At 43.0% G+C, this 56,387-nt stretch overlaps 1 protein-coding gene across 2 annotated transcripts; it reads left to right on the forward strand.

The window, feature by feature from the left end:
• Positions 1-7,397: 7,397 nt before the first annotated feature.
• Positions 7,398-45,664, forward strand: C8B (complement C8 beta chain). 2 transcript variants are annotated; one of them, XR_004274663.1, is made up of 12 exons: positions 7,398-7,600; positions 13,631-13,787; positions 16,871-17,012; positions 19,256-19,397; positions 22,100-22,232; positions 24,517-24,714; positions 28,337-28,577; positions 30,569-30,697; positions 33,312-33,475; positions 41,437-41,590; positions 42,266-42,473; positions 43,041-43,085. XR_004274663.1 is itself a non-coding variant. In XM_032296855.1 (12 exons), exons 1-12 carry the CDS (start codon positions 7,509-7,511, stop codon positions 45,449-45,451), a joined length of 1,773 nt encoding a protein of 590 aa, XP_032152746.1. In that variant the 5' UTR covers positions 7,401-7,508; the 3' UTR covers positions 45,452-45,664. The 2 variants fall into 2 exon arrangements, 1 of the variants encoding a protein (XP_032152746.1); XM_032296855.1 differs by lacking the exon at positions 42,266-42,473 and adding an exon at positions 45,300-45,664 and having other exon boundaries at positions 7,401-7,600; positions 43,041-43,109.
• Positions 45,665-56,387: the final 10,723 nt, after the last annotated feature.

Below are 56,387 nucleotides of genomic sequence, written 5' to 3' on the forward strand. Positions count from 1 at the left end.
CTGGGCAACAAGAGTGAAACTCCATCTCAAAAAAAAAAAAAAAAAAAGAAAGAAGAAAGAAAGTAGAAAGAAGGAAAGAAAGAAGAAAGAGAGAAAAAGAAAGAAGAAAGAAAAGAAAGAGAAAGAAACGTGGTTTTCTACTTATAGTTACCCAAGTCATAATTATATGTGTTCAATTACTTGAGTTTATTTCCTCTATGAAACTGGAAACTTTATGAGGGCAGGGAGCCAAGAATGATATTCACTGCTGAATCCTCCACTTAGCACAGGGTCCAGCACACAGTGGACACTGAAGATATATTTTTTGAATGAATAAATGAACTTACTCAGTGTTTGAATTGGTATGAAGTTTGGAGTAGCTGGAGCACGGAGATTGACAAATTGTTAATTGGCTAGGCTAAAGGCTTTGAACTTGATCCTGTAGTGAGCAAATGAACAGCGGCACAGGGTGGTCTAAATTCCACCATTTGCCACACTTAATCCACAAAATCAATGCGACTACATAATCCATCCAGTTGTTTCCAGTCCCCCAGGGAATTAGTTTCAAGGCACCTTGCCAAGTAGAATCCCATTTTTCCTCCCCACACATTTCTAGCATTCCTGGAACTATCTGGAGTAGAAAGTGAGTACTCTTACTACTTTTTATAAAAAATCAATTGTCTGTAGTTATATTTAAAAACATTTCTGAAAATGAGTTGCTCTGAGTTGAACTAGAGACTTCATTGCCTATCCCAATGGTGTCAATGCATGATGGCTCGTGAGGTTAGGAAAATATTCAAAGATTTTGGGGAACCAGAAAAAGGACTTAATGGAATATGTGATGTACGGTGCACCCAGTATTAAATATATTGTGCCCACACCTGGCCCTAAATCACTAGCATCAAGTCAAATTGCACCTAAAGAGCTGTCCTGTCAGTCTTCACGCTTGTATTTGGTGAGCACCTCCCACATGATGGAAACACCTGCGAGGCCGGCTCTTCTCTTGGCTCTCTGGGGAACCCCTCACTTTGGAGCACGCTGTTGGCCTTTTGCATCCACCTGGTTATACAGTGCTCATTGTCACCATCAGTGCTGACCAACAGTTCTTAGTACACATCCTATCTGTATGAGTCCGTTTTCATGCTGCTGATAAAGGCATACCCGTGATTGGGCAATTTACAGAATAAAGAGGTTTAATGAACTTAAAAGTTCCACATGGCTGGGGAGGCCTCACAATCATGGTGACAGGTGAAAGGCATGTCTCACATGGTGGCACACAAGAGAAGAGAGCTAAAACCATCAGATCTTGTGAGACCTATTCACTATCACGAGAATAGCATGGGAAAGACCTGTCCCCATGAGCCAATTACCCCTCACCAGGTCCCTCCCATAACACGTAGGAAATCAAGATGAGATTTGGATGGGGACACAGCCAAACCATATCACTATCTGCTCCTGAACTACATGGCTTACACACAGTGTTCTACATCTGAGCTTCTTTTACAGCCAGAGAGAAATATTTACCTATAATTTGTAAGACCATGCACAATAGAAGAAACAAGGTATCTGTGCATGTCTACAGATAAATAGGAATCCATTCTTTATATACAGAACTATACTTAAAAAAGGACACAGAATTTCCATATCTGTCAACACAGAGAACAAACAACACCCTAGAATAGTGAGCCTCCTCTGCTGAATAGACACTGCCTTCCTGCCACCACTACATCCATGTCATAGACACTGACCACTTTGAAGGTGGTTTTCAACCCGTGACTCCTTCCTAGTGAATGCTCGCCAGTTTTGTGAGGTGGAGAATGAGGATGTGGGGAAGGAAAGCATGTTTGTTTAGGTAATGCTAGACACTATAACAGAAAAAACACTGGCTTCTCCGTGGCCTAACACAATAGAAATTTATTTCTTACTCTTGCATGGTCTAATCAGCAGAGAGCGAGCAAGCTTCTGCTCCAGGCAGTCATGCAGGAACCCAGGCTGCCAGAGGTTCTGCCCTCTTCAACATTAGTTTTCAAGATCACCATGGATATCCACATATAGCTGGAATATGAGGGAAAAAAGAGAGATTACACACAAGAGGATTTTCATGGGTCAGACATAAAACAGTACACGCCACTTCTCCTTATAGTCCATTAACCAGACAGCAGTCACAGGGCTAGGTATAATTGCAAGGGAAGCTGGGACATGTAGTGTAGCTTAAGAGGAAGGGGATGTGGCTTTGTACATGGCTATTCTTTTTGCCACAGGAAGATAATTTTGCTATCCATTATCTTTCGTTTATTTTTTTTTCCTTATTTTTTCCAGTTGGGAATAGAGCCACTTCTTTTTCTTATTCAGGTTTTATTTTCCCCAGATAGTCCTCCAATGATCTTGTTGCCCACTCAGGCCACCCACACTTCTTTCTAGGAAAATTCCGAACCACAGTGATGATAATACCCATGCGATGGATAAGGCATTCCAATATGCATAACCACCTTCGGTGATGTAGCTATCACAGCAGTCTGCTAAGGACTTTTTAAAATCAGGTTCCCCAGGCCACAAGGGAAATCTACAGTGAAAACAGTAGACACCGGCATTTCCCAGACACTGATTAAGGCTCTAAAACAATAGGAGAGAGATAGAGTCTGTCCTCCAGGATCCAGAGAAGGTGAGCCCGGAAGACAAGGAGCTCACCTGAAGGTGGACAAGCCCATGCCGTAATCCAAGGGACTGTGGGTGATGAAGGGGGAAATTTGTGCTGTGTAGGGTGGTGTCACTCTGAACAGCTGCCAGACTCAGCCCTGGGGACTTCATATACTTTCCTTAGTAGAGAACCATAATCTCAGTCATAATAATTCCACCTTTGCACAGACCTGTGTCGTGTTTAAAGTCCATCACTCTTCACTGAAAGTATGTTATTTTCTTCCCTCAATGACATAAGACAGGTACTATGTTTATGCCTCCATCTCTGCTCTCTCTCCTGCTACCACTGCCCTAATTCAGGTCTGCATCATCTCTCAGTGGACTATTAGGACAACCTCTAACAGGTCTCTCTGTTCCAATTTGCCTCCCTCGAATCCATTCTCTACACTGTAGCAAGAGTAATCTCTCAAAGAAAGCAGTCCCCTTTCTTCCCCCCCAACACCATTCAGTAGCTTCTCTTGCAGTCTGGATAAAATCCATGTCATTAGCATGTTCATCAGGCCCTACCTGATATGGCCCCTTCCCGCCTCTCCTTTTTCATTTCTTTCCGCTGCTCGTGCTGAACTCTGTGCTACGGCAACACTGAATGGCTTATGTTTCCCGAAGACCCAGTGAGCTTCCTCACCTTTGGATCATGACTTTGCTGACCCCTCTCTCTTTAATGTCACGTGCCCTCCCTTTCATTTTTTAACTCCTTTTTAACCCTTAAGTGTCAGCTCATTCCTGAGAATGCTTTTCCAATGGCCACACACATACTTGGCTGATCTCAAGCTATGTGGTGCAAACCTCTTTCATTGCCACATTGTACTGCTGTGATGTATTGCTGTGCCTGCCCCTCTAAACTGTGAGCTCTCATAGGGAAGGTCCATTACATACTCATCTTGAAACCCAGTCACCTAGCACCGTACTTGGCATCTAGTAGGTGCTCAGTAAATGATTGTTGAAGCATTTTATCAACAAGCCTGCATTTTAAACTCAGTCAACTACTACTTAAGAGGACATAAGGGGTTTGTCCAAGATATAAACTATTTCATGGGAGAAATGAGATGTCAATTTCAGTCTTTCTGACTCCCCAAATACTTCACACTATGATACGTGATACAGCACATGATCTTCAAACAGAGATAGATCATTATGTTGGCTGAAAAAGTTATATCTTTGAGGAATTGTTTTGTTTCATTTTACTTCTTTTAAATCTTAAGTCCTTTTGAGAATCTTAGGAGAGTTATGGACTTTTCCCCCTGGAAAAAATGTGTACACACATCAAAATTTTTATGCAATGTAAAGTATATTTAAAGTATATTGGTCAGAATGGAGTAGGTGTTGCTGTGGCAACACATAAACCACCAAATCTCAATGACATAGCACAACAAAAGTTTACTAACTGACATGAAGTGCTTTATGGTTCAGCATGGGCTCTTCTCCATCCAGTGACTCAGGGGTTTAGGCTTCTTTCACCATAAGACACTGTTCTCTCAACACATGCTTCCAAACCCACAGGACAGAAGACAGAAATGGAGAAGGCGCACTAGCTCTTAAGTGCTTCAGCCCGAAAGTGACAGATATCTGCGATAAATTGCAGAATGTCCACAAATTCCTTCCAAAACTATAGGCATTCTCCTTTGCAATGTGACTCTGCTGTTCCTCCCATCAGTAGGTATAAGCTCTTTCTCCAGCTCTTGTACGTGGGCTTGGCCATTTGCTTCAGCCAACAAGACATTAAGAAACATTAGGCAAGCAGAGGTTTGGAAAGCATTGGTGCATTGGGGCTTGTGTTTTCTTGCTGCTTTTTGGAACCGTTAGATTACCCTGAGATCAAGCCTGAGTCAGTCTATTTGGAGTCATGTGGCCCAGTTACTTCATCACTTCAGCTAATGGCCAGTGCTAACTGACAGACAGAACGCATCATCAGGCCGAGGAGTAAGGCCATCCTGGACCAACCAGGCTCCTGCTGACCTACCAGTTGGCTGAACCAAGGCAAGGCCAGCACCCATCTTAGCCTAAGCCTATGTGATCACCCGAGGAACTGTGAGCGGATAAATGACTATTGTTTTAATCAAGAATTTTTGGATTATTTGTTATGCAGCAAAAGCTAACTAATACAAAAATAGGTACCAGGATTGAAGTGCTGCCACAGCAGAAACATGAAAAGCAGCGTTGGCTGTGGAGTTGGGTGGAGGCTGGAAAATCAGTTAACAAAAGTTGGAAAAACAACAAACTGTTGGTGGGTCTGTAGACCTAGAGTTACAAATTCCTACATATAGTTTAAAGGCCTAAGAGACATGTGATCAGTTTAAAAGCTCTCACATGGTCAGAGGTGAGACCTATAGCCCTGAGTAAGAGCAGCTAGACCAGATGAGTGGTGTGGTGTGATAACTGTGATAGACTTAAAGCAGGGTTGGCACATCCTAAGGGCAAGGCAGAACTTCAGAATTAGAAAACGCAGTGTTTAGGAGTCAGAAAAAAAAAGTGTATCTAGCCATAGATTTCCTTCTAACCAGCTGTGGAAACAGCTGTGGAACCCTGTCTCAGAGGCTTGGAAGATGATACGAAGTTTCTTGGCTTATTGTCAAAATCAAACAAGATGATGCATGGGGAAATTGTTAAATTGCTAAGACCTGTACCTGAAAAATATGTTTATTATTATCACTACAGCCTGAGGATGCCGCCCTCTGGGCAGGAGCTCAGGTGAGCGGCACTGAGAAACCACCAGGGGGCGCGATGAGGTTGGATCTCCAGGACACCTAGGGGAGCCTGGACCGGAAGAATCCCACGGGAATCTAACTGAGAACGCTTTCTTGAGCAAGTGACATTAGCATAAAATGTAAATAATGAGTCGTATTTAGCTAAGTGGCACATACTCTGGACAGAGGGAATGGCATGCAACAGTCCTGGAGTTGAAAGAGCACAGGATTCACTCGTGTAACTGTCCTCTCTGAGCTCTGCAGGCTCCTCCTTGAGTATATCACGTTGAGGAGGTAGAAGAGGAGCCTTACCTTGTAAGGGTTTGGGTTGTCTTAAAGGCAGGTAGATAGGAGAGAGGACATGGATCTTTCTTCAAACACAATTTTCTGCTTGTTTACAAATGATTAACCACCACAATCAATTGTGTCAAAGTTCAGGTCGATTGCATCCTTTGGGACAATGGTGACATGGTGCCTTGCACTTGGGCTTATGACAACTGGAATGCACCTTCTATGGTCTGACAGCAGAACTTGTGTTCTGTGTTTTGGACACAATCAGTGTGAGGGGACTACCATCTTCTGTGGTTTTCCTATCCATCCCCTCACTATCCTTCCTTGTTTGATTCTCCAACCCCACCAGGCTACTCTGCAGGCACGGCAGGAGGCGGGAGAATGCCGACTGAACAGGTCCAGGGCTTGCTGTTTTGTACGTTCAAACCCAACACAAACTTATCAAGTAGGTAGTGATGAATTATGATCCCCATTTCACAGATGAGAAAACAGAGTCTTAGAGAAAATCTATAACTGTGTTTAAGGAAAGCAAATCCAGACTGTGCTCTTTCTACTAGCCTACCCTCATGCCTTGCAAGCTGCCTCTTCCCGCTGAGGTTCCTCATCCACACATGCAATAGCAACAGCAACAGGACCACCATCCAACACGTGGACTCGCACTTTAGGCGTTGCAGGTTGGTTCTGTAAACGCCAGGTTGGTGCAGTTTGGACTTTCATATGTTGATTCTGGGGAGTCAGGGATGGTTTTCAGGAAGGTAGGTTTGAGAACCTCAGTCATTTGCATCTTTTGGGATGCAAACAGTAACAAGAACAGCACACATATTTAGATAACGATTCTCATGTACTTATTTCTATAATGACTATTTGTTCAACATTTTCACATTTAGTATTTGGTCTGACTCTCCTAACTGAGTGATAAGTCGACACAGTCTCTCCAATTTTACATATGAAGAAATAGAATCAAAGACAGTCAATAAAAATATCAGCTCACTTATAGAAAGAGCACATAGAATGTGACAGGCAATGCTCCACATGTTTTGAATATTTAAATTTATTTAATCTTCACAATAACCTGGTGAGGCTGGTAGTATTATTTTTCCTATTTTATAGATGAAGGAACTTATGTCCAGAGAGGGTTAGTAATTTTCTCCGGTCACACAGCTGGTGAATCATACAGAAGCAATTTGAACTCAGGTAGATGGGCTCTAGAGCCCTGCAGCTTCTGACTTGCTCAACATCATGTGACTGGAAAGTGGCAAACAATTCAAATATTCACCTTAGTAGAATTCCAAACCCTGAATTCTACTTAGTAATAATAGTTTACAAATCTGAGCACCCAACATAGGCCTGTTCTAAGCATTTCCTTCTTAACTTGTTTAATTCTCACCACATTGCAAGTAAGGAAAATGAGGCACAGAAGTAAAGCAACTTGCCCATAGTCCAAAGTTATTAGGCTGGTGAAAAAGTAATTGTGGTTTTTGCCATTAAAAGCAATGACAAAACGCAACTACCTTTGCGCCAACCTAGTAAGTGGCAGAGAATGTACTTGAACCCAGGCTGTCTGAACCTAGAGCCCACAGTCCTTGATGCCTCACTAATAGCCTGTCCACTTAGCAGCTTACCCTAAAGTTATAGATGAATAATACCATGCTGCTACAGACGTTTCGTTATTCTGGTTGGTTTCCAGAGTCACAGGTAAGTTTTTGGTCTATGCAAAGTCTGAGTTTCCAATCACTAGTGTTTTGTTTACTTTGCAGAGCTATTTGCTCTTGGGGACAGAAGCTGACAGTGGCACTCACTGCACAGGCTTGTCATGGATCTAGCAGCCTCTGCGGCATCTCTTGTCACATTGGGAAAATGAAGAATTCCAGGACATGGGGTTGGAGGGTGCTGGTGGAGATATTTCTTCTCTGTGCTGCCCTGGGCTGTCTCAGTTTGCCTGGCTCCAGGTAAGTCACAGCTACCAATAATTCCCTAATCAATAATGTGACAGGGAAGGTGCAGTCACATCATGCTGACCATCTCTTTGTTGCATGCCTATTGAATGAAGAATGTCTCTTGAGGCAATTTGCATGCATCTGCTAACATAATATCAACAACTCTCTTCAAATTATTGTGGAACCAAGAGGCTGATTTCAACAAAAGTTCCTGTAAGAAACTGACATGTTTAAATGTATTTTGTCATGCTGAGAAGAATAGGACATTTGTTCTGTATTCTGAACAAAGCCTCTGCGTGATTCTTTATGAAAAAGAAAGTTTGATATATACAGAGGAAAAAAGAGTCAATTCATGAGATGATTTTAATAAATGAGAGTGATCCACTCTACCTGCTCATCAACCCCAAATCTTCAGATTTTCAGGTTCTTTCTTATCCCCCCCACCTCTGTCTCTCTCTCTCTCTCCCTCTCTCTCTCTCTCTCCATATATATATATATATATATATATATATATATATATATGTATGTATGTATATATATCACCACCACCCAACCAAATGTTCCCAGCAGTTAAGTGCTAGCTGATTTATTTCATCATTGTTAGTCTCCATCAGTAGGGTGCAAAACAAGCGAAAGAAAACGTCTTAGTGGGAGCTCAAACTTGGGTTCCGGTGATAGAGGAGCCAGTGACTTGGCAATTTGGGGACCCTCCATGTGCACGAGAAGCCCCTACCATGAGAAGCATGCATGTGTCCCCAACAACCGTGTAAACACTCCTGTGGGAATAGGGACTGTAATGCCACTCCTTTTACTTAGTCCAAAAATGAGATCTGAGCAAACCTTTCACTTTATGTGAGGAGTACCTCCTACCCATGGGACACAGCCTCTGGTCTCAGTTCTATTGAGCTGCCATTAGGCACGACAGGACAATGAGCATTTCATTGGGCACTCAATAAGTAACAGCTGTTAGGATGATCAAGCATCTCCATCTCCATTTAGCCCAGAGAATAACTAAGCTGCCGGGACCTTCCTCGTGCGTACTGTGTGTATGCAGAGAAGCATTCAGTACTCAATAAAATGTGTCTGGAATGGAGGACTTAAGGAAACCATAACAACCCTATCTATAGCATTCAAATACCTGCTCTCTTTTGGGCTCTGAGGATACAGAGATGAGCCTATGTTCTCACAAAGAATGCCAACATGCGAGCACATGCTACGTCTACTGTTGCAAGAGATGCCACAGGGGCAGCCAGGAAACAAGGAGGGAGTGATCAGCTCTACGGAGCCTCGGGTCTGGAAAGGCTTCTAGAAGAGAAGAGTTCTAGGGCTGAATCTCTACAGTTGAGCAGGTGTTTGCCAAATGACTAAGGGGTGTTTGCCAGGCAGAGGGCGCAACACAGGTGACGGTCTGCGAGTGAGAGCCAGGGATTGCTCCCAAAGCTTCCAAGCACTTCAGTTGGCCTTGAACACAGGCCCCAGTGTAGAGTTGAGAAAGATGAGATAGAGTAGGAGTAAGCAGGCATCAGGTCATGGGCAGAGTTGGGGGATGCTGGAGTACCAGCCAAGGAGCTTGAACCGTATCCTCCTGCAATGCAATGGGAGCCACTGAAGTGTTGAAGCAAAGGAGCGACACGATGAATTTTATATATTGGGAAGTTCGCTCTGAAATAGGGAGTGGAAGGGAAATGGTTGATTAGAGTGCAGTCTGGGAATTGGTATTTAATTGTCACCATAACGTCATGAGGTGGCTGTAATCTCTCCTTCTCGCTATGTAGGAGAACAAACGATCCTCAGGGACAAGAAGAGATTCATGCATGTGTGGTGAGTCTCAAATCCTTACCTGAATCCAGGTATAGTGTCTGACATCCACCCATAATTCCCATGGGGCAGTCTTGAACGTGGCTGGTATTTGAATTCCATATGCGAAGTAGAAGAATAGCCTTTGGTTCTGGGACAGAAAATGCTCAGACCACTTTCATATTGGCCAAGAGAGTTTTTTGTTTTAACTTACTCTTGTAATCAAGTCAGATGATGAAATCATAATCACCGTGCCATAAGAACTATCATTTATAAAGCGCCACCCTGTACCAGACACTTGGAAACATTTGCTATAATCCTCACAGCTATTCTAGGTAGGGGCCACTGTTTACAGTTTCACCGAGAGGGAAACAGAAAACATAACTGTCCCAAAGATACCCACTTAGCAAATAGCCGACTATGGATCCAAATCCTGTTTCATTCAGGTCTCAGAGTCCCTGCACTCTATCTGCATCCTTCACTTCTCACTAATGCATTGTCCTCCCACCTCTGGACCCACTCCACCTCCCACCACCTACATTGTGTATCTGACTTGCTGGCCTCCCATGCCATTTCCCCATCCCTGGGCCACACATTTGTTGCCTTGAGATGTTACTTTAAATTTCATGTCTACTACAGCAAACTGCAGAGAGAGGAGAAATTGAAAACCTGCCACCCAGAAGCTGCCCCTTCTAGCAAAGAAAAAGGATGCTGTTTGCAAAGGGGATGCAGCTGCCTAACAAATTGTGTGTGACAAGAAAGTTGTTGTGTCAGGGTATTTCTACTGAAAGCCAAAATGTATTGATGCACCCCGTCTATATAAGTTGATGGCTTGCAATTTACTGCTGACCCACTCCTGGCATACTGGATGGATCTATCTTTATTTTGATCAGAGATGCCTGTTAGGAAGAGCGTGGGAGACCTGGGCCTGGTGAAATGTGTCCTAATGCTGGCTACAGCATTTTCCGCATCCCCAGGAAAGACACCTGCTTGCCAGTCCTTAAGTAGAGGGAGAACATGTGCAGGGACCTGTGCAAGGGTCTTTCCTGTAGCTCTATTTGCAATCACAAAACATTGGCCAAATATAAATGTCCCTCAAAAAGAAAAGGAACAAATTAAATGCAATGCATGTCCTATGATAGAACATCCAGGCAAAAGAAATGAACTAGATCTCTTTATGAATCAGTATGGATAGGCCTCAGAAATGCAATGTTGATTAATAAAAGTGAGTTGCAGAATCATATGTAATATGATATGTAGCAAAAGCAATACTATAGATCGTGTATAGATCTCAAACTATTTAAAAGAGACTGGAAGGAAACACACCAAATTCATGGCAATAGCTTCTCTGGGGACAAGGTGGGGGGCGTGAAATTGAGGCTGCTATAACAGGCAGATGTCAAAGCTAAAAATTAAAAAAAAAAAAAAAGACTTGAAGCAAGTGTACCAAAGTGTGAACAATTACCATTCTGTTGTGAGTACATGGCTGTTTACTATATTATTTCTTGTACTTCTATAGGCAGGTTTAATTTTTCAATGTTAAAAGCATACAGAGGATTTTTAATGACAGAAGTTTAACCAGTTGGTTAAAATGTCCATTGGGTTTGTTTCTATAGAAATTCGTAGAGGTGAAAGGCTTGTGCTATTCCCACACGCAGAGGCCCTAATGGAACCTAGAATTTATGTGGCTCCTTGTTAGTCCCAGGAATTAAAGATGCAATTTAATGCTAGTCTTTTTTGCATTTTGTAGTATTAATAAACCACACACATCTCATCCAATGTAATTTACAAACATACTATTTATTCAGCTGATTACTTCATTATATTGCTACCTTCCATAATGAAAATTGGGCGCAAAAATGAGAGATGTTGTGGGTATAACTACTTTTTACCTAGTTCTTTCTGTAAGTGATCATCTTGGCTTTCAAATCTCAGAGAGGAAAATAATTGTGACTTTTAATACCTAGTGTGTACATTACTTATCTGCTCAGTCTCAACTGTGGCCCTGGAGTTGTCTTGGTTGCTAAAAACACAATGTAACTGTTTTGTAGTTGAAATGGGAAGAGGGTACCCTGCAGAGCTGTCAAATACATACTTAGGAGAAGCCAAATCACAGACAATATTGTTTTGTCAAACCTGGGCACATTAGTAGATAAGAACACATTCTGAAGCCCACCACTGGTGTGCAGTATCCTGCCTCAAGTAACCATTTTAAAGTATCCACCTGTGGTTTCCAGTAGTCTTTGACCTTTCATTAAGATCCAACTTTACTAGGCAATTGATTTTTGCTGGTCTCTGGGGCGGTCATGGACACAGATTGCACCGTAGTTAATATTATCCTCTTTTCAGGACTTTTGCCAAGTGAGAACGTATTGTTAATGACCTTGCCGGGAGTGACATCCGGCGTATTTGAGATGGTGAAAACTCTGTGATGCACTTCTCCCTAATGACTCAATCCCAGATGTGGGAATGAAAGAAGCTTTACATAGAGGTTGGAAGGGACTGGTGGAGTCAGTGCCGGCCCAGTTTCCTTCCGGGCAGCATGGGGCAACAGACAAAGCACATACATACTCTAGAGCCTAACAGGCCCTGGCTCAGATCCTAACACCAACTGCCTGCCTACCAGCTGCGTGATGGTGGACACGTCACTGTCTCTCTGGGCCACTTCCCTCATCTGCCCAGGTGGCAGTGCTCTGAGCTGCCTTCCACACTGCTGTGAAAATAGGAGATAGCATGGGTGATGCTGGGCCGTTTAGCAGACTTGACATGTCTGTTATAGGTGCTCAGCAAACCTCCATTCCTTTTGTCTTCTCATCTCCTTCTGTGGCTTGGAAAGGAACACAAATTACAAAGAATCTTACAGTGTAATAATACACTCTTTCGTTTGTAAGAAAAAAATAAGAATCATCATACACCCTTCATATTACAAAAGAAGAAACTGAAGACCCAGGCAGATTAAATAGCATGCTCATTCATTCACTCATAAACCAATGTGCTCCAGGAAATGAACGAAAAGCATTGCCTTATCTCTGCTGGTGGTGCTGAGGTTTCCAAGAATAAGTATCCTTGGCTTGCTTCTCCTCTCAAGAACCATCACCTCTGCTTCCATAGATTTCATAATCAGATCTATGCCAAACACAAATCTCTCACCCTGAGATCCAAGCCCATATAGGAACTACTTACTAAATGAGTCTCTGTAGGTGTTTCATGGCACCTACAGACCCGAAACTCACATCTTCCACATCAAGACTTATTTTCTGCTGTGTTTCCCACTGCTCACACACTCACATGGGGAACTAGCATCCACTTAGAATGCCTTCCTTTAACACCCCACCTCCACCATCCAATTACCCATCACCATCCATCCATTCCACATGAGATACATCTCATATGCCGGTCCTCCACATCCTCTCTCCCTGGCCATTGCCATGGTTCAGGCTTACACCACTCAATGGCACTGCTGCTGCCAGCCTCCTCCTTGTTTCCCTGCCACCAGGCTCTCCTGACTCCCATGGGGTCTGCACGGCTCTAGCCATGGGGCCTGCATGCTGGAATTCCTTGCCTTCTGGGTAAAGTCCCACAGAGCTAGGACATGAGACATGTTTCTCTTTTTCTACTCTAAGATAAACTGTGACTTCTAGAAGTCAGAACCTTGGTCTTACATCTCTAGGTATCCCCTGTAGCACAATACTCTGACCATTGTTAGTTCTCAGTAAATGTTTCATAGACTCTTAACATTAACCTTAAAGAGAATCTAGTCCAAAACTCTCATTTTTTAGAGGATAAAACAGAGGCACAGAGATAGGGAGTAAATTCCTTAAGATCATATATCTAGCTGTGGCTATATTCCCTGCACAGCTGTTGCATTTTAGAGCTTACAGTGCTTTCCCATGTGCTATCATTTTTAATCCTAAAAATAGCCTTTGTGGCAGGTATGATTATCCCCATTATATAGATGAGAAAAGTGAAGCTCATACAGGTTAAAAAACCAGACCACAACACTCAGCTTAATGCACTGTCTTCTGATCCAAGTTCAATACTCTTGGCCAGAGCTAGCCATAATGTTAGGTGCTTACTACATGTTCAGTAAGTATTTGTTGGATGAATTATCCTACCCTAGAATGATAAACTAATAGCCTTGCACAAGTGAGCAAAAATGTATTTATTGAATGTACAAATAGATGGTTGGATGTATACTTAATTCCCTTCTGATACTTGACTCTCTTCTCTCCTGATGACTTTTAGAGGTGAAAGGCCACATTCCTTTGAGTCAAATGCAGTCAACAAGAGCTTTGCTAAGAGCAGACAGACGCGGAGTGTGGATGTTACCCTGATGCCCATTGATTGTGAGCTGTCTAGCTGGTCCTCTTGGACCACATGTGACCCCTGTCAGAAGAAAAGGGTAAGCAGCCAGGCCTGGGGAAGCTCTAATCCTCCAGGAGCCTTGGTCCCCAGCAAGATTGGCTGAGCCATTGGTAACAGTGCTTGGCACATAGTAGGCCCTCAATAAGTGTCAGTTAACTTAATTAATGCATCCTTTCCCTCTGTGCTTCCAAGCAGCAATCAGTTCTTTCCTTTGGTTCTCCAGTATTTTCTAAGCACAACCAGCCTTTCTCACTCTATCAGCTTCCTAATTAGACTCCCTGCCTTGAACCTGTTCTTTCAATCAATCTTTCATCATGAAACAGGAGAAGCAATCACAGTGTATGTCTGCGTTGTCTTTGCCCACTTGAAAACCATTCACAGTCTGCCGTGACCCTTAGGATCAAGCCCAGGCTCATGGTTTTCAGGGATCCCTGTGACCTAATCTAGCCTATGTCTCCAGCACACCTGACCCTTGTGTGACTCTGGCCTTCACTCTCTCTGGGGCTTTCTTCATGCTGCTTTCTCAGGCAGGGTGACCTTTCCCCCTTCCTTCACTGGCTAATACCTACTCACAATTTGAAACTACTCAGGAGCCGGCTCTTGTGAGAAAACATTTTGACTTCTCCTCAGCCCCACCTCCAGTTGGATAGGGCAATCTTTTATGAGCTTCAGTAGCTCCTTATTACCCTTGTACTGTCACATTTATCACATCACACTGCTTATTTTTCACCTTCACTAAACAGTGAACTTGTGAAGTCTGATTCAATTCTGCATCTTCAATGCGTAGGCCAACCTCTGGCACATAATAGGTTTTTCATAAACATGTGGTGTTTGCTCTCATTCTGTTTTTTGATGTCTCTCTAAGGAAGGGAAGGTTGTTATTACACTTCCTGTTACACAGTTAGGTAAACGGAATCAGAGCAGGTATGTGGCTTCTTGAATTCACCTAGTAATAAACGTAGGCCTTGAACTCAGGCCACCGCCCAGTGTTCCTTGTCTAGGGTTCTACCAGTGAACACACTCAGTTTCTGCAGTATTTGTCATTCAGCCTCCCTTGTCATAGGAGGGCTGACCCAGGATCTTAGTTCTGAGAGCAACAGATGTGCCAGAGAAAAGAGAAGGGTTGCTGTTTCCCCAGGTCCTTGGGAACCCAAACCAGCCATGGGCTTAGACTCTAAAGAAGCTGTGGAAGTAGGCCCAGGACAATCACGCAGTTAATTGGATCAATGGAGAGAGCCAGGCTGGATCATTCAGCTCCCAAAGTAGGTTTTATTGCTGAAGTTATCAGCATTGATCCAATTATCTGGATAATTGCTTCATCTGCACCATAAACTAGGAAGACTCAGCATGAGTCAGCCTGCCAGCCAGAGCTCCTCTCTCAGAGTCTGCTGCAGACGTTCCCTCAGCTGGACATAACTCCTGTCTTCAGGGCCACTGGCTGGGGGCTCAGCAAAAACCTCTCAAGTCAGATTGGGTGATGTATTTCCTCCATCATTTCCGCACCCCTCAAGCCCACTTTGCCCTTGGAGCCTGGAGATTTTCAGTCATTTTTTTTTCACAGTGTTCTCTGAAAGCCTTGTCCCTGTCCTGACAGGCTCTGCCTTTCAGAAAGAATGACCCTCTGCAAGTACAAAGGACATGGGTGAATGGTTATCTACATTTCTTTTTCGGATTTCCAAAGACCCAGGTACAGATGCCATACAAGTAATAATTATAACTCATTATTGTCATCCTGCAAAGGGGCTGCTATCCTGGCCCGCCTCCTCTGCTCTTTTGTTTACTAAAATCTTGACTGCAACTAACATTTGGAAATCACCAAAATCTGATCACTTTCTTCCTCTGAAGCAGTTTCTCATGGCGCCAGGATACAATCCTGTAACCACCTTCCCGAGGCCTGGAGGGCCCCGTGTCGTCCAGTCTTGTCTATGTCTCCCTCCCACTCTGGCCACTCCCCTACTTGTGCTCTTCTCTCCAGCCATGATGAATCTTTTTAATGTTTTCTGGAGCACCGGACATCTTCTCTAGTCCTCTCAGCTTTGGTCCAGGAATTTCTTCTACCCACATCACTCTTCTGTGCCATACTCTCGCCAGTTCTTCGCATCTGCCTGACATTCCTAGTCAGCCGTCGAGTTTCAGCTGAGGTGTCACTTAGTTCTTCCAAAGCCTTCCACTTGGGCTCCTCCTAAGCTTGCATGAGGGCCTTCTGATGAGCCTACAGAGCACTCTGCCTCCCCTGCTGTGGCACTCGTTGCACTGTGCTGTCACTGCCTGGAGCCCAGCATCTGTGACCTCCTTGAGAACAGGCTCAGGGATACGATTACCAGTGAAACTGACCAAAGAAGCAAGCAGCAATAACACTTACCTTTTTCAACACTGGGTGACTCAGTCAATAATGTTGGAATAAATGAATAACATGGTAGAGATATAGCAATATTGACTGCTAAAAAGCAATAATAAAGAAAACCAAGTCCAAGTAATTGAACGCCTAAACATAATGAGATTATATAATTTAAACTTCGTAACTGAACATTTAGATAATTCATGATCCCTATTTTACAGATGAGTAAATTGAGATTCACAAAGATTCAGTAATTTGCCCCATATCACATGATTATAAAGTGTCGGAGTCAGTTGTAGCTCCAAAGCCCATGTATTCGCATTTATAATATACTAATGCCTTCAGGAATAAAGGAGAATACTTGAATCAACCCAATGGAATAATTAAACTGAGAGATAATTTATTTTTTGTTATTGAACTGGCTACATGAGTTCATTTACTAACCTTTGACTCCAGAGCCCATGGAGTCAGCATAAGCTGACTTTCCCATATTTAGCAAATCTTGACTGATCACTGCAGAAGCAGAGATCAAAGGCAAGGTCCCTGCCCTCAGAGAGCTCACTGACTAATTGGAGAAACCAGTAGGCAAATAGCCAATCACAACATAGCTCCTTAAGTGTATATAATGGGGGTAGGACAAGGGGCTGGAGGAATGACAGTCAGACATTTCAGTGTTCTCATGGAGCCCAAATCCTGGCTCAAGACCCGTTTTCACAGAGTATCCCTCAGCTCCTGAGATCTGAGGCTCTGCCCTTGGCTCACCTGGCTCCTTTCTGCTACAGTACAGGCATGCCTACTTGCTGCGGCCCTCTCAGTTCCATGGGGAACCATGCAACTTCTCTGACAAGGAAGCTGAAGACTGTGTTGCCAACAGACCGTGCAGAAGTCAAGTGCGATGTGAAGGCTTTGTGTGTGCACAGACAGGTATAAATCAATGTAGGAGTGAGAGGGGAAAGCCTGACATGAGGTCATGGGTTCTTCTTTTTTTTTTTTGAGATGGAGTCTTACTCTGTAGCCCAGGCTGTAGTGCAATGGTGTGATCTTGGCTCGCTGAAACCTCTACCTCCTGGGTTCAAGTGATTCTCCTGCCTCAGCCTCCCAAGCAGCTGGAACTACAGGTGCACACCACCATGCACAGCTTATTTTTGTATTTTTGGTAAAGAAGGGATTTCACCATGTTGGCCAGGATGGTCTAAGTCTCTTGACCTTGTGATCTCCCCACCTCAGCCTCCCAAAGTGCAGGGATTACAGGCGCGAGCCACTGAGCACAGCTGAGGTAATGGTTCTTGATGACCAAGGGACAGCCCATGTCTAGTGCTCAAGATCAGGGTCATGGGGCAACTCAGGAGGCCTCCTTGTCCTGAAATCTCTGACTTCCTTTCACATGTATTATTTTATGAAAATCACCTTATAATGTAGGTGTTATTATTATCTTCATTATATACCTTAAAAAACTGAGACTTGAAGAGTTTACCTGCCAAGACCATATAGCAGGTAAGTGGAAAAGCTTGAACTAGAAATTTGAAAATTCAAGTTCCATTCATTGACATTAAAGACAAAAAAGTATGTGTACTGATGTCAGAAATCTTGGGTCAGGTCTTATTTTGACTTTGAGACTAGGAGAAGTCACTTAACCTTTCTGCATTTTGGTTCCCTCAAATGAAAATTAGGAGTGATGTGAATACCTTACAGGTCTGTTATAAGCATCAAATGACATCATAGCTATGAGGCCTCTTTGTAGACTGTTGGCTTCCCTAGCTCTTTCAGAGGTCTGGGGTTAAATACAATGTGACAAAACTAGAAGATTATATAGGGCAGTTAGCGTTGTTTATCTCTGATAAATCTGTGAAAAGATATTTCCTGTCATTGACATTTCTGCATTACTAAGTTCAACATGTTCCCCAATCCATGATATATTCAGTAAAAATTGTTGTTTATAAAAAGAAAGAAAATAAAAAAGGACAGATGGATAGATGGACAGAAGGAAGGAAGGTAGGAAGAAAAGAGTACACAAATGAATAATCACCTGCTGCAAAACTAAATGAACACAGCTTTTCAATTCATTCAGAGAATCCAGGCAAATAGATACTTCCCTATTTCCCTGTCTCCAGCAAAAATAAGAGTATTTTAACCCACATTTTCTAGACAGGAGTTGCAATTCTCTACATTTACTGCACCCATGTGGACTGTGCATGGGGATCTTTCAAAAGAGTTAGAGATTCTTAGAGTAATTTCTAGGGGTTATTGCAAATGCAAAATTCTATCCAATAAATCTGAGAGACTTTTTTACAGTGTATCCATGGACTCATTATGGCCAGTGTTCCATGATTCTGACCAAAGTCGTAATGGTTATTTGGGCAGGCTTTAACTTAAATGCCTTGTAGGAAACATTTGAAGACCAGATTGTTATTTTTCTGCTTTTAACCCTCCGAAAACATTGGTTTAAAATGACCAGACGTATCCAAGGAAATAGGACTACCTGTCTTATGGGCTTTATACCCCAGCAACATACTAATAAGAAAGAAAATCAATCAGGATGAAAAAGTTTAAAGGAAGCAAAAGGAATGCAAATAATTTTTCATAATCCAAATGACTACATTGTCGAAGACACTGTAGTTTACTGGGAAGAATTTGTGATTAGACAGTTAAAGGTTTCAATTCCACTGCAAATATTGACTAGTAATGTGCACTTGGCCCTCAAAAACACTAACAGCACTGATAACGCTTACACAGCACTTCCTGGGAGTCAGTACTATTTTATTTACTCATTTAAATTTCGCACAACCCTGTGGGATAGAGATGATGACTTTCCTGTTTTACAGGTGAGTAAATTGAGGCAGAGAGGTTAAGTAACAAGTGAAATGTGGCCCAGCTCACACAACCTACAGGGCCCACCCTTCCCACCCTCTCTTTCCAGCCCCAAGGAGACAGAGTCCAAACTGTCCTGCTGCTTTCTGGAATACAACACTGGCCTCTTTTGCTGGGGGAGGTGGCATGATAGGAATAAACTCAGTGTCAGCCAATCTATCTGGATACAGGATGACTAATTAAAACAGAGCAGCATGAAAAGCCTGACAAAAGGTCTGACACCTAGTAGGTGTTAATACGATGGCAGTTCCTCTCTTGCCAGCCATGTGGCTGTGGGTAATACACTTTCTCCATCCTAGGACGGTGTGTAAACCGCAGACTTCTTTGCAATGGGGACAATGACTGCGGAGACCAGTCAGATGAGGCAAACTGTAGAAGGATTTATAAAAAATGTCAGCATGAAATGGACCAATACTGGGCAATTGGCGGTCTGGCCAGTGGGTAAGTGACCATTTTTCTGTGGCGTAGATGAGAAGGCACAGCATTAAGTGGAATTCTGAAGGATAGAGGAGAGAGCTAATATAAGCAGAGCTCCCACTCACCTTTCGGAGAAAAGGCTGTAGTGTAAGTGACGCTTCTGGTTGCTCTCTGAGGAGAGTTCCAAGTTGCTCCGGGAGCACGTTCCATGGACAGACCTAGGCATCAGGAGGGCTGGTTTGGAACACTGAGATGGAGCTGTGTGTGCATGGCAACCACGCAGGCTGCTATACGAGGGCCAGGGGGAGCCTTTATTTTAACACCTGCAGTGTGACCGTGTTAGGTGCTTTCTAAGCTTTACGTCTTGAATCGTACTGACAACTTGCCAGGTAGATTTTATCCGGGTCTGTCCCAATCTCCCAGCATTGGTCCCTCCAAGAAGAGTGGTCTCTAGTTAGATAGTAAAGGGATGGATTTCCAGGGCTTCTGAGGATCTCTGAGTTGGTCCTGTTCTCTGGCAAGGACAGAGGAGCAAGGTCAGAAGGGAGGGGCCACACTAGCCTGACATGCACTTTACCTTCCTGCCGTATTTTGCAACTTCTCAGCCTGCAGGTGGAAGAGGGAGACCTTCCCCTCAAATGCTTTAAGAATCATCATATGTAATGCAGCCTGGGGAGGGGAACAGTGACCCTGAATGGGATTTATCTTATTTCTGAAAAAAAATCAAATTTCAATTTTTAAAGTTGTCACTAGAGAGAGACTCTTCAAGTGGGAGGCTTCTCTCAGGACTACCTTATAAGATAGTTATTATAATCCCCACCTCACAGATAAGGAAACTGAGGCCCAGGAAGGTTCAGTGAGTTCCAGGGTCACCCAGCTGGAGTGCGGGATAGCAGACATTCAAAGCCAGCAGTAGGGTCTGACAGGACCCTGTAGAGGGGAACGGAAGGAGTGGCTCACTGGCCAGGGCACCTTGTGCAAGGCACTTATCTACATGGAACTTTAGTTTTGTCATCTGTAGGAGGAAGTTAATAACATACTTCTTTCAAAGTGCTGTGATGATTGAACAGTGAATATAGCTAATAAACGAGGTGCTGGGCAGCTTGTGTGGTGGATTCTGTTTGTGCACCACTGTCAGATTTCACAGGCCAGTCCACCCATTGCTCCTGGCAGGGAGACCCTGGGTTAGTCAGTTACCTTAATGTTTCTCACTGCAAAATGGGGATAATAAATAATACTTACTTCCTAATTATTAATCCTCATAAGGATTAAATGAGCCACTTTGTGTAAATTGATTAGCATGATGCTTCCACAAAGTAAGCACCACATTATATTTGTTAAATAAAATAAATATGTACATGTTTTGATACATGGACATGTGTCATGGGAAAGAGAGCCCAGACAATTCTGGTGAGGAAGAGAATCAAGGCCAGTAAAGTGGAAGCTGGTAAGAGACAGAGACTGTTAATAAAAAACAGAACTTTCAGCAGTTAGAGATGGTCAAGAATGGAGGCTTACCCAAGGAGGCAGTGAGAAATAATGTCTAGGATAGACATTAGATGGAATTCTGAAGGACAGAAGAGAGAGCTAATACAAACAGAGTTCCCACTCACCTTTCTGAGAAAAGACTATAGTGTAAGTGGCACTTCTGGCTGCTCTCTAAGGAAAGTTCTAATCTAGAGAGTTCTAGATTAGATATTATTTCTGGATTCTTTTCCTCTCTAAAATGGAGATAACATCTATTGCCCAGAGCTGCAGGGACACTAATGAGATGATGCATGGAGCCACCGACTGCTCTGTTTGTCACCAGTCACACCCTTAGTAAACAGTAATTATTGTGAATAATATTGTAAATGTGTTGTGATGAGGGTTGTGCAGAAATTAAGAAATCTACCACTTCAAACAGCACGCAGTATAGTGAGGGTGTTCTCTGGCAAGGACAGAGGAGCAAGGTCAGAAGGGGCCACACTAGCCTGACATGCACCTTACTTTGCTCCCATATTTTGCAGCTGTAGTGAGGGTGACAAATACATAAATAGCACATTTATCATAGACCAAGCAGTGTTTTAAGGACTTCATAAACATGGCACATGTGGTCCTCACAACATCCCCTGTAGTAGTATTTTCATGGTCCCATTTACTTATGAGAAGACTGAGGCACAGAGGTGGTAAGTGGCTACCCAAGCTTTAACTGGCTTGCCTAAGGTCACGTGGGTAGTAAGGAGAAGAACAGGGATTGGATCTGAGACGTCTGGCTCCAAAGTCCACGCGTTTACCTATTATGTTGCCCTACTCTCCCAAGGCAACTGTAGTAATACAAGACAATCAATGCACAACGGTGCAAGCACGGGGTGTCCTGAGGGATTTCAAGCACCACAAGTGTCAGTGAAACTTCTCACCGCAGTGGCAACAGAGCTCAATCTTGACAGATAAGTTGGAGATAAAACAGTGACCGTCTGGAAAGCCATTCTGGGCGCAGGGAACAGCACCTATCATGGAAGGAGCTGAGTAGATGGAAAAGAGCAAGCCTCTTCACATGGGGGACTGGGGCACATGGCTATGGTTAAGAGTGGCCAGAGATGAAGCTGGAAAGCTGGTTTGGAGCGGGTATCAAGGGCCTTGAAGGCTGTGCCAAGGAACTTTTGCTTTCCTTCAGTAGGGTCTGACAATCAAGATTACACAATCCAAACCCTAACCTCTTCACCATCTCTGTCTCTTCCTCACAGGATAAATTTGTTCACAAACACTTTGGAGGGCCCAGTTCTTGATCACAGGTATTATGCGGGTGGATGTTCCCCACATTACATCCTGAACACAAGGTTTAGGAAGCCCTACAACGTGGAAAGCTACACGCCACAGGTAAGGGACAGCCAGGTAGCAGTGGAGGGAGCCCCAGCTGCGTACCCGGTTAGCAGGATCCATGGCCTAGCCCAACAGCCTGCTAGCTGTGTGACCTTGGACACATCCCCTTTTCTCTTTGAGCTTCAGTTTCTTCGTATGTAAAATGAGCAGTTCCTTCCTCCAGATATTGTGGTGAAGATGACATGCTGCATGTAGTAACAGGAGGGTGGTCGTCGAGCAGTAATAATAGAAACCATAATATTGAAAGCTACCTTGAAGGTAGAAATACAGCTTAGGATTTGGAGTCACACTGACTTTGTGGCCCTGCCACTTACCATCTATGTAATCCTATAGCTCTGAGCCTCTGTTTTCCTATCTTCAAATTGGGAGTTATAGATGTCCTACCCTGTAGGGAGAGGATTAGTGAGATCATGTATGTAAGTATTTAGCACCGCATCTGGCTTAATGGTGAGTCCACCGGAAATGTTAGCTCTTGCTGCTGTTGTTATTGCATTCTTATCAAATCCCTGTCTATTAAAAGCAGGCATTGCTCTAAGCATTTTATGAAATGATCTACCAAGGTAAGACCCTATTATGACTAATGTACAAACTTAGAAATACATCTCACAGAGAGTGACGTTTAGAATATCCCATAAGACACACACACGCTTGAGATCTGATGGGAACACACTGGGTTCCAGGCCTGGCTCTGCCACAGGTCCTAATTTTACCTTAGGTTAAGTTCCTTTTCCACTTTGGGCCTCAATATTCTCATCTGTGAAATGAGGGGACTAGACTAGAGGGTCTTGATGGAAATTTCCACTTCCGAAATTGCACCATGTGTTTTAGCCAAGTGTGGTGGTACGTGTCTATAGTCCCAGCTATTCGGGAGGCTGAGGTGGGAAGATTGCTTGAGCCCAGGAGGTTTGAGGCTACAATGAGCCAAGGTCGTACCACTGCACTCCAGCATGGTGACAAAGCAAGATCCTGTTTTAAAATGCATATATTGCATCATTTTGAAGGCTAGCTCCTCCTTATCCCTCCTTCCCTTCCTCCCCAACACGCTTTTTAGCCAAGAAAGAACAAATTTATCTTAGCATCAAACACACCCTCCATCAGGGTGTCCAGTGCCACCCACAAAACCTCTGCTTTCAAGGGGGAGTCTCAGAGCAGCCATTACCATCCAGGAGAAAGTGGATCCTAACTCAGGCGGTACATATGTGGTAAAGTCTCCGCTCTCCATACCAACATTATTTGAGGGCTGTGCCAGGTGCTGTGCCGTGATTTAACAGAACGAACCCAATCCTCAGAACAAGCCTGATGGAAGGGACCATTATCGCCTCCATTTTACACATGAAAAAACAGAGGCATTTGTCCAAAGTCACCCGACTAGGAAAGAGCAGAGAGGCAGCACATCTCAGCAGCCACACTGCAGACCATGTCCAAACTGCTCCTCCTTCCCCTTGGGGCAGCTGAGCTGTTGCACCCTCCTCTGGGAATTACAGGCATCCAGAAGCCCATAGGAGCTGGGGCAGGGAGGTGACTCGGGACTGGTCACTCCGGGGCCCCCGAGGCGGTACCCTTGGAAGTTCCCCTACACACAGAGCCATGAACACTGGTTTTCAAGCAAATGGCTCTCCTACGATCTCTCTAAGGCACTTTCCTGCCCTTGTCACTCCATCCCCCAGCCACTGCCTTAGTCCAGACCCCCGTCAACCATCACCTGCCTGCTCATACAGCCTCCTCGTGGGTTTGTCTCTCTGACTCCAAATTTTTTCCTTCCATCCCAACCACCACTGCCCCAAATCATCTTGCTGAGGCTTGATCTACTTCTTCTGCTGACTCATCTTTGAATTAAGCCCAGATTTCAGAACAAGTAATTCAAAAGCCTCACTATTTTGATGCCAGAAACTCCTCTCACAACATCCCCACTTTCCCCTCACTCTTTCAGCTTCTCACTGAACCACACTGCTATTCCTGGGGCACATCCTGCTCTTTCCCACCTCCATGCTTTTGCTTTAGCTGAGCCCACAGCCCAGAATGTTCCCCTACATTTCCAACAGTTGTAATCCGAATAAAAAAATAGCCTCTAAGTTTCCACCCAAGGCACTGAACAGGCCTGTCTCTGCTACTGAATCAAGAGCCCTGAGGCAGGGACACAAATTGGCCCTGATTTTTCTGTATCCAGAGCATCTAGTTCAGTATCCAGCACATAGTAGGAGTAGATTTGCTCTCTGCTCACTGGTATTGAACTGATTTGAGTCAAATGAAATAAAAAACACTTTCTTTTTTCTTCCTTTAGACGCAAGGCAAATATGAATTTGCACTGGAAGAATATGAATCGTACTCAGATTTTGAACGCAATGTCATGGAGAAAACAATAAAAAAGTCTAGTTTCGGTTTTGGTTTAAAAATACCTGGAATATTTGAACTTGGCATCAGTAGTCAAAGTGATCAAGGCAAACACTATATTAAGAGAATCAAACGATTCTCTCATACTGTAAGTATGCCTGTGTTGCTTTCAAACACATATGTTGTCTTACTCCATTTTCTGTTGCTGTAACAGGACACCACAGAATGGATCATTTAAAAAGAAAAGACATTTACTGGGCTCACAGTTCTGGAGACTGGGAAGTCCAACATCAAGGGGCCATATTGGTGAGAGCCTTCTTGCTGCATCATAACACACGGAAGGCATCACGTGGTGAGGAAGCACATGCAGGAGACAGAAAACAGGGGGCTGAACGTCATTCTTTTATCAGGACCCCACTCCCCCTATAACTAACCCTCTCCTGAAACAACAGCATTAATCTATTCACGAGGACAGAACCGTCATGACATAATTACCTCATAATGGTGCCCCTTTTAAAACTGTTACAATGCCATTCAATTTCAACATGAGTTTTGGAGGGGACATTCCATCAATAGCATGTGGATTCTTTTGAAATTTCATGCTCACAGATGTGTCTATATTCCACATTACTATTAGTCCTAACAACAAATCATACTTCTCTTGTCTTGAAATCTTTTTTTAAAAATAATTATAGAAGGCTATAGAGCTAGAGGCACGTTATCTCTGCCTCTATCTCTCTCCTTTTAAAAAGACCAGGCAGAGATAACCTTCTATAATTATTTTCTCTCATTTTCTAATAAACTTTTCCCTTAGGTTTTCAATCAGCTTACGATGTAGGTTTGAAGACCAGAATATCTCTGGAGACTTTTCAACCCATAGGAATCTGACTTTTATCCCAGACATCCAGCTGAAATTCTCTCTGGAATGTCACCCAAGACCTCTTCTCTGACTTCTTAGGGTGCTTGGTGGAGACGACTAAGCCATTGCTCTCCTGTTCCTCCTGCTTTCTTTCTGCTCATCAGCTTCCTTCCAGGGTCTAATATTCCCATCTGTCCTTTATTTAACTCGTGGCCCTCTTCCCTTTGTACTCTCCAATCTCCCCTGGGTGACCCCTTCAACTCACTTCTGTTATCGGCACGAGCTATGAGTTTTCATCACTGCTCCTAACCTCTCAGTTAAACTTCAGACCTTCCCTATCCACTCTTCTGAGCATCTCACCTGGGCATCGTGCTGACACTCCAAGGCAATGTCTTCTTCCTAAATTTTCAATGGATGTTAATGGCATATTCCCCTCTACTTTCCCAGGCTAAAAACTGAACCAGAATCATTGGTTCTCACTTCAGCTTCATGTCCACATCTGTTGAGTACCAAATCCTTCAGTATTACTCTTCAATATTTTTTACACCAACTCCTATCACCTCTTAATTAATCCAGGTTATTTAATCTCTTACTGTCCCTAACTAAACGGTCTCTCTGTCTCCTACTTGCCCCTTCACACACATGAAGAAATGTTTCTATGATGCTAATCTGATTGTATCATCTGCTTCCTATTGCTTACTCCCTCCCCTTTTCCTTCTCTCCTTCTCTCCCTTCCAGCTACCTGATTCAAATTGCCAGTTATAGTATCTTTTTTTTCCCCATTTATTTATTTTATTGCATTTTAGGTTTTGGGGTACATGTGAAGAACATGCAAGATTGCTGCATAGGTACACACATGGCAGTGTGATTTGCTGCCTTCCTCCCCATCCCCTACATCTGGCATCTCTCCCCTTGCTATCTCTCCCCAGCTCCCCACCCCCCACCGTCCCTCCCCTATTTCCCCTCAACTGACCCCAGTGTGTAGTGCTCCCCTCCCTGTGTCCATGTGTTCTCATTGTTCAACACCCACCTATGAATGAGAACATGCAGTGTTTCATCTTCTGCTCTTCTGTCACTTTGCTGAGAATGTTGGTTTCCAGGTTCATCCATGTCCCTACAAAAGACACAAACTCATCATTTTTGATGGCTACATAATATTCCATGGTGTATATGTGCCACATTTTCCCTGTCCAGTCAGTTATAGGATCTTAATGTTGGGCCAGGCACTAACCTAGAGACAGACTAGGGATCTCTAGTCTAAAGGATAACATTCTTGCCTTCATGTTCACAGTGTAGTAGGAGTAGCAAATGTGAAAACCAATCTATTAGCCTTAATTACATCAGTTATAATACAACATGGTATATGCTATAAAGGAAATACAAGCAAGTACAGTGCAGTCATAGAGAAGGGAGTGCCAGCATGTACCTGGGAACTTCAGGTTGGTATCAAATTGGAAGCAATGGCAAAGTAGAGATTTAAAAGATGAGTAGGTATGTGTTGGGCAGAAAAGGGAGAAAATAACATTTCAGGGAGAAGGAACAGCATGTGCAAATAATATGAAAGAGAATGGCAGGTTTGGGGAACTGTGAAAAGTTGGATGAATATTGACCTACGTGGTTGGCAGAAAGTAGTAAAGTATGGAGAGAAAATCTTTGGGTTGGAGAAGCTGAAGCCAGAGAGGCTACTGGAGGACAAATTGTGATGATGTTATATTCAAAATAAGGGAGCTGATTTTATTCTGAAGGCTACAGCAAGCCATGCAAGGTTTTGCTTTAAGCCAAGAGGAGCATTGACATAACACAATCTGAATTTTAGGATGTCAGCTGTGATTGGGGCATTGATGGAGGCTAGAGAAAGGAAAGAGATCACAGAGGAAGCTTCTATAATAATGCCAACAAAAGGAGATGCAACCTAAAACAGTCAGAAAAATAATGAACAGAGTACCTAGTGACTGCTTATTTAGGAAAGGTAAGGGAGAAGGAAGACGGTCAGAAGTCACTGAGGCAGGACTAGAATGGGGAGAGAGCAAGCTGGGAGAAAAAATGAAGCACCGGGGCAATAAGCACCAGCAGAGCTGGCATGGCTTTGTAGAGCTGAAGGATTTAGGATTGTACAGAACATACCTCACAGACATTTCCCACCTTCCTCTTTTTCTCTGCCCATACAGCAGGATAGGGAATGCTCACCTAGGGTTGTACTAACACCTCCTAGATGTTTATACTTCATCCGGCATCACAAACTTTCAGTACCTTCCATGAATGGAGAGTCACCAAACTTTTTCTGTAAAGGGCCAGATAGTCAATATTTTAGGCTTCGTGAGACTGCAAGGTCTCCTTTGCAACTATTCAACGCTGCCATTGTAGTGTGACACCAGTTGTAAACCATACGTAAATAAATGGATGCAGTTGTGTTCCAACAAAACTTTATTTACAAGTACAGGCTCTGTAGTTGCTATGAGGCTGTATTTTGCTGACTCCTGCCATACACTATCATAGCTGGTCTTCCTAAAGCATCTCTTTTACTCTTTCTTGCATGGCTTTTTTTCTGAGTTTACAAGGCATCAGCAAAGCAGGCGCTTTTGCAGGTTAGCAAACCCCATGTCCCATCGGAGAGGCGCCATGCCCTCCAGCTGTTCCCTGTCACGCCTGCTTCTGTTACCCTTCTCAGTCCTTATTTTCTACAGTAAGGAGGTGAATTAACAGCAAACTCTTCCAAGCTGAACAGGATGTCAGAATATTTATGAGCACTGAAAGCTTGTCAAAGAGGCCGTCTTCCCTCAAGTATCCTAAAGGAATCATAAGAGTGATGACCCTGGGCCAAGAACATCGAATGGTATTTGTAAAGTTCAATTTCTCGTTCCAGATTCCTAACTTTAAAGGTCTGGTTTTCCCATGTTGGTATTTCATTTAGAAAAGCGTATTTCTGCATGCACGCTCTGACCTTGAAGTAGCACATTACAAGCTGAAATCCAGAAGCCTCATGCTCCATTACGAGTTCCTTCAGAGAGTTAAGCAGCTACCTCTGGAGTATGGCTACGGGGAATACAGAGATCTCTTCCGTGATTTTGGGACCCACTACATCACAGAGGCCGTGCTCGGGGGCATTTATGAATACACACTCGTTATGAACAAAGAGGCCATGGAGAAAGGAGGTACACTGCCTGAGGGACCACAGCTTTCCTAAAAGCTGGGGGAAGAGTCATAAGTTGAACTTCTAGATTTTTTCTGCCTACCTGGCTACACCTTTGCAATGTCATTTGCAGATCCTCTTCCTCCTCTTTTTGACTGACAATGTCAGTCCTCCTCTGCCTAGCTCCCTAGCCCATTCACTTTTCTACAATTCTTCTCTTCTGTGCAATTGTATCCAATCCCACAGCTATGGATGCCTTCAGCATGCAGGTAACTTCTAGATCTCTTCCTGCACCCAAGAGTTTATGCTGAAATGTTTCTCTGATGTCTCCATGTGAATGTGTAACAACCCTCACCAGCTGAACATGCACCCAAAGAGAACTTTTGACTTTCTCTTTCCAATAGGTTTCTTATTTAGCCATCCTTATCTCAGAAATTGTTCCACCATCCAACCAATGGCTGAAGCCAAAAACCTAGCAGTCAACCTTGATTATTTTTTTTCTTTAAATCTATTGTTTTTCCTTCTATTCCAATCCATCAGCTCTACCTCAAATTATATATATATATATATATTTTTTTTTCCCTATTACCACCATAGGCTCACCCCATGACCAGAGCTTCACATTCAAAATGTAATGTGAATGTGAATCAAGTATGAGTTTTGGAAGAGGTAGATTCTGATTCAGCAGGTTTGGAGTGAGACCTGAGAATACATTTCTAACAAGCTTTGGAGTGATGTTGATGCTGCTGGCCAGTAGACCATACTTTACTTTGGAGATGATTACTGTGGTCTCCAAACTAATATTCCACCCCATCCCTCTCCTATAATTCATCTTCATACAGATATCCCAGGTCTTTCTAACTCCAATCAACTACAAGTCTAAAGTGTGAGTGCTGCTTTCCAAGCCAATATCCTTTCCATTGACACGGCACTCGTTGAGTTAAGGGAACTGCTGTCAGTCACACGGATTGCAGTGGCAAAGCCAGGGCTTGGTTGCCAGTCCATGTGCTTGCAAGAGGACACATGGTACACAGTGTAAATTTATACACTGTGGCCTCAATCTTGTCAAAATCAGAGGTAACTTCCTCTGTAAAAATGGTTTCAAAAGTGCTTTTCATAGTTCCTCAAACTGATTCCCATAAAAGGGCTCAATAATTAAATAAGCTGGGAAAACTCAATAGATTCCACTCTCAGAGTTTCATGAATGTTCTCCAATAAAATGACCTCTCCACCTATTTTGCTGCAACATTTGTCACATTTTCTTGACCACAGAAGTTCCTTTTCTTGTAACATCTGCTACCATCTCATGGGATTCATGTTTCAAGAAATGCCCTTTGAGAAAAACTGATCTACGCTAACATTGCTAGACAGCCCCAGTGGTCAAAGTTGCTCTTTTCTCCCTGAACTGGCCTCAAAGTGCTCAGAGAGGTGCTTATAAGTCATGTCTGAAATTTCAGCAAGACCAGGGAAGGAGGATGCCTCAGGGAGAATAAGGGTGAATGAAGCAGGAAATAGTCCAAAAATGATGAAGAAATCAGGGAAATTGACCCCTCCTCTTTGCCAGATACTATTCGTTACTTTTTATATGCATTACATAGATTAATTAATTAACACACTTTTTCTACTTTATCAAAGATGGGAGAAGGGTGGCTCAGGGAGGGCAGGCAGATTGTAGCAGTCTCTGTACTCTCTGGATCTATCCCTAGAGAATCAACAGGGAGATCAAATTTTTAGAAAATGACTCTGAGCACTTCCACTCTCTGGAAAGTCAGCAAAAATCCTCAGAGAGCATTGGGAGGAGGCTGAAAGGGGAAGTTGGGTCTGCGCGCTATGAGGTCTCTGCCCTGGTGCCTTTTGCTGTCTGCATTTCTTGTTATCAGGCTGGTGACCTATTTATTTGAACCTGAATCCTTGTGACATCCAACAAGGACTAGGCCTCTGGACTCCATCAAAGGAAAAGGGACACAGTGAATTACCTTTTAAGTCATGGACCTTTTTCCTTGCTTTCTTCAGATTATACTCTTAACAACGTCCATGCCTGTGCCAAACACAATTTTAAAATTGGTGGTGCCATTGAAGAGGTCTACATCAAGCTGGGTGTGTCCGTAGGCAAATGCAGGGGTATTCTGAATGAAATAAAAGGTGAGTGACAGGGGCTTGTGACTTCCACACTTACAATGTTTATCCTCCTAGTGTCTCCAGTGATTACAACATGCCCATCCCTTTTTGAGACAAACACTATCCCAACTTCTATGCCAAGTATGTCCTTCTGTTCTTTATAGTTTTACCACCTAATATATCACTAACTAACATGGCTTAGTGTTGCTTGTTTTTGAACTTTATATGGATGGAATATAATCCTTCCAGTCTTGTGTTTTCCATACAACATAATGTTTTTGTGTATAATTATAGTTAGTTCACTTCTGTCACTGCATACTATTTTGTTGTATGACTATACCACTTCTTCTTTGTCCATTCTACTATTGATGAACACTTGGATTATCTCATCTTTCAAGCAATTATATAGAGGCTGCTCTGAACATCTTACATAGTTATCTGGTGGACACAGACAAATGTCTTTCTAGGGAGTACATATAGGACTAGAATTGCGGGGTTGTAGAGGCTGGGCTTTTTCCACTTGACTAGATATTGCTAAGCTCTTTTCTAGAATAGCTGTACCAGTCTATACTCCTGTTGGCAGTAGATGAGGACTCCTTCCCTCCCCAGCCTTTTTGTGTGAGATGGGGTCTCACTGTGTTGCCCAGGCTGCAGTGCAATGGCATGATCTCAGCTGACTGTAATCTTCACCTTCAAGGCTCGGGCAATCCTCTCACCTCAGCCTCCTGAGTAGCTACAACTACAGGTGAATGCCATCATGCTCAGCTAATTTTATTTTTTATAGAGACAGGGTTTCAACATGTTGCCCAGGCTGGTCTCAAACTCCTGGGCTCAAGCCATCTACCATCCGCATTGGGCCCCCAAAGTGCTGGGATTGCAAGCATGAACCACCAAGCCTGGTCAAGATGTCCCCTACTTTTTAATGATGCTCAGGTGTTGCAGGCTCAGACTTGAGGAGTTTTATACCAGTTCTTTTTTTTTTTTTTCTTTTGAGATGGAGTTTCACTCTGTCACCCAGGCCAGAGTGCAGTGGCACAATCTCAGCTCACTGCAACTCCTGCCTCTCGGGTTCAGGCACATGCCACCATGCCCAGCTAATATTTGAATTTTTAGCAGAGACAGAGTTTTGCCATGTTGGCCAGGCTGGTCTTGAACTTCTGACTTCAAGTGATCTGCCCCCGTTGACCTCCCAAAATGCTGGGATTACAGGCATGAGCTATCATGCTGAGCTGCTTTACACTAGTTCTTTTGGCACTGGGGATTTAGACACATTAGAATGGAAATTGCCCATTGATATGATTGAGAGCTTTCTGGGAAACTCGCTAAGTCCAAATAATAATTGCTTTATAGTGGTCACTGTTTAGTATGTGTCAACTACATGCTTAGCACAGCCTTTATTAATTTTCCCACAATTGTCATCTCACACAAAGAAGTGAGATAGCTTAAGGTCTGGACAGGGCTGTCTGGTAAGTACTTTCATCTCTCCAAGATTTCTTATCTGCACAGTGAGGATTATATAGTTACTATTTCGTAGTGAAGATTAGATGCATTCATACATGTACGTACTTATATTAGTGACTGACACATAAATAATCAATAATTATTAGCTGCTAACATTTATTCTTTCTATGGATGCAGAGTATCCATTTTATAGATGAGAACGAAAAGAAATCTCCCACTGTATAAATGATTTGTCCAAAACCACAAGGCTAGACAAAGTCAGAGCTGGATTCATGCCTGGTCAAGGTGTGCAGGGTGAGTGGAGGAGAGGATGAACTCAGTTTCCAATCATATGAGCTCCACTACACTCTACCTGCAGGAGCCAATTTGGAGAGGGGAAAGTTATTTGACCAAGGAACAGTGGCTATGAAACCAGACAGACCTTGTTTAAAATTTATCAGCTACTAGCTGTGTAGGCCTTGGCAAGTCACTTAACTATTCCAGGAAGAGTTTCATAATTGGTCAAGTAGAGCTAATAATGCTGGGCTCCTAAAATTGCTGTCTAGTAAAAGAAAATATTGTCGCTTATCTATTTCTATATCTATCCATCTCTCTGTCTGTGTGTCTATCATCCATCTATCTATCAACTGTTTATTATCTATCTACCTATCATCTATTTATTATCTATCCTCTGTCTATCTATCTATCTATCATCTATCTATCTTTCTACCAATCTATTATATATCTCCTATCACCTATCTATCCTATCTATCTATCTTTCTAGCAATCTATTATCTATCTCCTATTACCTATCTATTATCTATCATGTATCTGCCTATCTACTCTCTGATCTACCTACCTATTTACCAATCTATTATCTACCTAGCTACCTCTGTATTATCTATTTATCTATCTATCATCTATCTTCCATAAACTTAGTAACTAGCACTTACAGCTGCTCAAGATAAATGTTTTTTTTCTTGTCCTGCCCCCAATTTGTGTTACCTATGGCTGGATGAGTTTCCCTTTGCCCCATGCACCATGACTGCCCTATGGACAAGGAAGTGTCTGGTCTATGCACAATTCTCAGACAAGTTCAGTGAATGTGATGTAACCAAATTGTTGGTTGGGTTGCAGTATATTCTAGGGGGCAATGGGGTATCCTCTGTGACCTGCTAGCTCTCTGTGTCCATTCCAGACAGAAAAGAGAGGAACACCATGGTAGATGACTTGGTGGTCCTGGTACGAGGAGGGGCAAGTGAGCACATCACCACCCTGGCGTACAAGGAGCTGCCGACAGCGGACCTGATGCAGGAGTGGGGAGACGCTGTGCAGTACAACCCAGCCATCGTCAAAGTTAAGGTACGCAGCGCTGCTCTACCCATCCTTTTCTCCATCCACAAAATAGCTTCTGAGGGCCTACTATGAGCCAAGGTATGAAATGCAGAGATCACTAATGCGCAAGCCCTAATTTTGAGACACATATTTGATAGTAGAAAATATATTTGAAATAAATAGGCTGGGTGCGGTGGCTCATGCCTGTAATGCTAGTGCTTTGGGAGGCTGAGGCGGGTGTATCACGAGGTCAAGAGATTGAGACCATCCTAGCCAACATGGTGAAACCCCATCTCTACTAAAAATACAAAAATTAGCTGGGCATGGTGGCATGCGCCTGTAGTCCCAGCTACTCGGGAGGCTGAGGCAGGAGAATTGCTTGAACCCGGGAGGCGGAGGTTGCAGTGAGCCGAGATCATGCCACAGCACTCCAGCCTGGCGCCTGGCAATGGAGCAAAACTCTGTCTCAAAAAAAAAAAAAAAAGGAAAATATATTTGAAATAAATAAATTATAACACACTGCTCAGCACTACCTAGAGACCCTCGATGCCCTTTCACTTGGGCTCCAAGTTGCTAAAGGAAACTAACAATCAGCTTCTAATTCTAGTCTGCTCCTTTTTCTTCTTCTTTTTTTAAAGACAGGGTCTTGCTTTCTTGCCCAGGCTGGGGTTCAGTGGCATGATCTTGGCTGACGGCAGCCTCTAACTCGTGGGCTTAAGTGATCCTCCTGCCTGTACCTACCAAGTAGCCAGGGTTACAGGTGCATGCCATCACACCTGGCTAATTTAATTTTTTTTTTTTTTTGGAGAGATGGGGGTCTTGCTATGTTGCCCAGGCTGGTCTTGAACTCCTGACCTCAAGTGATCCTCCCACTTTTGCCTCCCAGAATTCTGTGATGACAGGTATCAGCCACTGTGCCTGGCTTCTAGCCTCTCTAATAAAATAAAAGAAATATTAATTTAATTCATTAATCAATTTAATTAAATAATTAATATTCCTTTTGTTTCATTAAAGAATCACTCATTTATGTATTCATTTGAACATTATGCATTCAACCAACAAATAGTCGGTAAACTTCTGCTATGCTACAGGAAATACGGTACTAGGGGAAAATAGAGGAAGATGCAAGGATAAAACATACGGTCTATGAGCTACAGTAAGATACACACACACGTAATTATCTTACAGGTCAAGATAAGACATCACAACAACTAGTATGTCTTGATCACTTAATATATTCATGACCCTCTTAAGAAATGCTTTTTCATCTAATATTTAGAAATGTTATTTTATCTAATCCCCACACTCGTCAGCAAATTAACTATTCTTATCCCCATGTTGTGATTGTCAAAAATCGAGGGCTAGAGAGTTTGCATCCATCATTGGCTGTTCAAGAGACTATTCGGTTCAAACAAAAGGCTTTGACTTCTTCCCTCCCCTCTAGACTTTCCTGTGGGCTTGGTGAATAAAAAATAATGATTCTAACCACTTGTCACCCAAACTAGAGGGATTTCACAATGTTAAACTAAAAGGATGCTTGTTAGGCCAGGACTGTCACACATGTCAGCAATGGTAAGTTCTTGACTGTGGGGACTTCCAAATGGTACCCATAGCACATCTTAATGCCATGCTGTTCTTGCCAGTGTCTGTGCAGTCATTTTGGGCCAGTACCCACCCCCTGGAGATCCCACCTTGCAGTCAAGGTAGAGGGTTGAGGGGCTGGAGCTCTGATGAGAGACTCTGCAGTCCCCAGCCCGGGTGATTTATTTATTTGCATGTTAAATACATAGTTTCTGCAGAACAAGAAGGCTGCCATTCAAATCCTCTCCTTTGCACTTATTCATCAGTGGCACTTAGGGTACAGTTGCTGGCAAACATGAGAAGGATAAAATCAGCTGAGCTGCAGGAGCTCCTGAGAAATCTGGGCTTGGCTGATGCCATGGTGGCATTGGTCGGGCATCACAGATGGTCATGGGAGAGAACAGAGAGTTCGGGGAAAATAGATCCCTAGCCTTTATCTATTCTTCCTGTGATATCTTACCTGAATCTTTTTTAAAAAACTGAAAACCAAAGGAATGCCCTGGTTACTCAGATCAGTTAAATGTGCCTGCCTGGGCACTGGGAACGTCAAATGCCAAGCATGTGATGTGATGTGGGATGTGTTAGAGAATCAGATGTTTTGGGAGTGTTGCAGGAGTGGAGGAGGCAGGAGCGTTGAAGGTTGTCACATACCTCTCTACCTTCCTACCCTGAGTTGGAAATCCATACTCCCGGCATCCTACTCTCACAAGCATTCTTTTCTGGCAAGAAGAAATTGCAGATGGCTTCACATTATGTCAGAATAATTCTTCTCTGCAAAGCCAGCTTACCAGGTAGCTGGAGTGGCAATTGATTTAGGACAGCAGAGCTCAGTAGACAATTTCTAGATGCAACAGTTTTAGCCAAGGCTTAATTATGTAAACCAGTCTTCAAGCTCAAGACCTAAAACATGATTTCTATAGAAGCATATAGGCAGGGAAGGAGACCACAGAGGAACCCATTCTTAAACTTTAGACATAGATAGCTCTTTGTTCAAAGACTTAAGAGACAGCAATGATATAGGTGAAGGGGAGGAAGGCAGCAACTCACACTGCCACCTGTGTACCTATGCAACAATCTTGCATGTTCTTCACATGTACCCCAAAACCTAAAATGCAATAAAAAAAGACTATATTGGTAGGGTTCTTAAAACACATACATTTGGTAACAGTTTTAATATATATCAGAGACAGGCTGATCATCTCTGGCAGAACTTGCAATAAAATAAACACTCCTCTTATACAGCAAGAAAACTAGAAAATATCTTTAAGAAATTTCTGCTAAGGACTTAAAAAAAAGAGAGAGAGAGAGACAGTAATGAATATATAAAAAGATATATGAACACAAAAGATTGAAATTATGTTCATGATATAGGAAATCATGATGTCTTAAAAACAGAAAAATAGAAGTAAATTTTAGAATACATTTTCTGTGATTTCATAAAATCCAAGAAAATGAAGAATTTATGAAATAAAAGCTGAGGTGTTTAGACACTAATCAGATGAAAAGACAAGGGGCTGAATACAGGAAATCAAACATGCAATAGCAGAATTAAAGCCCGCATTGTTGAAAGTTATAAAGGACAGAATTGACACTGCAGAAAATTGAGACAGGATGTGTAAGCTGCTATAAACATGCAAGAGACAAGGAAATTAAAACAATGGCAGAAAAGAAATATGATGGACAGAGAGTACAGGAATAGAAATCTTAAAACACAGAGGGTTTTTTTCTAAGAAAGAGACAAGATTACATGTGAAAACACATTAATCAAAACATAAGAAGAGAATCTTCCCTGAGCTGATAACACAGAATGAACAGCTCATTGAAAACTAAGCCAAAGTGCTGAAAATAAAACAAAACTGAAATACATCCTGGTGAAAATGTTTACTTTTAGAAACAAATATATCCTACAGCAATACAAGTCAAACTGGTCCTAGAATTCTTTGCAATGTGAAATGCTTAAAGACAATGGAGCCACAATTGTGAAGTCTTGAAGGAAAAACTTGTGGCCTAGTGAAATAGTCATTAATGGCTGAGGAATTCCAAAGACATTTTAGATATTAAAGAAGTCACATAAAAGGTTGCTAGATTCCACAAATGAAAACACAGGAAGTTCAGTTCAATTTTTGAATATCAGATAAATAAGGAATAATTTTTTTAGTATAAGTATCTCACAAATATTGCATGGGATATACTTAAACTTAAAAAAGTATTTGTTTTTTTAATCTCAAATTAAAATATAACGGAATGTCCTGTCTTTAACTGATAATCCTTGTCACAAAGTCTGTCATCCATGTACATTTCCATGCTAGTCAAAATAGCTAGGTTGTGGACTGGGACCTATGCTGATGGAGAGGTCGTTGTATGAATTATTGGCATTGCCCAGGGCAGGAGGGAAAAAATATGGTAATGAATGGTGCTCACACAGAGATCAGGACATAATGCCTAGGTCATGATGCAGAGAAACAACCTTCACATTTCAGTAGCTTGGTAGAACAAAAGTTTATTTCTCAATCACATATGTCCAAAGTGTGTTGGCAAGGTGGATTTGCTCAATGTAGTTGCTCACAGATCCAGATGATGGGGGCTGCACCTTGTCATGTGCTCCCAAGATGACCACAGCTGTGATAGTAAAGGAGTAGGACAAGTCACCTCACTCTGTTTGGAAAGCCTCAAGCTTGAAGTGACATTCTCGTCTCACCTATCACTGGTCAAAACAAGTCATATTGCAAACCTACCTTCAAAGAGAGCAAGAGTGGCAGCCTAACCATGTACCCAGAAGGAAACAAAGCTGAAATCTTTAATTAAAGCAGTAATAATGGCTCTTAGACCTTTCTCAAAGCAAATTACTCAAAGATTTTCTCAAAGCAAATTACCCTGGTCTAGGGAATGGTTAAAATACAAATGTTGTGGCATCATATGCCTGGAAAGACAATTTTGGATTTGGACTGATAGAACTCACCTGCAAAAATAAATCCTGAATTTCAAATAGGAAAATCTGGAGGGGTGCAGTGGCTCAGACCTGTAATCCCAGCACTGTAGGAGGCTGGGGTGGGTGGATCACGTGAGGTCAGGAGCTCAAGACCAACCTGGCCAACATGGTGAAACCCACCTGTACTAAAAATACAAAAATTAGCTGGGTGTGGTGGTGTGTGCCTATAATCCCAGCTACTTGGGAGGCTGAGGCAGAAGAATTGCTTGAACTCTGGAGGTGGAGGTTGCAGTGAACTGAGGTCATGTCATTGCGCTCAGCCTGGGTGACAGAGTGAGACTTCCTCTCAAAAAAAAAAAAAAAAAAAAAAGGAAAGATAAAGAAAGAAAACCCTCAAATATAACTAAATGGCTGATAACACACCAAAAAAATAATTTTACCACAAATGAGATCCTTAATACGTAGGGAATGATACCGTTTTGAAGAAAAAGACATCTCAAAGGAGATGAACATTTCTCATTTGGCTTATAAAGATACAAAATGTTTAACTTCTGTAATCATAAAAAATAAAAATTAAAGTAACACTGCAGTATTATATTCTACATATCAAATTGACAATGATTAAAAGTCTACAATACTCAATGGCATTGACAGTAATGAGATGGATATTTTTGTAAAATAGGATGGGAATACAATTTGATACAATTCTTTAGGAACAGAATTTAAGCAGATATATCCAAAACATTAAAAATGTTCACAGGTTTTCATCCAACAACCCCCAATGCAAGAATCTACTAAAGAAATAATTTGACAAGTTGGTAAAGATGTATGTGTAAAGTCTTGTTTTATTTTGTTACTTGAAGTAGCAAAAGGGGAAAGAAAAAAAGCAAATGTCCTAAAAAAGGAAATATCCAACAGAAGAGTTGAATACACTATGGCTCATCCATATAGAAGGATACTCTGAAGCTGTGAGAAATCATTTTATCAAAGATGATTGAATCATGTGGGAAAATGCTCATATTCTGATGTTAAGTGGAGAAAGTGAGACATAAAATTGCCCTTATGCCACCAATTTGGTGTAAATAGCTACCTATCCATCCTCTGGATAGGTCCATCTACCTGCCAAAAAATATATCCTGAAAGAAAGCTGACCACAGTGATAACAGGTCATATCCTTTTTCCACCTCTCACCAGCGATGTGACTTTTGTCAATCTACTTAATGTCTCTGTGCCTTAGCTTTTTCACCTGTACAACAAGGAAACAAAAAACTAACTCATAAGATTGTTGTAAAGATTAAGTTAGATAATGTGTGTGAAGTATTTAATTCAGCACCTAATAAATGCTAGCTATGGTAACAATTCTTTGTTATCACTAAGAACACCCAGGTTTAGTATGGAAACTTGCGTAGAGTTTAGTCAGTGCTCACCATTTCTTTGCTGCAATAGGATAAAAGAAAACTTTCACAAGGGCAGGTATGCTAAGAATCCAATGATCAATGTGAGTGGTTAGAACTGTGTGTTTGGGGGGGTAGGTGGGAAAGAAAGAGGAAGAGAAAAGGAGGACAGAAGGTAAGGAGGGAGGAGCAAAGGAGAGAAGAAAAAAGACAGGAAAAAGGAGCAGCGAATCAAAGAACAGACGAATGTGCTATATTAAGTTTACAAAGGAAAAGTGGAGTCTTGAGGAGTTGATGCTAAGCTGCAAGTCAAACCATAGCTTGCAAAATTTGGAGAATCCTAGGAGGGAGATTGTAAATGGGAATAATCAAGCCATTTTTATCAACAATCATTGTGAACTAAGAGGAAAAACACAGGTTTTGGAATAGAATCCTGGTAATACCATATTATGAATTGTGTGATCTTGATCAAATTACTTATCCTACCTTAAAATGGAGCTGATAATTGCTACTTTTTAAGGATGAAGCAGGATCACATTTGTAGCCCTCCACACAGCTCCCGGGACACAGTATACATGGAAGGTTTATTCCAGTTTGGCCTCTCATTTCCTCTGTCTCCTTGTGGCAAATCTCAGTGCTGGTAGGAAAATGTCTTTGTGGTTAATGGCGGATTTTCAAGGTGCTTTGGGAGCGAAAGCAGATTGTTGGAGGAGCTCTTCATTGGTTTAAAGAGAGCTCGCCTCTTTCTCTCTCCAAGCTCCCACCCCCACCCCTTGTGTGGCCAGCAGGTTGGATGGTTCTGCAAACAGCCTTCAGATCAATTCATTGACCACAAAATGGTGAGACAATGGGACCACCAAGGGGCCTTGCTTTGCCCACTGGAGCGAAGGTCAGCATCAGATGCATTAAGAAATGGAAGCAATTTTCTTCCCACAGGAGGCTTCTATTAGTCATGATTGCCTGCATTTAGAGAGACCCTAAACTCTCCAGGGCTGGATTAGGGCAGAATCACAAACAAAATCTGGAGAGGAACCTGGCCCTGGAGTTGAAACCTGAGCCAAGAGGGAACATTTTTAACCACCTATTTGGACTGTGCCTCTGGTTTTTCTAACTCACAAGCAATGCCACATCTATCTGTGACTTCTCCCTCTCAAACACTGCCATGCCCACTGAGTGAGCCGCATCTGCTGATTCTTCCTCTATGCTTCTGACAGCCATACTCTCTCATCCATGCCCCCTGCCATTACCCTAATGAGGCCCTTCATCCCCTACATCCATCCAGCCACTATGTTTGCTTAGCTGGAGCCTGGACCCTAGAAACACAGAGCTGAGACATTGCCCTGATCTCCAGGAGCTTATAGTCTAATCAGAAAAGAAAAAAAAAGGGGGGGGGGTGGAATTCTGCACGTAAAACCCAAACCAAAACAAAAACAGTATCGAACATAAAGGAGCAGTCAGAAACACGGGATTTGTATCAGATGGGTAGTGTAGACAGTATCTTGAATGATTAATGGAGGGAAGGTGTTCTGTGAGCTTTAGAGCTCTGGAAAGTTCCTGATGGTGACTCTTGCAGGATGGGAATGATTTTAATAGGTTTGGAGGGAGTAGCGATGTTGGGACAGAACTCCTATAATCCTTCCAAAGAGCTGCTGGAAAATCGCCTTCTCTGCCCCACCAAAGATAGATGAACCATCCACTCTTTTCTGCTCTCACCTGCTTCTTTCTACAAGAGTCTGCTGGTGCCTGTAACCACCATGTGGCAACCATCTGTTGGTGTGTTTGTCTCTCTTTCTCTCTAGATTCTGAGTTTCTTGGGAGTAGGGATTTTATCTCACTCATTTTTTATGCTTAATGCCTAGCACTTAGCAAGTATTCTAAGTGTTTGTTGACCTGAACTTGAGTGAGCTGATTTGTGTATATCAGCTAAGGGGAAGCAGAGAGAAGATGGGAGATCCATCTAGTCCCATAGGAATCCACATGTGGTCTCTGTGCACTGATCCCGGTCCATTCCTTTGTAGTTTTGCTTTACGCTTCTACTTGATAAATGTTTTTCTCTTGAAATCAATTCCCTTTTCCCTTTCCAGGTGGAGCCTCTGTATGAACTAGTGACAGCCACAGATTTTGCCTATTCCAGCACAGTGAGGCAGAACATGAAGCAGGCACTGGAGGAGTTCCAGAAGGAAGTTAGTTCCTGCCAGTGTGCTCCCTGCCAAGGGAATGGAGTCCCTGTCCTGAAAGGTACCACTTTCAAGCAGCTGGTATCCCTTGTGGAAGCCATAATCTGAAGCAGGCCAGGGGCCAGCCATTTGCCTGCTTCTATTGTCCAAAAAGTCAGAATTTAGTCCACTGGGAGATATTGGTCTGGCTGTCAGTATACCTGGGTTCTAGCCCCAAAGGGTACTGCAGGTGACAGTATCATTAAGCTGAAGACAGGAGCAGGCTGAGATCATGTGATCTGCAGCAAGGAGTGGGAATAGACTCAGAGAATCTCTACCCGGAAGAGGACCTGGGCTGACCAGGAGAAGCCTTATGTGCATGTCCTGACTAATAGGTAACAAGATTTGGGGGCGGCAGCAAGGATGGGCCACTGAGCTTGATTGTTAAACTCAAGAGTCATGTCTGGGGTCACTGGAGTGGGCAGGGCAGACTGGGAGGGGTGAGGGCCTGGGATCTTATGCTCTTGTTGGGATAGGCTATCAAGACTCTGAGGAAGAGGCCAGCCAACACACAAAACAGGGCAACCAGAGCAGATGGTTACAGCAAGTCCAGTTCAGGGAACAAACTGGAGTCAAGGCAGAGCCCAGTGGATGAAGTTAGCTCCACAGAAGAGACATAGAAGAAGATGTATTCTCAGGCAGAAAGAGTCTAGTTGCAGACTGGAATTAAGGAATATGTCTCTGGCTCCTTGGACTGGATGAACATGAGCAGAGAAGACATAAGTGAGAGCATAAGGCCTAGAAGTTCTGCTATCAGCACAAGGACCCCTATGTGAGGGTTAGTTCTGAACAAGCGGGGTCAGCTCATCAGCTCAAGATTTTAATCTAGGGTTGCTGAAATCTCCCTTGCCTTGTGTGAAATTTGGACCTAGAAACTCGGACCCACCTGAGGCTGGAGAGTGAAGGTGAGGTACAATATGGAGCCAGAGACTGAGATATTTGCAGGGCCTGACCTTTGACAGACAATCCTGTAAAGAGATTTCTTGTGATTCAGATGAGAAGTTCCTTGACAGGTTACAAATTCACATAGGGAATCACTTCCAAGGAGTCATTACTGGCCAAAAGTTGGATGAGACATCTGAGAGTAATGAGTTCCCCATCATGGAGGTATTCAAGCCTAGGCTAGGCAATTATTTGGGATGAAATTGAACATCAATGACAATTGGCCTCAATGACTGCTAATGTAGCTTCTGGCACCGTAAGCATTTAAGTATGGGTCAAATGTCAGCTAATGAGTAATTGTCCTCAACAATTCCATGTATTCCCAGGGATGGCAATCAACACCCCTTCATGTAAAGGCCCTCAGGAAAGGAGTGGATATTCCTGGCACTGAACCTGCCTATAGCAAGCCATTTAACTAAATATGTGCTCTGTTTTAACCTGATGGAAGTGCAGTGATGTGGAGGGCTGAGCTCCAGGAGTTCCTTGCTCCACCTGGCATGATTCACACTCTCTCTGCCTTGTCTTCTCAGAATCACGCTGTGACTGCATCTGTCCTGCTGGATTCCAAGGCCTAGCCTGTGAGATCTCCTATCAGAAGAGTAAGTTGATTGAGAAAAGAACTCTGGGGAGATCCAGAGAATAATTCACCAGAACAAGAATAAGGTGCGGGTGTGGAGTGTGGGGCTGGATACTAGGAAACCTGAGCTCCCTCCTGGCCCTTGATTGTCCCGTATTTCTTTATTTTTTACAACTCAGAGTGCTTCATGTTAGAGAAACATCAATGCATGGCTTTTGCAAGCCATCTCTTTGGGTCATTCTGGAATGCTTACCCTCTTTTTCTGCTTAGCGTGCTTTAATTCAGCCCTCAAATTCCAGCATAGATACCCCTCCCCTGCAAAAATTCCTCTAATCCCCAAAGAATTAGCTAATTCCTCCTGCTGTCTCCCTGAGGACTTTGAACATATATCTATTATAGCTCTCTAGGCATTGTACTTTGGGTTGGCGTGTCTAGCTAGCTCCCCTGTGTCTGTGAGTAGAGACTATGTCCCATTTACCTCTGTGTCTCGGTAGCCAGGCACTGTTGTTGCTCAGTGACAGATGTTGAATTAACAAATGAAAAACTCAACTACCATGAAGCTCCCTTCCAGCTCTCAAAGTTTTTGGCCAGTTTAACATATAAGAGTCCTCAACCGTTCACTCCTCTCTCACTTTTATCCCTTTCTGCGACTTTTTGGTGATACTGTTCAATATGGAAATGGCACATGTAAAACAAACAACAAGCATTTATTGGACACTTTACTGTATACTAGACATCTTGCTGAGTGCTTAAACTCAATTTGGGTCGAAATTCCATCTCCATCATTTAATAACTGTGACCTGGAGCAAGATACTTGGCCTGTTGATGCCTCAGTTTCTGCACCTGTAAGATGAATACGATCATATTAACTACCTCATAGAGTTGCCTTGAGTTTGTAATAAAGCATATAAAGCACTTGGAATGATAACTGATGCAATGGAAAAGCAACATAAACATTGGTTACTTTTTAAAGAGCACATTGTTACTTTGTATCTTATATATATATATTAAATTCTTTAATCCTCATGACAACCCTATGAAGATATCATTGATATTCCCATTTTATAGATGAAGAACCTGAGGTTCAATGGGTCACTAACATGCCCATAGTCACACAGTTAGGAAATGTAGAAACCCAGGTTCAGAAACAGTGGTCTGCCCCCACAGCCTTTAATTGAAACTCCTGCCTGCACTCTCATGTTCCCAGTGAAACACTTAAGGTTGTCCACCCTCTCCTCTTTCACCTCAACTAGGCCTCAAGCAGTCATCTTCCCAGTGAGTGTGCAGTCACACCTCCACAGGATTCCTATGGGTGGGAGGAGCCCTTGGAAACCATGCACTCTAGCTCTCTCATTTTTAAGTAATTTACCCAGAATTACACTGTGAGATAATGGCAAAGCTGGACACATGATATGATTGAAGTCATTGATGACTTACCAATCTCACCAACATTCAAAAATCCTCAAGTGAAAGCCAAATGTCAGGAAGTGGAAAGCACCAATGTCTGTTGTCACCTCATCTACAGCATCCAGTGCTCACAGTAGATAACACAGCTCCCATTATATAAGCTGAGAAGAAGGTACCTATCCAGCATCCCATAGCTGGAAACTGTCTGAGCTGGAAAGCATTCATCCATCCATCCAACCATCCATCCATCCATCCATCCATTTAACACATGTTTAGTAAGGGCCTCCTGTGTGCCAGCCTAGGTGCTGGGTGAACAAATTGGATATAGCCCCTGTCACAATGGAGATTGTGCTTTGGAAAGGAAGGCCAATATCCTTTGAATTGTCCCATAAACGCCTTTAAAGTTTAAATTGTAACAACTGCTACAAAATGCTCAGATAACTTAAGATACAAGGAATTGATGGAGAGTTAGGAGTCACAGTTGACGGGGAGTTGGGGATGGTCAGAGAAGTTTTTAACTGAGGAAATTACACTTTCACTGAGATCCAAGAGGTGAATTGGATTGACCAGGTGATTAGAGGAGGGAAGAGTTTTCTGGGCAAGGGGGGAAAGCATATGCAAAGGCCCTGTGGTAGGCAGGAGCATGACAAGTACAATAGCCAGGAAGCTGGCCAGTCAACTGCAGCAGGGAGCTCAGAGATTCAGACTCCCAAAACCTTTTGGCTTACATACCTCATCCAATCCCAGTAAGGCACCAGAAATCTAAGAAGGGCTAACTGATGTTTGTGGACCTTCTTTCTTATAGGTATCCCTATTGATGGGAAGTGGAATTGCTGGTCAAATTGGTCTTCATGCTCTGGAGGACGTAAGACAAGACAAAGGCAGTGTAACAATCCACCTCCTCAAAATGGGGGCAGCCCCTGCTCAGGCCCTGCTTCAGAAACACTTAACTGCTAGCGATGGGAATGCTCCTTGCAGATGATACAGCAGCGGGATGCATACAGTGAGAGGCCTGAGCCCTCAAGCACCCAGGCCAGCTCATCCCTACACCAGCTTCCACCTGGGGTTCGTAGAAGGACAGGAGGCAGTGCCATGGAAGCTGTTTAAAATAAAGATATTAGCCTGTAAAATGCAAGTTGATTTAAATAAATACTGAGTTAAAGGCTTAAGCATCTTTGTAATCCTCACCTTACTCACACTACAATTTTATTTCACTCATATTGACTACCAGCCAGGAAGTTGTTCACATTTCAGTTCCATTCTCTAGCTGTGACTGGCATATAGCAGGTGCTTAATAATGAATCAATGAATGAACATTAACTTTTTCTTTCCTTGATGAGTACAAGGTCTTGTTCAATAATAATGGTAGTTCCTGTTTATTGGATGATTACTATGTGTCAGCCATGAATTCTGTGTACTAATCCCTTCCATTCTCTAACAACCTTATAAGGTAGATGCTGTAACAGCTGGGGGAACTGAGACTTAGAGCACTTAAGCAATTTGTCCACTGTTACACAGAAAGTGGCAGACCTGGGCTGTAAACTCAGGCTCTAGAGTTTTGAGTTCTTAATCATGATACTCTCTCACCTCTCAGTAAATGAGTATCTGATTAACAAATAATTTTTCATGAAACAAAATGCAGCAGAAATTACTGTGTGTGATTGACAAATCTCCAGCCATTCCCTTCTGAGGAGAGAGGATCCTGGTCCCCCAGCTCACATGGATGCTGAGCATAGGAAGGGTGTGGCTGTGCATGTTGGCATCAGGAGTTCTGGGGCAGAGTGGAATTGTTGTGCTTCATAAAGGAGTGGCATGGATAGGTTCCCAGAGAAGATCCTGAGCTGTAGACAAGAGCCAAGGAAACTGATCCCTGAAGGAGAGAAAGTTGAAAAAGAAGAGAAAATCATGGTGGCTGGAAGAGGAAATATGTGAAAGAGAATTTTAAGTGGATGGCTTTGGGTATGTGCAAGGTAAATGGTTCCCTACCTCCTCCACGAAACTGTACTTTCTACTTTGCTCACTTACACTCTTGTGCAAATACCATTTTGCGGGTATGGAGGGAGGCTTGAAGAAGAGAATAAGAAGACAATTTTTCTCTGGGCTACCAGAAATAAAATTTTAATTTTCTGGATTGTCAAGTGAGCATTTAAGCTTTATTTCTCTCATTCGTTCCATCACACTAAAACATCCCGGAAGTCTTTCTTTGCTCTTGAGCTCCTCCTGTCTGATTGAAGTACTTCAGGTGAATTTGTTGAAATAAAGTTGGCGGGGTAAAAAGCAGATGGTTAAAGGTGAATTCGTTCATCCTGTTGATTCAGCCCATTGATTTTTAGCTAAATCATCTGCTTAGAGTTTACCATTGGGTCTGATGCTGGGGCCTGAGACCTTAACATATGACACCAAGCTTTGGTTACTGGCACACAGCAATCTCGCCCAACTAGCTATCTGGAATTGAGTCCACAGAGCAGCTATCAGAGGTAGCTGCTATGGTTCTGCTAGGGGTTCCTGCATCCAGTGTGGCGATCCTGCCCGCCTTCCTGCTTCCCCATGGCCCCTGCAATTGAGCTGACGGGTCTGGGCTCTTGTTTGGTTTAATATTATTGCTTGGCCGTCTGCTGTTATTTCAACAGAATAATCCAATAATGTTTTATCTCTTTCATTATACTGAAGCTGTATAATTGTCTTGAGTTATAATCTATCTTATTTTAAGATTCTCTCGAGACAGGGAAGAGCGATTCTGTCTTTGGTTGATGGGAGGCTCCCATGAAGCTGACACTAGCACGTTGAAGTGAGCGCTGCCAAATTAAATTCTGAATCTCAATCACAGCCACTGTTTCTAATGGGAAATTTGTGTTGATTATGGAGATGACAGCCCAGGTTCACATTTATTGCATTTAGCAGAAATTGTTTATCCTATTAAATATGGTCTTGAAGGAGAGACAATTGAATTTTGGAGCACCGGTGAATACCCGGGTGACGCCCAGGCGTTGCTAAACTGTGTAATAATTATATACTTATTTGTGAGCTGAACTTCCCCACGTGGCTCTTTCTGCAATCAAATGCATTTTGGAGGAGGCTGAAACATAGGGTAAGAATTAAACAAAATAAATGCGAACTGTGCTTTTGGAAAATCTTGGCAACTGCAGCTTACACTGGTGTGCTGGTGAAGGAGCTATGGTATCCAACGGGCAGAGTCCAGGCAATGCAGTTTGGCTGTGGTCCTGGGAGCTCGAACACAGCACAAGACACCTGGATGTGGGAGATTTTTGCATCTCAGAGCATAAATCTTTGAAATGCTGTTAGCTCCATGTGCTTAATGTCCAGGTGGGAGGCTTCCCGTGTGACCTTGGACTAATAACATAACTTCTGCAGGAGTAATAATTATTATAATTAGTTTAACAATAGCAATAATAGTAGTAGCTGCCAATTATAGAGCACTTCCCAGTTTATGAAGCCTCTTAACCTACATTATCTTATTCAGTCTTCATCTGAACTTCATAGGGTAGATATTAATAGAGTCATTGGATGACATGTAGAGAAAGCTTCAAATGGAAAGTCGATCCTTATGATGAATGAGTCAACTATAGAAGTCAGGATGGGATGCAGAGCTCAAGAGAAAGAGCACTTGCTGGTGGAGAATCCAGACAGAAGGAAAAGTCAACTCTGTCTTAAAGAAGAGGACTCTGGCCTGCTCCCAGGCACTTATACAAAAATGTCCTCAGGAGAAATGGGCCTGGCACAGAAAGCTCTTGAGGGAATCAGTGTGGTATTCCTCAGGACCTTCATGATCTGCACCTTGGTGGGAAAACATACTGGCCATAGGACCTTGCACACAGCAGCCCCACCACTCACTCTCCTGTTGAAGCCAATTCCTTACTCATCTTCAATGTCTCAGCTGTCTCTTCTTTCATACAGCCTTCCTTGCTTCCATTGGGTTAAGAGAGAGATGTCTACTCTCTGTTTTCATTTCACCCTGTACTTCCCCCGTTATAATAGAGATAAGTCTGAAAGTCTGAAAATGGAGATACCATTTTGTTTTGTGACATCATGTTTACTCATCAATGTTTGTAGACTTTGCAGAGTTACTTATTCATTCTCAAATATAGCATCCACGAAGGCAGGGACAGGGACTATGGCGCTAACATATAAGTTCAGCGACTGGCACAAGTAGACCATCAATAAATAATTGTGTAATTAATGAGTTAATGAAAGGAATGAGTAGGGCCTAGGGAAGAACTTTCTCATACTGGGGAGAACATTTGGTGAATTTGTAGTATATGATAGTGGCATCATGAGAGTAGGGACAGAGCAATCCCTACGATAGGGGAAACCCACATAATAGTGAATGATAGGCACCTTCATGTGGCTTTGTGGTCAGCAGTGCAAGAACAAAGTGAAACCAAAGGAAAGGAAAACCAGCTGATGTCATGAAGGAACCGAAAATACCCGTTTGGACATGATATTGTTGACACCTCCTGGGGATAGCCAGGAATCCCAAGGAAGCTTTGCCAAGGAAGGGAACAAAAACTCTGCAATTATTGGTGGAGTAACCCTGAGAAGCACATTTACAAGTTGATGAGAAAACCAAGGCTTAAGAGATTTTAAAAGGCCTGCCTACTATGTGGTAGGGGTAGGAAAGGGGAAATTAAAAAAAAAAAAAAGCATCTTCCAACATTCTGCCTCATCCTCAGTGTTCTCATCTCTACATTAGTTTTAAACCTGGAATGGCCACATAAAGCCTAATGGCAACACATTGGTGTAGTATACATTAGGTCTTTGAGATTCCCTGTTTATTGAACATTGGCATGAAATCAGATTTTTCTATGCTGTGTTTTCCTCTTTGAGTTATCATTCTTAAATGTTAGGCCAGATTTCAATAGTGAGGTATTAAAAAACTCAGGGATCTGTTTGTGGAGATACCGGGGGGTGTTATCACAACATTTTAGGCAAAACTGGAAGGACAGCTTAGAGAGAGGCCAAATAGCATAGTGCTTAGAAGCCAGACTACTGGTGTTTGAAGCTTGGTTCTGTGGCTTACTACCTTGTGACCTTATACAAGTTATGTATCTGTGTGTGTCTCCATTTCCTCATCTGTAAGATGGGATGGTGGCAGTATCAGCCTCCTGGGGCTTTGTGAACATTATGTGAATTACTGCATTTAGGAGAGCACCCTGGATTTAGTAAGCAGTCCATAATTAGCTATGTCATTACGATCATCATTTCCGGGATTTTCAAAACATTAACAAGAAAAACAGGTTCATTATTTTTTAAGTCATTTAAAACTGCTTTAAAGACATTTCAGTGTAAAACCCACTATAACATACAAGAACAAAAAGACATAAAATAGCTTAGCTCCTAGGAAATGTCTTAATAAAGGGCATGGAGGGTTTTTATATCCCAAGCTCTGGGTTATTAAGGGAAAATGTATCAGCATAATAACTAATATTTGCAGAGGGCATTATGAGTTACAAAGAACTTTCACATACCTTATCCAGCTTAATCCTCTCAATGCCTGCAACAGGAAGGATTTATTATCTGCTTTTGACAGGTGATGAGACAGAGCCTCGGAGAACCTGAGTGATTTGCCCAAGACCACACAGCTTGAAAGCCGCAGAGCTCAGTCCAAGGGCTGCAGCCTTAGCCCTCACGTCTCCTACAACAGCAGTGGCAGATCCAGCTTCATCCGTAGAGCAAATGCCCACCTACCTGCTTATATGGAAGGGGCAGAGAAAGGCCCTGGTCTGACATCCCTGCAGCAGAGAAACCAAGTGGGTTTGGAGGGCTTTGCAATAGACAGACAGAGGTGTAACACCCCAACGCCATTACTTCCTAGCTGCATGACTTGAGTCAAATCACTTTTCCTTTCTTGGCCTCAGTGTCCTCATCAGAAAAGGAGGCCATTAAACTCCAGCGCACAAGTGTAAGGATTAACAATCTTGGGGTGCTGAACAAAACAGTACCGCCTAACTTCTGCCTCTTTTTACCCTGCCTAGTATCTGTCTCTTTCAGCAGGTGGATGCATTTTACAAAAAGAAAAACGAAAAGAAATACTGATTGCATTTGCAGTGGGGAATTCTCAGAGGATTGTCAAAGGGAGTCAAGTGGCTGGTCTGACATTCACCTCTGCCTAGGAGGCCGTGCTGGAGCCTGGGCGCTCCCATTATCGCTGCTGGCTGCATCCACCAGTTATCTCGAGTCTACACCTTGCAACCCCAGGTGTTCCTTTATCCATCATTGGCCATTGTTTGTATCCACCCCTCCTTCCCTCACCACCTCCTGCCAGAGGACTCCTTGTTAATAAGCCGGTTTGCTCACATCCTGAAAACTATCTGATTCTGGCCCCTTTTATCCCAAACACCGCCCATCCATCAAATGCTTGCTCCACATGCTTGGTTAGGAAAATGGGAATGGGAGAGGGAGACAAGTCATAGATAAAACTTCTTAGCTGCTATCTCTAAAGAAATAGAATGGATAAATAGACCTGTCAGACATGTATCATGCCACTGGTCAGCAGAGTCCATTTGTTAAAAACAGGTTAGGACGGGAGGATTTATCTCACATTTTAAGCTGTTAATATAGAAGGAAAACATATTTTCCTTTATCTCTCCCAGGGGAAGAGAGGAAATCTTAAGGCCATGAATGAGGAATTTTTAACTCAATTTGATGGACTTCCCTTCACTAAGGTGAAAAAGATCGGCTCTCTCTTGAATCTGTGCAGCCTTCAAGAATGGTGTGAGCTTGGCTGTCCTCTGACATACTGGGAAGGTTGCAGGACTCAGCAGTCCTGTAAAGGTGTCTTCCATTAGGTTTCGCCTCCATTAGGTTTCTGTATGCTAGACACAAAAGCCATTCTAGAGTGTTTACCTCCAGCACAGAGAAACCAGAGACAATAGCAGCCGACAAAGTCTTCCTGGAAATTTTCTATGTACGAAGTATGATGCTAGGTGCTAGAGCTTCAGTGGTAAATAGGATTCCCCACTTACCCTGCAGGAAGTCACTGGGTCAGGTAGACACACAACTAGGCTATAGGGATGGAGCGAGCATGGAAAATGCTGGAATACAGAGCTATGTGAGGGAGGAGGACCTGATGAAGTGTGGGGTAACGGAAGGGGTCACGATTGGCTTTCCAGATGAATGCACACCTAACCTATACCATGGAGAGTGCTGGTGAAGGGCTAGGAGGAGACGGGAGCTGAGAAGCGGCAGTGAGGTAGTGCTTCCAGGAATAGTATATGCAAAGACTGGAAGCAATAAAAGGCCTGACCTATTTGGGGAACTAAATTGGAAATAGTTTTTTAATTCAATAAATGTTTATTGAACTCTTACTGAGGCTAAATACTATTCGGTACTGGGGATCTAATCATGAAAAGGCTTGCTTAATAATGGGGGGGAGTCACACTGTCTTAGTCGTTTCAGACTGCTATAGAAGAATACAGTAGACTGGATGGCTTAAGCAACGGGCATTTATTTCTCACAGTTCTGGAGGCTGGTAACTCCAAGAGCAAGGTGCCAGCTTCATACGTGTCTAATGAGTCACTCTTTCTGTTTGTAGACTGCTATCTTCTTCTTGTATCCTCACATGGCAGATTGGAGAAAGAAGCAAGCTCTCTTGTGTCTCTCCTTATAAGGGCACTAATCCCAACATGAGGACTCCATCTTCATGACCTATCCACTCCCAAAGGCCCCAACTCCTAATACCATCCCATTAGGGATTAGGATTTCGACATAGGAATTTGGGATTACACAAACATGCTGTCCATAACATATGAGAAGGAAAAAAAGAAGAAATAAACAAATCTATAATGTCAGGTAATGGTAATTCTGCATGAGAAAAATAAATGAAGATAAGGGCGAGCCTCTTTACATAGGGTGGACAGAGAGGTCTTTGGAGAGGTGATGCTTGAGCAAAGACTTGCATGAAATGAGGAAGTGAGCTGCGGATGAGCACACTTAGATGGTGAGCATCGCAGGCAGAGAGGACAGCAGGTAAAAAGGTCCTGAGGAGGGGAGGGCCTGGTGTGCATGAGGAATGGCAAAAGGGCCTGCATGGCTGGAGCAGCATGAAGAACTGAAGGGAAGGAAATGAAAGGGAGCTGAGGGCTAGTCACACAGAGCTTTGTTCCTCACCTAGGGACAATAGATTTCTAGCACAGTTGGCCCATAGAATCCAATCAGAGAGATAAAGGTGGAGGGGTACGTCAGAGATGTGCTTTATGAATCCAGTTTGAAATTCATAGCCTTTATAGCAATAGCTGTGGGCTGCTGAAAGCCCCAGAGCATCCCGGGGTAATCGGGAAAGGGGCTGTCTGTGGGAATCTCCCTGGAACCAAGCACTGGCTGCCCTCAGGAAAGGCCCAGTGACCAAGCCGGAATTCCAAACTCAGTCATCTCCAGCCTGACAAATTCCAGCACCATTACCCAAAGAGCTGAACAAAAATTGCCCTGCACTCTATCTCCTGGTTTTCCAGCTCTGTCACTTTACACATTTTCCCTGCAGAATCGAGCCCCCCTTCTGCTTTCTATGATGCTCCAGCTCTCACTGTGTCTGAGACTCTGCTGGCCATGTCCTGGCTGCCTGCCCTGCTCTCACAGCTGGTTATCTCCCACAGGCCCCTGGGCTTCCTGCTGCCTGGGACCTATTGCTATTGTTCACAGATCTCCCTTACCAGGCTGCCATCAGTGAGGATTTTTTTTTAACTTGATTTGATGGACTCTTGCATGGTTCCATCCCTGAATTCTTTCAGGGATGGGACCATGTCTGATCCATTTCTGAACCTCCAGCACCCAGCATGGGGCCTGCACAAGAGATCTCCGGAGAGTGTTTTGCCCATTTCTGAAGTGAAGGGATAGCACCGTAATTTTCTTCATGCCATTCTGCTAATCCGTATCGCACCCCCTTCCTCTCATGGCAGTCAGTAGCTTCACTTTGCCATCTCTCATTTCTGCAATGTGGCTTTTGAAGCCTACCCTTTCTCTCTGTCCATTTTCTTCACCCTAAAGGCATATTGTTCAGAAGAGATTCATTGAATGATGAACTCTTTAGATCTTCCTTTCTCTCAAAAAAGAAAAAAAAGAAAACAGCCTCTCCTTATTGCTTTTTATTCTGTCATTAATTTACTTTTCAAAAGACACCTTATCAAGCTGAAGATTATGTCTTTAAACCATGTATTTACACCCACTACCTATAAAACCATAGATCTTAAAAGACCTAAGGGAAAATGCATCGGATGAATTTTATGCTTTTTGCTGTGTGAGAGCCAGTCATTCTTGAAGAGGGAAAGCTGCTGATGTAGTAAAGGGTTGCTATGTTTAAAGCTGCCACTGTATTTTAATTTCTAAAACTTCTGGGGATGTAGCATTCTCAAAGGAGTGGGACAGACACTGGCTTGGGTTCTCTGGCTCAGAAGATAGGAAAATGGCATTGCTCAGCCGGTGGTTTTCGCTCACAAATGATCCAGGCAATTACCTAAACTCAAAGTTCTCATCTTGTGCCCAGATTACTACACTTACCTCCTGATGAGCCTCCCTGCCTCTGGTTTCTTCCTCTCCCCTGCGCCCCACACACTATCCTCCAAATCCCTCCATCTGCAGACAAGAGCAAAGGGTGCTTTGTGACCTGGCCTGCTCTGTGCTCTGCGACCCATGAGGCTCAACCTCACTGAGATCCAGTTTCCTTAGCTGCACAATAGGAGTTAGAAAACAAACCTTAAGAGATCTTGCATAAGACTAGTTAAAACAGCACAAATAACTTTGCTGTCCCTTCCTTTTTGTTTTGTCCCTGTTACCCATGCACATATAACGATTCTTCAACTCTCAAGAGTCTCAACCTGGGCTGCACTTGGGGAACTTCTAAAACTAAGGATGTCAGGCCAGGCGTGGTGGCTCATGTCTGTAATCCCAGCACTTTGAGAGGACGAGGAAGGTGGATCACCTCACTATAGGTCAGGAGTTCGAGACCAGCCTGACCAATAAGATAAAACCTCATCTCTACTACAAACATGAAAATTAGCTGGGTGTGGTGGCATGTGCCTATAGCCATGGCTACTCAGGAGGCTAAGGCAGGAGAATTGCTTGAACCTGGGAGGCGGATGTTGCAGTGAGCTGAGGTCATGCCCCTGCACTCCAGCCTGGGCAACAGAGCAAGACTTTGTCTCAAAAACAAACAAAACAAACAAAACCTACAAATGTCTGGTCCTTACCCCCAGGGATTCAGGTTTAATTGATTTGAGGTGCAGCCTATAGATATCAGTATTTTAAAAACTCCTCAGGTGATTCTAACGTGCAACCAAGGCATTTTTCGGTCAAGAACAAATGTTCTCTGTACAGTGCCCACGTGACCTGGCCAATTTGGCCCCTGGTCACTTTCTAGCATGTAACTTTCACTACTCAGTAAATAATGAATGTAGGTTAATTATTAATATGTTAAAAAGTAAAAACCAAATTAATGACAGGATGAAAAGCAATAAGACAGTCTTTTTTCTTCTTTCAGATAGAAGATCTAAAGAGTTTAGAAATGAACTTCTAAATCACATGCTTTAATTAATAATAGTCTTAATAATAATGATAAGCATGATGTTAATAATATCCTGTGTGACAGGCATGGTGCCAAAGTGTTTCATGTGCCTCATTTTATTTACATGCATTATATTCCCACTCCCCATTCTCAACATATATGCAGCTGCACACCCCCCACCCAATTTTCTTTCTCACTTTCAGACTTTGTCTCATGCTGAATTTCTGTCTGAGAGATCTCTTCCCTGTTTGCCTAGTTGAAAAGAACTTCAGGGCCTGAGGCAAGCCCCATGCCATTCACAACATACACACTCATGGAAAGGTAAATCTCTCTCCTACCTGGCCTCCTTCAGCACTTATTTTGTGTGCTACATATTTTGGCATTAACTCAACAATTAATTTCCCTAAAACTTCCTCCAGTTGTTTCCTATACATAAGTCTTATTGTCACTTTAAGATTGAGGACTCTGGGAGGACTTGACGCATCAATATATACGTCAGTCACCAGACATTTCTTGAGTACCTACTAAACCCTAGGATTGTAGATTTGGCCTTCAAGGAGCTCACCATCTAACAGGGGAAACTGATGGATAAACAGAACATTCAGTGCTACCTAACATGTTCTCTATTTGAGGCATGATTGGAGTGCTGTGGAGTTCTGAGGCTGGCTGGTGTGATTGGCTCTCCCAGGGATGGGTCAGAGGAGGTGGATTTTGGCCTCTTCAAATCCACTGTCCACTCTGGGAGGCTGACCAATGTGCACCCCGTCTATGAACTGATTCTTCAATTCATTCACTTACTTAATCACAACTACTTACTAAGTCTCTGTAATATTTAAGGCATGAGCCTGGCTTCAGGGGCTACAGTGATAAACAAAATAAACCTGACTTCTGCCCTGAAGATTATTATCTCTCAGGAAAAGATAGACCTTAAATTGTCACAGGAGATGTGGGACTGAATATATACACTATAATCTAAATATTTGTGTCCCTTCAAAATTCATACTTTGAAATTCTAACCCCAAGGTGATGGCATGAGGAGGTGGGAAATTCAGGAAGTGACTAGGTCACGAGAATGGAGCCCTCATGAATGGAATTTGTGCCCTTAAAGAAGGGACCTAAGAGACTGCCTAGCCCCTTCCACCATGTAAGGACACTGCAATAAGACAGTCCTGTAAAAACTAAGAAGTGGACCTTCACCAGACATTGAATCTGCCTTGATCTTGGACGTCCCAGCCTCTAGATCTGTGAGAAATAGATTTCTGTTGTTTATAAGCCTCCTGATTTATGGCATTTTGTTATAGCAGCCCAGATGGACTGAGATAATATAATTACTAGTTGTGAAAACTGCAATGAAGGAAAAGAAGTGTTCTATGAGAAAAT

This window comes from Sapajus apella, unplaced genomic scaffold (genome assembly GCF_009761245.1).
Source record: "Sapajus apella isolate SASKATOON/1434 unplaced genomic scaffold, GSC_monkey_1.0 scaffold36, whole genome shotgun sequence".
Lineage (NCBI taxonomy): Eukaryota > Metazoa > Chordata > Mammalia > Primates > Cebidae > Sapajus > Sapajus apella.

What these genes read in the sequence shown, in the direction of transcription:
- C8B (XM_032296855.1), top strand. Translation starts at nt 7,509, where the DNA reads ATGAAGAATTCCAGGACATGGGGTTGGAGGGTGCTGGTGGAGATATTT. An exon ending in CTCAGTTTGCCTGGCTCCAG is followed by an intron (nt 7,601 to 13,630) that starts GTAAGTCACAGC and finishes GATGACTTTTAG; the next exon opens with AGGTGAAAGGCCACATTCCT. An exon ending in CTTTGTGTGTGCACAGACAG is followed by an intron (nt 17,013 to 19,255) that starts GTATAAATCAAT and finishes TCTCCATCCTAG; the next exon opens with GACGGTGTGTAAACCGCAGA.